This window comes from Fusarium tjaetaba (assembly GCF_013396195.1).
Source record: "Fusarium tjaetaba strain NRRL 66243 chromosome Unknown NRRL66243_c0000110, whole genome shotgun sequence".
NCBI classification, from domain to species: domain Eukaryota; kingdom Fungi; phylum Ascomycota; class Sordariomycetes; order Hypocreales; family Nectriaceae; genus Fusarium; species Fusarium tjaetaba.
The window spans coordinates 1-59,610 of record NW_023501306.1 but is presented as its reverse complement, the minus strand read 5'-3'; the positions used below and the strand labels follow the sequence as shown (position 1 = coordinate 59,610).

The 59,610-nt window shown below is 49.7% G+C and overlaps 18 protein-coding genes across 18 annotated transcripts; 10 read left to right on the top strand and 8 right to left on the bottom strand.

Moving 5' to 3' along the window:
* Positions 1-1,987: 1,987 nt before the first annotated feature.
* FTJAE_5822 (pre-rrna-processing pno1) lies at positions 1,988-2,878 on the bottom strand (the record flags this gene model as incomplete). The annotated part of the gene is made up of 3 exons (XM_037352371.1): positions 1,988-2,545; positions 2,600-2,742; positions 2,806-2,878. The coding sequence occupies 3 exons, from the start codon at positions 2,876-2,878 to the stop codon at positions 1,988-1,990; spliced, it is 774 nt and encodes a 257-aa protein (XP_037207104.1).
* A 1,083-nt stretch (positions 2,879-3,961) lies between these two features.
* On the top strand, positions 3,962-5,925 carry FTJAE_5821 (MDM31-mitochondrial Distribution and morphology; the record flags this gene model as incomplete). Its single annotated transcript, XM_037352370.1, has 3 exons — positions 3,962-4,193; positions 4,243-5,644; positions 5,901-5,925. The coding sequence occupies 3 exons, from the start codon at positions 3,962-3,964 to the stop codon at positions 5,923-5,925; spliced, it is 1,659 nt and encodes a 552-aa protein (XP_037207103.1).
* Positions 5,926-6,514: 589 nt separating this feature from the next.
* Positions 6,515-7,623, bottom strand: FTJAE_5820 (translation initiation factor 3 subunit J; the record flags this gene model as incomplete). Its single annotated transcript, XM_037352369.1, has 4 exons — positions 6,515-6,530; positions 6,583-7,277; positions 7,351-7,451; positions 7,605-7,623. The coding sequence occupies 4 exons, from the start codon at positions 7,621-7,623 to the stop codon at positions 6,515-6,517; spliced, it is 831 nt and encodes a 276-aa protein (XP_037207102.1).
* Positions 7,624-10,114: 2,491 nt separating this feature from the next.
* FTJAE_5819 (alternative oxidase mitochondrial) lies at positions 10,115-11,290 on the top strand (the record flags this gene model as incomplete). The annotated part of the gene is made up of 3 exons (XM_037352367.1): positions 10,115-10,567; positions 10,627-11,025; positions 11,081-11,290. 3 exons carry the CDS (start codon positions 10,115-10,117, stop codon positions 11,288-11,290), a joined length of 1,062 nt encoding a protein of 353 aa, XP_037207101.1.
* A 3,167-nt stretch (positions 11,291-14,457) lies between these two features.
* Positions 14,458-16,677, top strand: FTJAE_5818 (calcineurin responsive zinc-finger; the record flags this gene model as incomplete). The annotated part of the gene is made up of 2 exons (XM_037352366.1): positions 14,458-15,661; positions 15,713-16,677. 2 exons carry the CDS (start codon positions 14,458-14,460, stop codon positions 16,675-16,677), a joined length of 2,169 nt encoding a protein of 722 aa, XP_037207100.1.
* Positions 16,678-17,491: 814 nt separating this feature from the next.
* FTJAE_5817 (uncharacterized protein) lies at positions 17,492-18,085 on the bottom strand (the record flags this gene model as incomplete). The annotated part of the gene is made up of 1 exon (XM_037352365.1): positions 17,492-18,085. One exon carries the CDS (start codon positions 18,083-18,085, stop codon positions 17,492-17,494), a length of 594 nt encoding a protein of 197 aa, XP_037207099.1.
* Positions 18,086-24,524: 6,439 nt separating this feature from the next.
* FTJAE_5816 (uncharacterized protein) lies at positions 24,525-34,352 on the top strand (the record flags this gene model as incomplete). The annotated part of the gene is made up of 2 exons (XM_037352364.1): positions 24,525-26,007; positions 26,206-34,352. The coding sequence occupies 2 exons, from the start codon at positions 24,525-24,527 to the stop codon at positions 34,350-34,352; spliced, it is 9,630 nt and encodes a 3,209-aa protein (XP_037207098.1).
* A 1,023-nt stretch (positions 34,353-35,375) lies between these two features.
* Positions 35,376-38,111, top strand: FTJAE_5815 (TATA element modulatory factor; the record flags this gene model as incomplete). Its single annotated transcript, XM_037352363.1, has 3 exons — positions 35,376-35,568; positions 35,644-37,103; positions 37,161-38,111. The coding sequence occupies 3 exons, from the start codon at positions 35,376-35,378 to the stop codon at positions 38,109-38,111; spliced, it is 2,604 nt and encodes an 867-aa protein (XP_037207097.1).
* A 141-nt stretch (positions 38,112-38,252) lies between these two features.
* On the bottom strand, positions 38,253-39,400 carry FTJAE_5814 (26S proteasome non-ATPase regulatory subunit 10; the record flags this gene model as incomplete). Its single annotated transcript, XM_037352362.1, has 8 exons — positions 38,253-38,309; positions 38,411-38,505; positions 38,562-38,793; positions 38,848-38,861; positions 38,914-39,016; positions 39,077-39,205; positions 39,263-39,288; positions 39,349-39,400. 8 exons carry the CDS (start codon positions 39,398-39,400, stop codon positions 38,253-38,255), a joined length of 708 nt encoding a protein of 235 aa, XP_037207096.1.
* A 415-nt stretch (positions 39,401-39,815) lies between these two features.
* On the top strand, positions 39,816-41,307 carry FTJAE_5813 (pre-mRNA-splicing factor prp46; the record flags this gene model as incomplete). The annotated part of the gene is made up of 3 exons (XM_037352361.1): positions 39,816-40,944; positions 40,998-41,162; positions 41,222-41,307. The coding sequence occupies 3 exons, from the start codon at positions 39,816-39,818 to the stop codon at positions 41,305-41,307; spliced, it is 1,380 nt and encodes a 459-aa protein (XP_037207095.1).
* Positions 41,308-41,398: 91 nt separating this feature from the next.
* Positions 41,399-43,720, bottom strand: FTJAE_5812 (origin recognition complex subunit 1; the record flags this gene model as incomplete). Its single annotated transcript, XM_037352360.1, has 5 exons — positions 41,399-42,111; positions 42,160-42,788; positions 42,842-43,082; positions 43,137-43,272; positions 43,328-43,720. 5 exons carry the CDS (start codon positions 43,718-43,720, stop codon positions 41,399-41,401), a joined length of 2,112 nt encoding a protein of 703 aa, XP_037207094.1.
* Positions 43,721-44,785: 1,065 nt separating this feature from the next.
* Positions 44,786-46,390, top strand: FTJAE_5811 (uncharacterized protein; the record flags this gene model as incomplete). Its single annotated transcript, XM_037352359.1, has 4 exons — positions 44,786-44,947; positions 45,008-45,555; positions 45,607-45,843; positions 45,901-46,390. 4 exons carry the CDS (start codon positions 44,786-44,788, stop codon positions 46,388-46,390), a joined length of 1,437 nt encoding a protein of 478 aa, XP_037207093.1.
* Positions 46,391-46,571: 181 nt separating this feature from the next.
* FTJAE_5810 (prolyl-tRNA synthetase) lies at positions 46,572-49,708 on the bottom strand (the record flags this gene model as incomplete). The annotated part of the gene is made up of 10 exons (XM_037352358.1): positions 46,572-46,733; positions 46,787-46,896; positions 46,974-47,135; positions 47,271-47,404; positions 47,640-48,936; positions 48,987-49,116; positions 49,164-49,246; positions 49,298-49,388; positions 49,445-49,485; positions 49,537-49,708. 10 exons carry the CDS (start codon positions 49,706-49,708, stop codon positions 46,572-46,574), a joined length of 2,382 nt encoding a protein of 793 aa, XP_037207092.1.
* A 282-nt stretch (positions 49,709-49,990) lies between these two features.
* On the top strand, positions 49,991-53,105 carry FTJAE_5809 (ribosome biogenesis MAK21; the record flags this gene model as incomplete). The annotated part of the gene is made up of 4 exons (XM_037352356.1): positions 49,991-50,533; positions 50,586-51,751; positions 51,819-52,296; positions 52,350-53,105. The coding sequence occupies 4 exons, from the start codon at positions 49,991-49,993 to the stop codon at positions 53,103-53,105; spliced, it is 2,943 nt and encodes a 980-aa protein (XP_037207091.1).
* Positions 53,106-53,280: 175 nt separating this feature from the next.
* Positions 53,281-53,875, bottom strand: FTJAE_5808 (uncharacterized protein; the record flags this gene model as incomplete). The annotated part of the gene is made up of 4 exons (XM_037352355.1): positions 53,281-53,568; positions 53,614-53,642; positions 53,698-53,821; positions 53,873-53,875. 4 exons carry the CDS (start codon positions 53,873-53,875, stop codon positions 53,281-53,283), a joined length of 444 nt encoding a protein of 147 aa, XP_037207090.1.
* Positions 53,876-54,552: 677 nt separating this feature from the next.
* FTJAE_5807 (thioesterase family) lies at positions 54,553-55,490 on the top strand (the record flags this gene model as incomplete). The annotated part of the gene is made up of 3 exons (XM_037352354.1): positions 54,553-54,649; positions 54,715-55,412; positions 55,470-55,490. The coding sequence occupies 3 exons, from the start codon at positions 54,553-54,555 to the stop codon at positions 55,488-55,490; spliced, it is 816 nt and encodes a 271-aa protein (XP_037207089.1).
* An 804-nt stretch (positions 55,491-56,294) lies between these two features.
* FTJAE_5806 (adenylyl-sulfate kinase) lies at positions 56,295-57,089 on the top strand (the record flags this gene model as incomplete). Its single annotated transcript, XM_037352353.1, has 2 exons — positions 56,295-56,302; positions 56,474-57,089. The coding sequence occupies 2 exons, from the start codon at positions 56,295-56,297 to the stop codon at positions 57,087-57,089; spliced, it is 624 nt and encodes a 207-aa protein (XP_037207088.1).
* Positions 57,090-57,286: 197 nt separating this feature from the next.
* FTJAE_5805 (v-type H+-transporting ATPase subunit C) lies at positions 57,287-58,679 on the bottom strand (the record flags this gene model as incomplete). Its single annotated transcript, XM_037352352.1, has 5 exons — positions 57,287-57,493; positions 57,543-58,035; positions 58,093-58,184; positions 58,314-58,330; positions 58,385-58,679. The coding sequence occupies 5 exons, from the start codon at positions 58,677-58,679 to the stop codon at positions 57,287-57,289; spliced, it is 1,104 nt and encodes a 367-aa protein (XP_037207087.1).
* Between the last annotated feature and the right edge of the window lie 931 nt (positions 58,680-59,610).

The window sequence follows — 59,610 nt, the reverse complement described above, 5'->3', positions numbered from 1 at the left end:
GAGGGGGAGGGTGGACCAGCCCAAAGAGCTCCCCAAGGCTCAGGCTGCTCTGCTTTGCTGGTGTGTAGTTGCTATTGCTTTGCTGAGGGGTTGTGGAGGGGGTATGGGCATTGATAATAGCTGTGACTATTTTATCTCGATTGAGACTCACCTTAGGTAAAGTGTTTATGTATGAAATGTAGGTATGCAATTGGAGCCAGCAGAACCTGTCTAGAGGCAAGAGAGAATGATGATAAGAGGATAAGAGGTATTGGATGCAATGAAGATGAGAAGGAAGAAAGGGAGGGAAAAAGATGGCCACAGGAGGGGAGCACAAGGTGTTTATGAATGGTTTCCAGAAACCAGAGGAAATGCGTCGATCCATTAATAAAAGCCAAAAGTCAAAGCTCACTCCTCAAATAGGAAGCCCAGCCCAGTCAACGGTCGACACAGGAAAGGTATGATGAGATGTACGTAGCCTCCTGCGTCCCATCTCCCGTCTTGTCTGTCTGCACGATCTTCCATGTCTCTCTCTCTCTCACCAAAAATTACCTGCGAGGTGGGGTCCGATTGACCTTGGAGGGGTGAAAATGATCTCACAAATCTCACCCTGGCCAATTCAGCCAGAGGAGGGGTCCAAAAGTCCAGGTCTATTCTCCCCTGGACTGGGCTCAGGTCCCACTCTACGAAGCTTTTAGTTACAATCGCCTACGGAGTAGATCCAACCATCCCACATTGCCAAAAGCCACCTCAATGGTTCGCCGCTCACCTTGAGATCCATTGGCATTGCCATTACTGTAAACGGCCGACAAGAGAACACGCCAGGGTCACAGTAAGCTACATGGGTCCTCAAAGGACGTCAAACATTGCTACAGTATCGAGTATGTACTCCCTGTGTGTCAGATAGGCGTTGGCATTGGGTGATTACTAGCGATATGGAATTTTGCCGCCTTAGCATGCTATATTTCACGCCCGCCGACACAGCGCCGCACCGAGACCGAGAGGAGACGAGAGGATGGAAAACAGACCGAGAAATCATAATCAGTTTGACGACGAGCATAGTCCACCATAGGCGCCTCCACACCCTTCGTTAACTCTCTCAATGCTGCTGTGCATAATATCACCTCCCCGTACAACAGTCCATTACATACAGCTCGATGCAGGCTCATGTTTCGCTCCCGTTGATTCCCGGCACCGCGGGCTCATCTTGCCCGTCGTCCGCCGCATCGCTGCCCCAGACTCGCCGTGCCGGCTCGAGGGCGTCTTCCGGTTGGACGATCCCCGTCTTGATCGGAAGCCAAGTTAACCAGGTGCAACGAGAAACGAGACGAATCCTCCCCAGTCCCGGAAGGCTGCATGTTGAGCATGGTGCATAGCGGCATGGCTATTCATTAGTGTAGTTGAATAGCGGCTCTTACAATGCCTTGCTTGCAGGCTTAACCATGTTCCTGCTTCAATCGGGCATGTTATTCCCACAAGACACTCTCAGAATTGCGTTGTGCTTCGCTCAATTGTCGGTCAAGGCTCCAGAGTCGGTCGATGAAAGTTGATATGTTCTGATAAACATGGATGCCGATGGAGTGACCTGAGTCCGTGCCTATCAGCATCTCATGAGGACCTACAGCCAACAACAGACCGGAGCCATCCCACCCCCCTCGCATCTGGATGGGAAGTTGACGTCTGAATGCTTGTAAGGCCGAAGGCGTGGTTTGATACTGTACATAGAGCGCGATATTAACGCAATGTATCAAACATGATCTGACTACAACCACAACTGGCAGTCTACAATTAGCCCGAAACAATCATCATGCGTTGTTGGCCCGTGGGTATAGGTGGGTATCCACGAAGCGACAAATCGATTCATCTCAATGTTTTATCGTTATCGACATGCTATGACAGCCTCCCCATTTTTAATGGAATGTTCCTTGTTCACATAATTCAAGATCATAATGCTGTCCACCAGTAACGCCGTATGTAGCAACCCAAGTCTATCGTCAGCTTCCGTCACTTAGAAGCGCTCCTTCATTCGTGCCGCAACCGTTCGGAGGTTGCCGTATACCTTGCCAGGCGGCTTGCCGAGAATCAGGCTCACAACTGACTCCCGAGCAAGGTGGATGTTCTTGAACCCACCCAGGATGTGAATCTTTGAATCAGCAAGCACAATTCGGGTTCTACTGGCGTTCTCTATAGCAAACTTGGTCTTTCCATCCTTTCCAGCAATTCGTCCAATGGCACGGGCCTGGCTGTCACCGTGCATTGTTCGCACATCCTTAATCTCGAAAGTTTGGATGTAGAGGTCGTCGAGTCGCAGCAGCGCGATGGCATCGTCCACGTCAAACCCGAGAGTGAACGCCTTGACGAAATCTTCTCCTTTTTGCAGTGCCCCAGTATCAGTGGTATGCTTCGATGATCGCAACTCGACTGTCTTTCGCTTGATGTTCATTCGACATTGTAGCTTGAGGTGCTCGACCAGAGGAGGGTAGATAGAAGTCCATGATTGTTTTAAAGGCGTCATTCGGTGAGGAGGAATAGGGATCTTGCGAGTTTCCACCCGGGTGACTGGGTCCTATCAACGTTATTAGGATCATTGAAACTCTGCATGACGGTGTGGGAGTCTCACAATATCTCTGGCGGGCGCAAATCGAGGCCGTCCTTCCTCATCGATAGCCATTCCATTCTCATTGCTCTCCTCCACAGGCACAAGAACATTCGCATCGGTAGGAAGGGCGTCAGGCGCATCTAAAAGGAACTCCTCGTCGTTCTCTGAACCAAAATCAGATTCTATTTCCACGATTCTCTTGTTTCAGATTTTTCTTCTTTTCATACCTTCAACTGGGAGCGGAACGTCCACAGCGGGCGGGGCATCCTCTGCGTTCTTCAAAGCGGTCGGCGCAGGCATCGTGAATAATGAATGAGTGAGTGGCTCTGCTTTGTGACAATCCTCTTGCAATGGGGTTTTAGGGCTGTTCTCAAGGCAAGTATATATGTTGAAACTTTGGTCGCAGAAAATTCGTCCGAGTCAAATTCACACAGTTCTAAGGGTATCAGAGGTTGGTTTGGTGGGGGCGTTGGTGACTTTCGAGCAAACTGATCAAAAATTTGTGTGGCTTATCGTAGCTTATCGATTGGTCTTCTGCCTCCAGTAGGCAGGCGCGTCATGGAGTGACTTTACCAACCAGAAACCATGGAAGTGCAGCTTTGGTTAGCATTTGCAGTGACGGAATCTGTCGTTCATTAACTCCGACCAACTCCTCCTCCGTAAGGCTTTTCCCCTAGAAACTACAACAACGAAGTCCGTTTTGGCTCTGACTTCGCCCAATTTACGCTCTTGGTGTCGTCTTGTTTTTTTTTGTTTTTTTTAGTTAGGCACCATGATGCTGGAATGATGGCCAAGGGTATCCCCTCTTCTCTGATCGGGCGTTGCTTTGGTATCTGCTTCAATTCTTCTCCAGCAACAGTCTCTTCGGCTACCATACGTCCTCTTGGAGAAATCAGTCGGAAGTGGTCATTCTTACCGGCGACGGCTGTGCTCTCAAATACTCGATTTATTCATTCCCACCGAAAATATCAGACTTTTGATCCAATCTCAGACAATACTTTGTTGCCAGTCACGCCAGCCTTTCCTTTGCGCCATGCAATTCAAACTCGAACATCTGTTTCCGAGCGAATAAACCCCCTTACAACGCACACCTCAACTCGTAAAATATCCCACTGGGCATATTGGTCATCGAAGCCCTGGAAACAGCGACGATTGTACAGTGGTAGTGGTAGTGGTCAAGGTAATGGGTCAAAATGCTCTTGCGGCAAGGATATCACGGATGTTTCCCCCACACCAGCTAAAACAACAGAAGATCTGAAAAGGGTCAAGGCCTCAACATTGAACGAAACAAGCAAAGATGCTCTCAGTCAACCCGGGAAACAAGACCCTACAGGGTCGGATTCTGAGCCAGTCTCTTACATGTCCTATCTACACCTGCCGAGAATGCCCCATCGGCCAACCAAAGAGGAACTGCTCGAGGCCGCCAACGGCTTTTGGCAGCGTCTCAAGGTTCGTCTAAAATGGGTGTCGATCAGAAGTATGAGGCCGTGGAATATTGATGAATGGGGTGCTTTTGTTTCATGGTTTCTTTTCGGCCACCTCGCTTGGATCATCGTCGGCACAACCACATTCTTCTCCCTGATCATTTTGTCAATCAACACTGTTGTTGCCCAAGGTATGGAAGCGTGTTTCGCACGAAGAATCTACATCCTAACGTACACCAGAAACACTCGCGCAATGGGTAGGTGACTATTTGACACAGTCTGCTGGCGTTACCGTTGTTTTCGAGTCTGCTATTGTCCCCAAGTGGCGTGATAATGTTATCTCTTTCCGCAACGTTTTTGTGTCCCGACGACCTGGCCAAGGCAACGTCTCATCCGTAAGCAAAGGCTCGTCAGATGCTGCCGCCGAGGCTGCCGCTGGCCGCAAAGCAGATTTCGTGGGAACGTCTGAAACTGAGGACGATGGAAACTACACTCAATTTGACGTCACTCTTTCAACGGTCAATGTCACGTTGTCATTCCTGAACTGGTGGAATGGCAAAGGACTGTTGAAAGATGTTGAAATCAAGGGTGTTCGCGGTGTCATTGACCGAACTTCAGTGACATGGCCAGCCGAGGAGGTTGATCCTCTGTCATATCGTCACAAGCACCAACCAGGAGATTTTGAGATCGAAAAGTTCAAAATGGAGGACCTATTACTCACCGTTCACCAACCAGGCGGGTTCCGGCCATTCTCTATCAGCATCTTCTCTTGCGAGCTGCCCCAGCTTCGCAAGCAGTGGCTATTTTATGATTTCCTTTCAGCCAACCACATGTCAGGGTCTTACGATGGTTCCCTGTTTACGATCCATCCCCGGCAAGTCCACGGCGTGGTACCCAGTGGTAATGGTGACCCAGAAGCTTCTGTTGGTTTTGGTGATCCCAAGGCGTGGAAAAAGTTCAGTCGGCTCCGAATTGATGGTTTGAAGATAGACCATCTCAACCGTGGTGTTGAGGGGCCTTTTGGCTGGATATACGAAGGGAATGTTGATATTGTTGCTGATGTCATGTTTCCCGCCGACACCGACGAGAGCATCACCAAGGTCATGGCCGACTTCTACGATCAGCTTGAAGAAATCGTCGACACAAATAGGCACCGCTTCATGCGCAACATCCAAGAGCAAGGCCCTGCTCTTCTTACATCAGGGCACCTTTCAGACTCAGCTGGAGATATCCACGGCGAAGAGCCACCCGTCGAGCCGCAGACAAGTGATGATGAGCGTCGCTACCTCATCATGGACCTCCGGATCTCCATGAACGATGTCAAAGCTGCAGTTCCTCTCTTCACCAAGGATATGTCATACGTCAATCAGGCATTGGTCCGTCCTATCGTTGCTTATATCAACGCGAAGAAGACATACATACCAATCAATTGCCGTATCGTGAAACGAGCCAGCGACTTCGATGGTAGCTGGTCGATCTTTGACTGTGGTCTAATGAACGATATGTCAGCGGAGACATATGATGCATTTGCGAATGACGTCGAAAACCAACAGAGCCGAGTTCGGCGGTTCAAAAAGGTTGGGTTCTGGACCTTATCGCTTGCGGTCCATGCCCTCTTTATGGGAATGGCGGGCAATGTGGTGTGAGTTCCCTGTCACGGCCTCCTGCTCTGCTCGAGTATAAATGGAGCATGGGGGTAGAATGACCATACGTGTGCGACTTTGTATATTTTATCGGCGTTGTGCAAGAGCAACGACTCGTGTAGAGGGAAGGCGACAAAGGCGTTAAAGATTGGGAAGTTTATGATACGGCTGACGGTGGCTGGCGTTGGTGGAATTTTATGTATGAACGATGAGGACCTCGTCCATGATTTTACTCTACTGCTTAATCGCTTATAGGAGCAACATGATGGGTGGCAACTGATGAGATACCCTTGCCGTAGTGGCAACCTTCATCACATGAAATAGCATAAGTTGCCTCCGGTATACGAATGAACATGATCTATGAGCTATGCAGACCAGATTCAACAGTGTTCCATTTCTTCCAGTGTATTGCAAAGCGCCCTCTAGTTTTTATCTAACGAATTCTTAAACATATGCCTCAAATGCCCATGGCGTCTGATCGTCAAAAGCAATTCCATATACTAAGCCCGTATGAAGAGTATGTTAAGAGCACGAAAGCTGCTCTGTGAAGCTAGTTCTGCATCGTTCACATGTATACTCTTAATGCCCTCCGCTCTTCCATGTATTCACCATCTTTTGAGTCTAAGGCACACCTCTCTGATCCACCACCCTCTCTCTGCTGCGCTTCTTATGTCTGAGCACCCCAAGAAGCCTTCATGGCTGTATCTCGAAATCACAAAGCGTTTTTTTGTGTCAACGGCATGTCTCGAGTTGCCCAGCTCGGCGAGCAGTCGACTCGATGGATTAGGGGGCAAATAGGTATGAGTTGAAATGGGAAGCTGCGGTTTAGCATTTGGACGAAAGCTGCCCTTGCTGTATTGTTTAACACTTCACATAAAATCATCACTGGAGATAAGTCAGTACAGTGTCTCCGCGTCTGTCTCGAGGGGGTACTAACTCTCCAAAATCATCAGCATCGTCGTAAGTCGTGGTGTCGGCGGCGTTAGCACGACCGGTAACCAGGGACGTCTTCGTTTTGGCAGCCTTTGTCTTCTTGCCTCCTTTATCAGCAGCCTTCTCCTCCCGCATCTTCTCGTTGCCCAGGGCAGTCATCGTACTGGCCAGCTTCTTGATCTGTTCGCTGGGCATATCCTTAGCAAGAGCCTTTGTGAAATCCTGGAGAAACAGGCTGTAGTGGGCATTCTTCGAGTTGGCTGAGATGATAGGAGTAAGGGTGGTACGGAGAGTCTCGAACTGAGCCTTAGTCTTGGGCTGGAAGAGAGGCAGTTTGGAAATGTCGACGGTCTTGGTTGGGTCGTTGGAATCGACGACGACAGTAGCAGGACGGGACTTGGCACGACCGGCGCTGATACCAATATCTCCAAACATGTCGGCGGCGTGTGCGAGATCGGCTTCCTGTTCGGTGCGTCGGAGTCGCTCGCGCTTCTCGGCCTCTGTCTCTTCATATTCCTCAACATTGGCGGCACCGGCTCTCTGTTGGGCACGCTCGGCCTGGTGTTCAGCAATTCGCTGACCTTTAGGTTTCTTTGCAGCGGCAGCGGCTGCAGCAGCCTTCTGCTTGGCCTCGGCAGCCTTGCGCTCCTTCTCACGCTCGGCCTCGGAGTCGTCATCGGCGTCCCATGAATCTAGAACCTGTTGATGAGGAGAAAGGTGTCAGCGATTCGAGGGTCAACGACACATACCAGGTTTCGGGGCAAAGACTTACGTCGCCATCGTCCTCTTCGTCGTCAAACTTGCGTCGAGAAGCGGCACCGGTACCAACAACCGGGGAGCCAGAGGAGCTGCTGTCGTCGCTCTCTTCGTCGTCTGAATGCGCTTGTTAGCTATTCATGCTCTTGAAGGGCGTTGCTTGCCGTGCAAGCATCAAGCACAACGACCCCGCAAGAGTCCATTTCGCTTGAGACGTCACAGTAGTCTGTATGGATTCCAGACTGCTGTTCGGAAGGTGTTTATACATACCCCACTTCTTAGGAGGCATGATGTCTGTTCCTGGTAGTATAGTACAGTATCGCGTTTGGTGGTTAACGAGTTGAAGTAGGTTGGGATTTCTGGGGTGCGAGGATGTGTGAAGGCTAAGTTTTGTGTGAGTTGTGCGAGTGTGGGTGGGTGTTTGATGCTGCGGTACAAAACGGGTCGAAGACGGATCTTGAAAACAAGGAACAAAGGAAGGGAACGTAAAAGGCAAACACTAAAGGGACCGGGTTTAATCCAAAATCACCGTTTGGTATTTATATGTGTACCAAGAGAAACGGTTCAGTCTAGCTCATACTTTTCAGAGATCTATAAAAACTATAGTATTTGGCATTTGCCTTTCAGGCAGAAAGCCTTTACTCCCAACCAGCATATTGAAAGTGGGATGGAGGGGTTGTCGATCTGAAGGAGGGGCAATTTTTTAGTGTGAAAGTTTTGGCCGATTAAAAAAAGGAAGAATTGGCGCATTTTCCTACACTCTAAAACCTCTTCGTCAATCATGATACACCCGCGGCCAATTTTATTTCAACAGGAATAAGTAAGACTTTAAGATGATGGCATACTCGCTAACTAGGTTTCCATATGTTATTCTTATTTAGTAGTTAGGACTTTCAATGCTGTAAATCCTGGAATTACACTTGCGCTTACTTCACCCATTTCTGTGAAGTTGGTAAGAAGGGCTAAGTCCCAGCTCTGAAGCTACGTATGTTTTTTCTACAACACTCTAATACCGTTCTTACCTACTATTATTCGAAACCATAGAGACTGGACGAGTTACTACCTTGACATCTGATGTTGTATGCCTTCGCGGAGGTGACACGGTCTCCGTGTTATGGTGTAGTATATTTTTTATCATGACTTACCCGGTACCAATAACACCATCCTTTATATTAGTACTCTTTATACCTAGTAATCTACCTCATGAGTTTCCTTACCTTTATGCAATATGATTTGCATATCATGCATCTTAAGTATTACATCTGTAGCTTATCTAGGCTTACCATAGCAGGAGGGGTTTTTTTTTGAAAAGCTGTCAGAGGGAGGAAAGAGTGTCTACCTTATTTTATTACCCCTAACATTCTACTATATTAGGCTAACATGATATTATCGATCAAAAATAACCACGACAATCTTTTCTGTTCACTGCTTGATGTCCAAAAATACCCCTCTCCCGCGTAGGTAGTAAGTATATAATGATGAGAAACATGTTGTAATACGCCCCTGACTACACATTCTTCTGCGTAGTTTGACAGTACGGGATATACGCATTGTCATTGGTAATAACAACCAATTCTCTTGTATTTACCTCACAGACGCAATGTGCTCATCGCAGATGAGTCAATACACGAGTTTGATATGAGACACATCAGGTGTTGTACACTTCACATGATATGTCAAGCTTCATCGTTCTTACCAAGGGAGAATTTGTCGAGAATACCTGCATCGCTGGGACTAGACCACGATGTATCCATGTAAGTCAACATCTTAGCATCTCCGGGTTTACGAGGATTCACACAAGCAGCTAACCACAAGGCCTTCGGTTTACCCAATGGATAACTATCCGCATCCCGGAAAATCCCCAGCGAGTTTGAATGACCAAGCGATAATGTCAACTGTGTATGTAGTGTTGGTATCGAGAAATCCCGATACCAGCTGCTGTATCCGCATCAGACCGGCGTTTAAAAAATGTCCTAGATTAACGGGCTAGACGGGCAAGTTTCTAAAGTAGTCAAAATAATAGGACCGTTTATTATAGCACGTGCCATCAGCCTCTTGGTTGATGTCAGATCGCGGGTGATTCCTAAGCCAAGATTCATGATCTCTGCTGCGAATGCTGTGTAGGTAGTCAACATCCGAGTCCTCCCGATGAACCTCACTCACGTGGTAGCGAAACTTTTGAGCCGCAACCAACCTATGACGGATCTTTGTCATGTTCCCGATTTAAGTCGTCGGGAAGGTCTTTCTAGCGTTTCCACCGACTGTCCCGATTGCTTGGGCCCCCTGCGAACCATCGTAATTGACAAGGACTTCGGTACCGGTACTGTACTGTACTCGTCTGAACGGCCTGGCTGGGTTAGACTTTGACAGTTGGCCCCGGTTCTAGTTAGCGGCGGCCACGGTGTGCCGCAGACGCCGCTCACCTTGAGTACTTGTCCCGGTCTGTCTTCGTGCACTTCTCCTTGGTAACGTCTCTTGTCAGCAATTTCTACGCCGAATTAGAACGGTGTTTGGAAATATTACTGATACGGAGACCAGAATTTTCTCGTTCTCAATTGGACCCCTGGGGTATGCTGGGTTGGCGTCTGACATGCAGACACGCCTCTCTGTAGGCTTATCTCTGAAATATATATATAAAGGTTCACTTGGACCTCCTCAGGCCGAGCCTTCATTATACCATATTTAACCCAAAGATTCAGCTCCATCAGTGATAAGCTGAGGCAGATACCTGCAATAAAGTATACCATATACCGAAGACACCACAAATCTTGCTCGCCCCGATGTTGTCTTTCCAAATTCAGCACAGCCAAGCCTCACGGCAAGCAGCGAAAGCTGTTGCACTTGGCTTTGCTCGAACCATATCTTCTTCTTCATATATGGCGAGAGCTCCTACAGCTCTTCGAGCCGGTTGTGCCGCTTCCCAGCAACATCGGCTCTTCTCATCGACACCAACACACCAACTTCGTGACTTCTTTCCGGTCAAAGAGACGCCACATATCCAGACGACCAAGCCAGCCTGGCCACACGAAGGCTACACATATGATGAAATGTTGGCTGTCGAGCCCGCTCATCGACCTCCCAAGACACTCGGTGACTATACAGCCTGGAAAATTGTCCGCTTTGCTAGATATTGCATGGACAAGGCCACAGGCATGGATCGTGATCAGAAATCCGACAAGACCAAGCCGACTACAGCCATCGAGGCTCAGAAGCCACTCACCGAGGCTCAATGGGTAAGCTTGCAACCCAGATGTGCAACATATTACGAAAGATTAGACTGACAAAGACAAAGTTGATTCGATTCATCTTCCTCGAGAGCGTGGCGGGAGTTCCCGGCATGGTTGGGGGCATGTTGCGCCATCTCGGCAGCCTTCGACGCATGAAGCGAGATAATGGCTGGATCGAAACACTCCTCGAGGAGAGCTACAACGAACGAATGCATCTTTTGACGTTTATGAAGATGTGTGAGCCTGGTTGGTTCATGAAGATGATGATCATCGGTGCTCAGGGCGTCTTCTTCAACAGCCTATTTGTATCCTATCTGATCTCGCCCAAGATTGTCCACAGGTTTGTCGGTTACCTTGAAGAAGAGGCTGTTCACACCTATACTCGTTGTATCAAGGAGATTGAAGATGGCAACTTACCCAAGTGGAGTGACCCCAAGTTCCAGATACCTGACATTGCTGTCCAGGTGAGTACTTATCGATACCTGTATGACGAACTATTCAATATTGATACGTCTCTAGTACTGGAAGATGCCAAAAGAGCACCGTACAATGAAGGACTTGATCCTCTACATCAGGGCTGATGAGGCAACTCACCGAGGGGTCAATCACACACTTGGTAACCTCAACCAAACCGAGGATCCAAACCCATTCGTCAGCGAATACAAAGATCGTGAGCCGCCTAAGCCCGCACTGAAGCCAACCGGCTACGACCGCGTTGAAGTCATCTAGGGTTGTCACAAAGCGATCACAAACATTAGCCGAACAAATCCTCGTGGCATAGGACGAGCTCGTACGGATTATCTTGTCTCATTTGCTCGAAATGACCGGAAATTCTTGAATCGAGTATCGCAGTTCTTGCTTGTTTGCACATGATACCACTGGGAAACAGGAGTAACTTGGGAGGAGTTTGCTTGGTTATTCAACCACGAATCTGCATCTGATGGCGTTATGTTATGGAATCCCTACTCTTGAAGATCATAGAAGCAATGTTTTAGTCGGGTAAAAGAGGAATAATAAGAAGAAAACCATATTCCAGTGGTACGACGGTTCGATTACTTCAACCATAAGCCCTCTACTGCATGTGAAGTTCGTGCCGCCAGAATGGTCTTGAAAACAATACTTACTCACAAACGGTATACACGCGCAACAACAACTCGGTTGAAAAACTCGTATACGCCTCCGCATCCTTAGTAGGGGCCTGGGAATACCTACGTAAGAACAACCTCAGGAATATCTACATCACTTTCAGTAACTTTCACCTCAATTTCGCATGTCGAGCTTCCTGCCTTTTCGGGCAAGGTGGGAACTAGTTCGCGTTTATTTTTAGTGCAAGGTTAGGTAAGGTAAGGTACATTAGTTAATAAGCTTCTTTTTCTCCGGTCCGGACCGCGTCAGCAAAAACTCGAAATCTGCCTTGCGAGGATCCTCAAACGCAAAGGAAGAGTCGGCTGTCACCGAGCATGGCAGGGGTCTGCGTGATAAGCTGAAACTGATGTCACGACTGTATCAATGCTTACCGAATTGCTCCCGTCAGCACGCAAACCATCCTCTCTGCCTCTGACGCGAGGATGAAAAGAGAGCACAGCCTTCGATTGTGGGGTCGGATCGTGGGCCGCGTGTAAGGCTGGGGGCGGTGTAAGTGGGATATACGCATTCTGTCATGGCATGAATATTTGTTTCGGACAGTATTTGCATGAATAGGATGGTGAAACATCAAGTAAAGCATGCAATCATATCACCAACGCGAATCAATTGTGTTGGTTTCTTCTCCACCCGGTTACGTTTACCAACGTGTAGATTTTAGAGGTCCGAGTAATATTCTGTCTGGCCGACTTTTTCTCAGGTACATGCCTGGAGGCACGCTAGAAGCATCACTTCTTCGAGAGGCAGTGCAGACCTTGCATGGTGGATGACGATCCAGGGACGGCTCAGAGGATGGTCTATTAAAAGCTCGTACGATCGAGTTATGTGCTCTTTGCGGCTAGCAGAATATTATTGTGATATGGCCATCAAATTATGTATGGGTATTCCCTTACCAGGCAAGACGCAGTTTACACTCAGAAACCTGTGCCTGCAGCGCAACGAATGATATAAAACAGGATAGGACTGAAAGATGACTCAAACTGCCCACTGTCTAGGTCAGTAGTTACCTGTGCTTCTATAAGCAACTGAAATCTGCACATGAGATAAAGTGACATGAACGACGAGGTGATTGCGGAGCTTTCTCTTACAACCCTTGCTTGCGATTTGCTGATTCGATAACAAGCCGCGTAACGGATGCTGATGACAATATTGAGGGGTGAACAAAAGATGTGCAAGGCTCACTAAATCCGGCGGTCGTCTCTAGCGAAAACGCTACTAATATCCATGGTGGGAAATACACGTTGCAGTGGTCTGGGAAGGATGGTAGCTTGTTGGCATCGGATGCAAATATCAAAACATCCAATGCAAATACACTCCGCACTGAACGAGATATATGATTGCGGCCAAAGACCAGAGTACTAGAATCCCAGATGACACTCCAATTTTGCACACGCAAAAGTGCCACTACTTGACGTGGTAAGTTGGATCTTAAAATGCGTACCTAGTGCTGATGCTCATTTACCGAGAACCGCCAATCCAGATGAGCAGGACACATGGTAAGCAGTGTGTGCCTATTTAATATTTACGAATTGATTCAATGGAGGCCCAATGAACTTGCGATGAACGTTTATATTTATATATATTTTAAAATAAAATAATAAACAACTCAAACCACATGTCTGCCTGAATGAGTAAGAACCGTTACAACGCAAGTGATACCGATCTTTTTGATGTTATCTCGGACTTATCATTGAAGGTAACCCGCATTGAGCTCATTTCCTGCCTTGTCCCCTTCGCATCTCTTGAAACTTATCTCATCCCAGTGAATAATTAACACAACACTATTAATACCGACTATTCCATGTTGACTTAGCGATATCACGATTGTCATCGACCTGGAGAGCAAGTCTGCCTCGCTTGCAACAGGTCAAACGATCCCAAATACTGTTAAAATTAGCAAACCTCGGTACTTGCCAACCCAAAACTACTCCCTTACCTATCATCCATACCTACTTGCTAACCTTATGCAAACAGCTGTATGTACCTGACCTCATGCCCAGGGCACACTAGCTCTATTTCCCATTCGTTCGACGTGTCTCTGCACAGCCCTCCACACCATTCTGGCCCTACATAAACGTATCCCACGGGGAGAGAGAATCTTGTGCGTTTAGACGCCTGTACTGTACTGTAGTACATCAGATCTGACGCACCAAATCCCGTTCCGTGTGGTTGGCCTTTTAATTGGTATTCTGGATGAAGGGACCACCCAACTCCCGTCTCTTACAATCAAAACTACTAAGGTACCTACGGATCAGCGCTAGCCGCCCGGCTTTCGGCCTGTCTCTCTCTTCTCGTCCTAATAGAAGCTCCAAGAGCGGAATCTTCCAAAGTAACATAAATTGTCAGAGTCCTGGCCCCTAGACCAGCTGTGGTACGGATTACAGGACAATACCCGCCCGCCGCACCGCAACCCACCCGCCGCAACCCAAGCAACTCATCTCCACCATCATCTTCGTCTGCGCATCCAACGGACTACAGCAGCATTCCCCATCCTCCATATCATACACAAAACAATACCGATTTTCCACACGTCGCATTCATCTACTTCGAACTACACCGTTCCCGCCCAAACTGCGCGTTTCGCAACCCCTTCCACGCGTCGGCCGCCGTGATAGGACAGTCCCCCCGCCCATTGCATCACCTTGAAAGCGCACAGCCCCCGGCATCGCCACGGTGCCTGAAGGCTGACTCCAGAGTCTGCCTTGTCTACACTATTCTACAGTACTTCTTCTGCTTCTAAACTCGGAAACATCATGGATCAACAAGCTCAACGAGGCCGGTCCCCTTCGACTGGCCATCAACAGCCTCATATAAACCATTCTCATTCCCCGTCGCCGGCGCCCTATCAGCATAACGATCCATCCATTGGCCTTGGTCTCACTCTCGACCAGTCCGCTCAGCAATCTTACGAGGCCTTCAACAGTTCAGGTTTTCTCAGTCCTCAGCAATCGCCTTCTTTCCTTCCTCCTGCGCATCAACAGAGCAACTCCTTCGCTCAAGCCAACTTGTCCGACCCCGCTATTCTCGACCCCAATAACACCACCTCATTCGGACAGCAGCCTGCCAGCTCCAACACCTCGCTACCCTTCAACAACCAGGCTCAGGCAGCTTACTTGTCGCCGAACCTTAACGATAACGACTTCTCTCTCTTTCCGAATACTAGTGGCCAGGGCGACCAGTTCAACGCCCCCTTGTTTGACCAGTCTACACTCAACCCTAACGACATGAATACCATGGCGTCGCAAGGGCATCACTCGCCCACCCCTCCTCATCTATTCCAGCACGATGCTCAACAACCTGGTTCTACTCACCAGTCGCCCGCCTTTAACCAGCACCAGTTCTCTTCACCACCCAACCATTCGCGACATACTTCACTCGGCCCAGCAGATGCTTTGCTCCCAAACCAGATAGCTGATTGGAATCAGCCTCAATTCCAACGCCACCGTCGCACACCCTCTGAGTACTCAGACGTCTCGTCCGTGGCCCCATCACCGAACCTTGTCAGTGCTGAGTCCTTTGAGACTGATATTGGTGGGCACTCACCCGCACACCATCCTTCTGATGGCAGTCTGTATCAAGAGGTTTTGAGTATGGGTAACTTTAGTCTCTCCGACCCTCAAGTCGGTGGTAGTCCTGGACACCAGGGCCGTAGTCCTTCCCATAGTCCCGCAATCAGCCCCCGCATTGTTCCTCAGCAGATGCCCGACTTGAACCAGCTCAATCAAAACAGTTTTGGTTTGGCAGGTCCTCACAATCCATATGGAGTTCCCTCTACCTATCCTGACGTTTCAGCGCCCGTCGAGGCCTTCCCGTCCCTCCAGCCTTCGGGCGCTGATTTGTCGTCGATGGCCCCTCCTGCGATCAACATTGACTTTGCGCCTACAAACGCTAAACAAGGTGCTTTTGACACTCCCAAGTCTCGTATGGATCAGGATTCTCTGACCCCTCCAGACAGAGGTATGTTTGAGACCGAAGCCATTGCTCTTGAAACTAGCTCACAAATCTTAGGTCGCCCCCGATCCCGTCCACGTGCAGTGACAGACCCTTTCCATCCTGGAGGCGGTCTGCTAGGTCGCCAAGGAAATTCCATCATCTCGCCTTCCCTAGGCGCCGACTTAGCAGCAAGGGCAGACTCCAGATCTTTATCTCCGCTGGACAGGCAAGGAGGGACTTCACCGTCCAGGAGAAGACAGTCCACATCGGCTGTACCCAACAACGTTATCGCTCTCAGACTGGCCGATCCTGAGTACCAGAACAACCAGGACAGCGGGGCTGCCAAGCGGGTTCAGAAACACCCTGCCACTTTCCAGTGCACATTGTGTCCCAAACGATTTACACGTGCTTATAACTTGCGTTCACATCTGAGAACGCACACAGACGAGCGTCCTTTTGTGTGTACAGTGTGCGGAAAGGCATTTGCTAGGCAACACGATCGCAAGAGACACGAGAGTCTCCACTCCGGAGAAAAGAAGTTTGTATGCAAGGGCGATCTCAAGGTTGGAGGTCAATGGGGATGTGGGAGAAGATTTGCCCGTGCCGATGCTCTAGGCCGTCATTTTAGGTCCGAAGCTGGCCGCATCTGCATCAAGCCACTATTGGATGAAGAAATGATGGAACGACAGCGACTCTGGCAACAACAACGGATGCAGCAGAACATGGCGCAGAGCATGGCCGTTGCATCCACTATGCCACTGGATGGCCCTATTTATCCTATGGATCCTTCTGGCAACCCAATGCTTCCAGCGGCTCTCTTGGCCCAGTATCCCGCATTAGCTCAGCTGAACTGGTCTACGCCTGATGTGAACGCTGGCATGGACGACGAGGTTAGTGGCCGTTCATCGTTTGATGCCAGCGACTACGACGAAAACGAAGACGGTGGGTATGTGAGTGGCCCAGGCACGGGGTTTGGTGAGGGTGGGATGGGCCAAGGCTTTGGTGAAATGGGATATGCGAGCGACTTCGGGGGCCGGTAAAAATGGGATCACTCGCCATACGAACATGCATACATTGTTGACGCGATCAATGCCACCTTTTTTCTTTGTTTTCCTTTTTCTTTTTCTTTTTCAGTTATCGGCGTTCTTTACCTTGCGCCTTGCTCCATTCTCTAACCCTCGGGGAATCTTTGGTTTCTACTTCACAGACGTTTTTTGGATATGCTAGATGCGCCGTGACTGCATCACAACGGTTATACATACAATTGGATCCGGCGTGATTTTGATCATTTTTATTTCTTATTTTCGGGGGGGAGGGAGTGCTTGGGTATAGACGATATGCGCATAGATACCAAATCTACTCTGTTCTGTTCTGTTCATTCAATATGACGTGTTTTATTTGTTATTTCTCGTTCAGTTTGACTAGGTTTCATAGGTAGCCGAAGCTTGCTTTTAGATCTCGATCTGCATGTGGCCATACATTCTGGCAGTTGATTAGATAATATCAACAAGTATAGTAAAGATTTTGATTACTTGAAAACAGAAATGGTACTTGGTCAACCAAGCAGACAGTATGAACGATATCGGCATCTAGGTTACACCACACATTGACTGGCCCGCCTTTGTTACTTTCGGCCAGCCTTGACTTATGGAAGCCCTCCCTTCCTTGGATATCTGGTAGAATTTGCAGTAAGAGATTATAAAATGCCAAGTCAAACCCACAAATGATAATACCAACGCCTTGCAAAAACACCGCACTGACTTTCCTTCTCCCGCTTTTTGAACACATCCATGGGTTGATGACCACTTCGTTTCTTGAATTAGAGTCATAACCGGATAGCACATACACATATGATCAATACATCGGCGAGGTTCCAAAGTAATCCTTGAATGTCTTCGCCATGAAATTCTCACAAATTTCACGATGTACAGCCACACAAGACTCGGTAATGAATGGCATCAGGAGAGAATTGCATTCGAGGAGAACCTGCTCGTGTAGCTCGAACTCGTCCCCTTCGGCAGTCGCCGTGCTACCTGAGGCGGTGCTATCAGATCCCGCCGGTGATATAGGACCCGAGGGCGATCGGCCGTGCTGTTGTTGGCGCACCGTCCACTGGGCTCGAACGACGACGCCCACAGGTGCTTTCGCACGAGAGCGAAGGCCATCAGGTATTACCTGAAAGATGGCCTTGTAAGAAATGGTTTTGCCAAGACCGGGAGCGAGATTGACGAGCTCTTGCATCTGAAAAGCGCGAAAGGATTCATCGAAGGCTCCGAAGAAAGGGTCGTCAGCTGTGTCTGCCGGATCAGCCTGGACTTCTTCCAAGCTCGTCACTGTCCGGTGGTGGGCGACAAATGGGTCTACGGCTTGTAGAGCTGCTACCACGGCGCTGGGAGGAAGAGTGCCCGGTATGGGTACAGATATCGAGAGAAGTTGTGTCGAGCGCATTTTATGTGGATTTGGAGGGCTTCTGGCGGTATAGTTGGATATCAAGTATGTGCGAACGGGTGTAAAGAAGATGGATAATAGAGTGCAGAGAGAGCAGTTGATCGTGGTTGTCGTGTTAGACGAAACTTGGCCAACACTGGCGACTAGAGTCTGCGGAAGTTGGTAATGTTGGAGGCAATGATATCGAGATGTTTATCCTTGTAAGACTGGCCAATGCGTACATGGTGAATGCCAATGGTGATTGACGATTATTATCTCATTCGAGATAGTTGAAGAGTAAATCAAGGCGAACTGATAGGAACAGCAGCGAAAGAAGAGACAGCCATAGAAAAAAAAAGGGCGTTCTTCGCAAAGGCCCAACCAACTTATCCACTGCGATATGCAAGACCAGGACGTGTTAGTCGACGACAAGTTTGTGATATCCAAAGGACAAGAGCAGTGGAGAATAAGTCAAAGCCTGCGCCTCACAGAGACTGCTTCATGTCCTCTCTTGGCTCTTTGTGCACACGAAACGGAGATTCAATCCGACGACAAGCGGAGCAGAGCAGATATGAGAGGTATGGATGGATGGCATGCACTGCGCTTCCATGCAGGGCGGGAGTTGAGAAGCGAATAGGCGCCCGCGCGTATCAGAACAGGAGCAGTCAGTTTTGAAGTCTCACAGCCCTTGCACCTCGCTCCCTTCTGCTTTTCTCCTGGGTTCGTGCGAAAGCGATACCAGGGGAACAAGGAAAGAGCAAGGAGGTGATATTGCGTTGTGTTGCGTTGAATGAGTTAAGCAAAGTAGGTTATGTTCGAGGTGAGGTGAGTTGAGTTGAGGCTAAACCAAATGGTGGCTGATGAAGAGTTAAAAATATACCGTACCTGCACAGTACCTCCAGAGAACTACTTAGTACCCAAGGTACCTATGGATAGTAGTACCTAAGGCGGGGGCATATGGTGGCTGAGGGGTCCCTTGTTACAGTGAGTGTAGGTAAGGAGCAAAGAGGGGAGATAGGTATGGATGTATGGAGATGGAAAGAGTGAAACGAGGGACCAGGTTGAGTGAAGATTGTTAGTAATGACTTGCAATGCCAATGTGAAAGGGAGAAACTAACATAGGTTAATTACTATGTATGTACTTTTTAAATTCCGAGTGTCCCGTTGATGATAGGCGACTGAACTGCCGCTTTGACATGTGTGAAAGGTTGTGTGATATCTCCAGACCCTACTAATGTACGAAGAAATGTCTAATTAACCATAGTTAGTAGATACCTACCTTACCTAGTAGCTAATTGAGTTAAGGTTGGTGTACCCATCCACCTCGGCACCTCAAGTGACAGACACTCTTTCTCCTAATAACCTTGGGTATTTGGAATTAGCTACCTTTGCTCTCCAAGGTCAGCTCCAGCTTATCCCCATGTTGAGGCGATTGTCCGGCTCCTTTTCTTCCGTGATCCGCCAGCCACCTGCCAGAACGAGAGAGGCTCCCTAGGCTCCCCCCGAAGAGGAGCACCCTAGACGGACTGATGGGCATGGCGATATCCTTAAACTGAACGGGCGAGGCCCAAGATTAGATGCTGCGTTGCGTTGCAGCCAATTCCCGAAGCACGGACGACGGCTGACTTGCCGGAGACGAACGAACCATAATGGATCTCGCCCTGTCAATCTTTGGTCTAGAAAAATCATGTGCTACGGGTACAGTCCAGACCAAAACCATCAACGGCCGGCATCAATTCATCATTCCGAGCCCGACACCAAGTCCTACTCACGGCCCGATCCGGCAGTTGGCCGACTGTGCAGCATATGTATATTGTATTGTGGAATTTGTTTGACACCTTGAGACTGCGTTAGTTGTAGGCGTCGACTCCCTGTGCTCATGTTTTAGCTTGGTGCCATGAGTTCCCACCAGAAGCCGGAATGCAGTCAGGTGAATTGTATGAGGGCTTCCTGTCTGTACCTGTGTCGGCACGGGAGATAGAACGATGGAATTGCGGCCCGCCTTGCAGCTCTGGTCTAAGAATAAACTCGCATTGTTACCGACACTGGGTATTGCTAGGTAGTCTAGGCAGTCTAGGTAGGCAGTGAGAACTGTACACAAGTTCAAGACAATCTCCTGGGTTAGGTTAGGTTAGGTTAGGTTAAGCTGAGACCCTGTGTTAGTTACCTTTCTCGGCTTGGGGAATTTGCCTGCAGCTACATATCATAGTCAGGAACCGAGTGTTCTATGAATATCATCACACTCACATGGTAGCATCAATTAGTGAATGCACAGCATTGCATCGTCTCTAGCTGCTACCGATTGATGCTGGGGTGGACCCCTTGAAGATAGCAACTCGTGGCTCAGTCGCTAACGCCAGCTCTTAATTATCGCCAATCCTAGCTAAGTAGAGATTTCGATTGGGCAACTCTGGCAAATTCAGAACGATGGAGCCAGTATCCATCTTGCCTGCACCGCGGCTCCCAATCCCCAACTTCCTCAGTTGTAAATATTTGCCAACTCATTCTTGTTTCCCCCTTGACAATCGCGGCAACTATCAGGTCTGACCGCTTAAAAGGTGTCAGGCAGGAGAGCAAATAGTTCTTCTTGTTTCGCCTGTTTTTGTGCGGAGACATCCATCCTTGAGTAGGAATGACCTGATACGTTAACAGATGGTGCATGAAAGCAGCCCCATCAACTCACTTCAACGGTCCAGCTCCACTGTCCATATTCTTCGTCCATATCCAAGACGGCCACGTCGTTGTTATTGTCGTCGATCCCAGTTCATATGGACCAGGCGACATTAAAAATGCGGGCTTTTTCAACAAATTTTGGATAACACGGCGTAGGCATGTACATGTGCTGGAGGCGGTGAAGGTTTGGCGATACCTATTCGAGCCAAGCTTTGGTCTAGGATGAATGCACAGGGCTAACGTCTTGCAGGAAGCGCAGGGACTCTGCAGCATCCTGTGGCGTTTGTGGATTTTGTCGAGTCGTCCCAAGACCCCAACCCGCGGATAGTTCCATATGTGTGTACTCCGTAGTGTAAGTTAGTCTGTACTGTAGCTGTGCTGCATGTATCATGTCAAAGCAGGACTCCAGTCGCTGGATGTTTTCGTGTGTGACTGTTTAGTGACGGGTGGCCTGGAAAAGCTGTAGAAAATACCTCAAGGCAAGCCGTCCAAGTGGCTACTGGACCATGTAATTGATACTGCCATTTCCTTCCATTGTAATTATGAAGTTGCCAGCGTCTTCTCAATCTAGCCCCCTCGGGCCTTTCCATACCCGCTCCACCAATTGCCTTAACTAGTGCAAAGCGAGGACAGCCTGGTGATCTTCAGAAGTTCAGAAGTATTGGCTGATTAGCGGTCGTCGTGTGAACCAAAAGTAACAGCGAGTCCCACAAAACTTGCCCGATGTTAAGCACAATGAACCTGGAAGACGCGGGGAACGGGAAGGGGACGGGACGTCAACCACGGTCTCAAGGAGCTGATAGCGGATAGCCTTATCTTGCCCTTCTGGAGGGGAAGGCGTGTATGCACTATGCACTTCACAGAATTGGCTCCGTTCTGTATTCCCAAGAGGATTGCCAAAGGAACTCAGGTTTGTGCTGCTGAGATATATCGTGTGCCCCTCGAAGTAACGGTAAATGTCACACATGTCTCAACATGTATGTCCGTATTGGCCCCGTGGAACAACCAAGCCCGCGTGATGTCACGAAGATCGAACGACAAAACCATCGCCGTCCCATTAGCTGCGCTGTACGGTGTAGCACCATCTGGTAGATAGTCCAGGTGGATTAACGGTGTCTTTGGAGTAGTACATTGCAGCACATGAGTAATCCTCTCGTTCTACGGGACCAATCAGTCTTGCTGGAAAAGCCAGTCAGAGAACTAGCTACAGTTTTCTTGTGAGAGTTTTATGACTGGTGACAAGATGGAAGTCAGATCCTAGTCGCCAGATGCATCCGATCCAATGTTGGGCACACAATGTGCACTGTAATGGATGGGTTCCAGGCATTACGACCCTTCTTTTCAAATTTCCTGCTTCTCTCATTAGTGGAATGCACATGTGAGATTCGGGTGGCTGGGTCGATGAGAGACTGGCAAGTCATTGGGCTTGGCCAACAAGTACCTCAAAGGATCTGATCCAACAGCACGTTGCGCTGCGGCCTGACCTTGCAGACCTGCATCAGCATCAACGGACTCATCTGTGGTAGGTTGACCTGGATCGAGTGGATCGTACGTGCATGTGCAATAACACGACGACAGATAATGTTTACCTGTGATGGTTAGGTATAGAGGCTGTCTTTTTTGGGGGGGGATGAATGTGCGGGCTGGCGTGCTTGATAGGATAATTGATTGGGATTGAGTCAAGACTGTAAATTTTTCTTCCTTCAAGTGATACGGGCTCTGAAGGGAGCAATGAGAGGGTGTGTTGGGCTTGAGAACGGGGGGTGCAAGTTGTGATGGGGTTGCTGGTCTGGTGATTGTGACGGTGACGTGCGGCCAACAATATTGATGGGGTAGTAAGGAGTAGCTTCGCACGTAGGAAGGTACCTACATATAGGTAGTGAGTGTAAGTCCTGTTCAGAGATAAAAAAGCATTTGAGTGTTTTGATGTAGTCGCAGTATGCTGAATACCTACCTGCCTATAGGTAGCGGATATATATGTACTGCCGTGTGAGCTGAGAAGAACCGGGATCTGTCTCTTAGCTCATCGCATCTAGATAACGAATGCAATCAAAGTTCTCATTAGTTATCCTCAAATTCCTTCTAGGTCCCGCAGCCTTTGCATGGTGGCGGCGTGTTTGTTGCGCACTCTCGAGTTAGGTAGGGTAGGTAGTACTAAAGGTAAGGACGAAAGAACCTAGAGGGCACGTCCCCTGCTTTGAGCACCGACGGGGCTTTAATTATGAACATCTCTTGCTGTAACTGTCGCGTTGATTTCCCTGTCCTGTTCCCGCGTTTGCCCGCCTTTTTCGCCTGGCTGCACACCAACATTGGACACTGAACCCTGTCCTTTGCATTGATTCTACCCATTAAACAGTGGCCTTGACAAGTGCAACATCTGAGCAATTCGCCTGCCGACGATCTGAACAGCCAGAACTGGCGTCATTGGCTCTTAGCTCAACCAATTTGTCTTGGCCTGAAGCGCCCAAAAGTATTGTATGGGACCTTTTACCGATTCGTCCTTTCCTTCTTCCCTTGCTTCTCTTGCCATGCACTTTCTGCAAACCATTTGCTACTCGTCACCGTGAATTCTTCCCCCTCCTCTTCCTCAGTCTCCCTCCTTTTACATCAAATCCTTTCTCCCAACCTCACCTATCTTGAGGAGACCTACTCGTTATTTGGCCTTGCCTCGAGTGGTCGAGCGTCATCTTGCGTGGAAGCTCATTTATTTACACAGCGCGCAACGCAAGACCCCCGAAAAAAGTAGTCCAGGCCAGACGACGATCCGACGACTAGGGGTGGCTGGTGAAAAGTGACAGTTGGTCGCCCGGGGTTTGTTTTGTCAATTAACTCGGCAGTCAATCAGTACGCACGCTCATCACGTTCCTTCGCCTTGACAAACGACTCGATTTTGTTTCCTTCGACGATCCGACTCTTTTCTCCCATCACTAGTGCAGCATCATCTAACGATTACCTACCTATTCTCGACCCTGACAATACATCCGGGCCACGGCGTCGCTTTCGACAGCCTCGAACAGAGCCAGACCCCGCAACTCTGCTGCTTGATATTGCAATCGATTACGACTTACACGAAAACTTACACGAAACTACGAATTTGCCCGGTCACAAACTTGACATCCCATACTGTCCTTTGTTCTGGCGACTTGGCTCAGTTGTCGATACCTCGTCGCCATTCTATCCTTGTTCATACTTATAGCTTCCATGTGTGTGACGTCGCTCAGTCTTCGCACAAGCTCCATTCTTCACAATGGCCGCGGTCGATGTTCTGGCATTCACAGACAATTGGACAAGAAGCGATGGCCTGCCGGTTTTTCAGTGTTTGTCAAGTGCGCCGGTTGATCGCTCCTTGCGTCACCGACTGAGTCTCATTGCCCGGGCCTGGGTCGTTCACAGATTACATAAAAATGTATGTTCGTTTCATTTTCTGCTCAGCTTGCGTAGTTGCAATTTAAATCTTGTCGCTCTTTTGCTTGAATCATGTTCCCATGCAAAAGCTTAACAGACTTTAAATGGGTGGCGCTCAACGGCCTACCCCTCGATCAGCGGCCCGAACTCTCCTGAGGGGAATCCACCGCCACCCATTCCTGTCTTGTCATGCGATCCAGTTCCGGAATTGGAACACGTTTGAAAGTCTGTCTTGTCTAACGTCATACAAATTGTCCAGGTCTCTGCTTCAACATCACATCGCAAAGTGGCCGACAGGCCGCTAATTATACCAGATCTTTCTCCACGATGGTATTGTCGCCTCCCTCGATCTTGCGACTCTTCTGATCCTACGGACACCACAATGCCCCTGAATGGGACCAGCCGTTATGCCCATATGCGAACCCCAGCATGGCTCAATCCATCCCCTCAACCACCATCAGATGCACAGAAAGAACGGCGCCGATCGAATGATGCGCTGCTTAGCGACCCTAGTTCCGACATCCTCATCGACTTCAACTCGCATCAAGGTTTCTACGAAGCGGCAAAGAAGAAGAAAACAAAAACACCTTCTGCTCCTCCTCCACCACCGCCGCCGCCTGCGGCTCCACCAGCAGACGACGGTCAAAAGGATGACAATGCCGGAGGAGATGGAGGAGCCAGTGGAGGAGACGCTGCAGGCGGCGCCGGCGACGGAAATGGTGATGGCAACAGCAACTCGCCCCCAAAGCCTCCCACAACATTCGAGAATATCAATCTTGGGGATAATAAACTGGATCTTGGTTTGAGCCCACCAGAATCCAAGGGCATCTCCAGTTCATGGGGCGCGAAATTGGGCTTTGGTGGAGGAGGATGGGGCTGGGGCGGAGGAGGGAAAAGTGAAACAGCACAGGCTCCAGCACCGGCACCGCCGCCGCCACCACAAGAAGGCAAGGTCGAAGAGAACCCCTGGGACAAGCCTAAAGATAAAATAGGAGGAATTGAAGAAGATGACGATGGTTGGGGCTTTGGTGCCAAGAAAGAGAAAAAGAATGCTTCCACGCTCTGGGGCGCTGAACCCGACGAGGGACCAAAAGATGGTGACGATCCTTGGGGTTGGAGTGGTCAAAAAAAGAAGGGCAAGGCTGGTGGCATCCTGGAAGAACTTGCCCTCGATTCTGATACTGCACCTCCGAACGGAAAGAAGGATATTTGGGATACTTGGGGAATATCCAAAAAAGACCGGGCCAAGAAGAAGGGAATCATGGAAGAAGTTGCTTTGGCAGCTGCACCTGAACCCCCTTCAATGGAAGATCAGTGGGGTGGCTGGTCTGGGAAAAAGGAACATTCACAAAGTTCACTTTGGGGGGCTCAAGACTCAATACCTGCACCTGCACCTGACCCCCCTTCGTTTGAAGACAAGGATGGTGACGACTTTTGGAGTACTTTTGGCACTGGAAAGGCAAAACCTCCACCAGAGGAGACGAGTGGATGGGGATCATGGGGTATAGGAAAGAAAGGTGAGGATGAAACAAGTGAGTCAAATTTCTTTAAAGCTCATCAAATCCCAGAGCCGCCTAAGAAAGAAGACGACGGTTGGGATCTATGGGGAACAGGTAAGAAAAAGAAGAAAGCTGGCGACTTGATTCAAATAGAGGATGATATTCCTTCTCCCGCCCCCGATCCCGTCGAGGCTGTTGGCAACGACGACCTCCTCGATTGTTGGGGTTTTGGCAAGAAGCCCAAGAAACCGGCCGTTGACCCGTTCGATTTCAAAACTTCCGGCGCCGATGATCCTAACGATGCTTTTTGGGGCTCAATAGACAACAAGAAGCCTAATGCACATGAGTTTCTTATCGATGCTACTGGTGAGCCATATCATGATGTTGAGGAAGGGTTGAGAAGCAAGGCTCGAGATGATGTCATATGGAAAAATCAACTGGAGTTGGATTTCATTCCCCTGGGCGGAGAAGTTATAGAACGTCGAGAACTCGCCTTGTCTGACTGCCCTCCCCCAATATCAACCCCCAACATTTGTAGAACTAGCTGAACGGATGGATTAATAGGAGACCCAGAGCAAGCCGCCAGAGAAGCTGAAGAGCAAGCCGCCCGCGAAGCTGAGGAAGCCGAGGCAGCTCGTGAAGACGAAGAGATTGCCAGTCTCTTGGACAAGAAATCTAAAAGAGGAGGACGGCTCCTTAAGTCGGATCGAGAACGTCTTGCTCTCCTCGAAGGGAATGCCAACCGAAGAGCTGAAGCTCGAGCTACTCGCGATGCTGAGATGGCAGCGGCCGCTGAAGCTGCACAAGTGGCCGCTGACGCACAAGCGGCAGCTGACGCCGAAGCTGCCGCTTTACAGGCCGCGGAAGACGCTGAAGCCGCAAAGGAGAACGAGGAGCTTGCGACACTGTTGGCGAAGAAGCAGAAACGCAATGGAAAGTTGCTGAAAAAGGATCAAGAACGCCTTACTCTGCTCGAAGGGAATATCTCAAGGAGGGCCGAAGCTCAAGCAGCCCGGGAAGCTGAAGCTATTTCCGCTGCTCCAGTTGCCCCGGCGGTACGTCTTAATGAATTTCTTGCTCAAGAGACAGACCAGGATGGCTTTGCCACGGAAGCAGCTGCAGAAGCTGACACTGCACTTGCCACTGAAATTGCGCAGGAAGAGGCGGAAATGGAGAGCCTGCAGTCGAAGAAGGCGAAGAAAGGAAAACTTGTCAAAAAAGAGCAGGAACGGCTGAATCTCTTGATCAATAATGCAGCGAAACGAGCCGAGGAACAAGCAGCGAGAGAAGCAGAAGAACTGGCGGCGGCGGCAGCAGCCGAAGCCGAAGCCGCTGCCCAAGCTGCTGCAGACGCCGAAGCTGCAGTCCAAGCCGCCGCAGAAGCTGAAGCTGAAGTAGCTGCCAAGGAAGAGGAGGAAATGGCGGTGCTGAAAGCCAAGAAAGCCAAGAAGGTCAAGCTAACAAAGAACGAAACGGCTCGACTAATGACCTTGGTTGGCAACTCAGTAAAGCGAGCTCAGGAAAAATCTACCAAAGAGGCCGAGGAAGCAGCCGCGGCGCAGGCTGCTAAGGAAGCCGAGGAGACTGCAGCCCGCGAAGCAGATGCGCTGGCAGCACGTGAGGCTGAAGCGACCGCTGCCCGTGAAGCGGAGGCTGCAATTGCTGCTGAAGAAGAGAAGGAACTTGCAGATCTCACCGCTAAGAAGATCAAGCGTGGCGGTAACCTGATTAAGAAGAAGGATGTGGAGCGCTTTGAAGTCCTCACTCAAAGGGCTGCCGAACGAGCCGAACGAGCAGCTAAGCAAGCTGAAACGATTGCTGCTGTCGAAGCTCAAGGAGAGCTTGAAGAAACCACCCATGGTAATACGGAGGTGGTGGCAGAAGCTCAACCCGAACCAGAGCCTGAGCAACCGCTTGTGGACATAGACGCAGCATCTGCTGATTCTGATCCTGTCACAGCTCCTGACGCAGCTATTATAGCAGAGGAAGAAGCAGAGTTAGCCAGTCTAGACGCAAAGAAGACAAGGAAAGGCAAGCTTGGGAAAAAGGATACAGAGCGGTACAACATCCTCACAGAAAATGCTGCGCAACGACTAGCTGCAAAAGAAGCAGAAGAAGTAGCTGCCGCAGCAGCAGCAGCAGCAGCAGCAGCGGAGGCTGAGGAGCAGGCTGCAAAAGAAGCCGAGGAAGCTGTAGCAGCTGCAGCAGAAGCAGAAGAAGCAGCTACAGCCGCAGCAGAAGCGGAAGCTATAACAGCAAGCGAAGCTGAAGCTATCCTGATTGCTGATGAAGAGGCAGAGCTTGCCACTCTTGCCGCTAAGAAAGCTAAAAGAGGGAAGCTTGTCAAGAAGGATGCCGACCGTTTTAATATTCTCACAGAAAATGCTGCACAGCGACAAGCCACCAAGGAAGCAGAAGAAGTAGCTGCCGCCGCTGCAGCAGCAGCGGAGGCTGAGGAGCAGGCTGCAAAGGAAGCAGAAGTCGCAGCAGCAGCTCGCGAAGCAGAGGATGCAGCTGTTGCTGAGGAACAAGCCGAGCTGGCTGCATTAACTACTAAGAAGGCTAAGAAGGGTAAGCTTGCAAAGAAAGACGCTGATCGATTTGCTGCTTTATCGGAAAATGCAGAAAGGCGAGCTCAAGAAATAGCCCTGACTGCCCAGCAACTTGAAGATCCTGCACCGGAGCCTGAGACAGGAGTTAACGAAGCTTCTCTTGAACCAGCCACAGATGAGGTTTCTGCTGAGGCTATTGACCCTGATGCTATTGCATCTGCTGAAGCAGAAGCCGCTGCTATTGCCGATGAAGAATCCGAACTTGCTGCTTTGATTGCCAAGAAAGAGCGAAAGGGCAAGCTTGGGAAGAAAGATACCGACCGCTATAACCTCCTTACTGCCAATAGCACGGCACGGGCAGAGAAAGCGGCTCAAGAAAAGGCAGCTGCCCAAGCAGCTGCTGAGGCTGAAGCAGCCGCACAAGCTGAAGCAGAGCAGGCAGCTGCAGCTGAGGCAGCTGCTGTTGAAGAGGCTGCAGCCAGAGAGGCAGCAGAGGCTGAAGCTCTCCTTATTGCCGAAGAGGAGGATGAATTAGCTGCCCTAACTGCAAAGAAGAATAGGAAGGGCAAACTTGGGAAAAAGGATAGTGACCGATTTGCTATCCTGACCGAGAATGCAACTCAACGAGCCGAGAAGGCTGCTGGGTCAGAAGTAATGAAAGAGCCTGTTCTTGAAGTTGAAGATCTCGCTACTGAAATTCCTGCTGATGCTGAAGAAGATGCCGAAGCCGATGCTGAAGCCGATGCTGAAGCAGCCGAGGCGGCCGCTATTGAGGCAGAAGCAGCTGCCATTGCTGCTACTATTGCTGCTGAAGAGGAAGAAGAGCTAGCTGCCTTAATTGCTAAGAGAGACAGGAAGGGCAAACTTGGCAAAAAGGACAGCGATAGATTTGCTTTCCTCACTGAGAACGCCACCCAAAGAGCCAGACATGCAGCACACGAAGAAGCCGCTGAGGAAGACCAAGAAGCCACTATTGCCGAGTCTGTAGATATCAATGATCCCCCAGCTGATATCGAGGATTTACTCTTCGAAAATGCCCCGGAGCTACCAGTTGCTAAAAAAGAGTCATCCTCTGAAGAAGATGCTGCAGCAGCAGAGGCTATGGCCTTAGTTGCTGATGAGGAACAAGAAATTGCAGACCTAGAGGCGAAGAAGGCAAGGAAAGGCAAGCTAGGCAAGAGGGATATGGAACGATACACCCTCCTCAACGAAAACGCTACCAAGAGAGCTGAAGAGCAAGCAACTAAGGAAGCCGAGCTCACTGCTGCTGCTGAGGAAGAAGCGGTGGCGAGAGAGGCTGCTGAATTTGAGGCTGCGGCAGTGATCGCCCAAGAAGAAGAAGAGCTTGCTGCCCTAGAAGCAAAAAAGCAGAGAAAAGGAAAGTTGGGACGCAAAGATACAGATCGATTTGACTATCTTCTGGGAAACAAGGTTGCAAGGGAAGCACAGGTTGCTGAGGAACGAGCTGCCAAGGAAGCCGAAGAGCAAGCACTTCAAGAAGCTGCAGCTGCCGAAGCTGCCGCCGCTGCCGAGGCTGAGGAGATAGCGGCAAGAGAGGCTGCTGAAGCCGAAGCTGCGGCTGTTGCTGACGCTGAGGACGAAGAACTGGCCATCTTAGCAGCCAAGAAGGCCAAGAAGGGTAAACTAGGACGCAAGGATACAGAGCGTTTTGAGCAGTTGTCCTCGAATGCTGTGAAACGAGCCGAGCAACAAGCGGCCCGTGAGGTTGAGGCTGCCGCTGAGGAAGTCCCGGCCATGGAAGAGCTACTTGACGAAGAAGAGCTTGAGGAACCAACCCTGGAGCCTGAAGAGACTGGTGAAGATGCCCCTGATGCCCCTGATGCCCCGGTTCCTGATATTGATGACGAAGCCGCTGCTGAGGCGGCTGCCATAGCCGCAGAAGAAGAAGCAGAGCTTGCTTCTCTTGAAGCTAAGAAGGCACGGAAAGGAAGGCTCGGAAACAAGGATACCCAGAGGTTCACAGTTTTAACAGAAAATGTTTCAAGGCGCGCTGAAGAGCAGGCAGCAAAGGAGGCCGCCGCTCAAGCTCTGGCCCATACTACCCCAGAAGATGCTGCTGAAGAAGAAGAAGAGACTCCCGGCCAGGACGATGCTGAAGCTGCCGCTATCGAAGCCGAAGCCGCCGCTATAGCTGCTACTATTGCTGCTGAAGAAGAGGAGGAGCTCGCTGCCCTTACTCTTAAAAAGACGCGAAAGGGCAAACTTGGCAGAAAGGATACAGAACGCTTTGATTTGTTGATGCAAAACGCAGCTATACGCGCGGGAGAACGCGCTATCAAGGAAACCGAACCTGACGGCCAGGCTGAAGAATTGATGCCTGACGGGGTTGATGATATTCTTGAACCGGAGCCCGAGGAGAACCATGATGCAGAAGAGGTAGCTGCCCAGGAGGCAGCCAACGCTGAAGCAGCAGCTATTGCTGCAGAGGAAGAGGCAGAACTTGCAGCATTAAACAAGAAGAAAGCAAAGAAAGGCAAACTGGGTCGTTCTGATACTGAGCGATTTAATATCCTTGTCGAAAATGCTGCAAAGCGTGCCGAAGCTGAGGCAGCCAAGGAAGCAGGGGAGGATCTAGGAGACGTCCCCCGAGCTGAGGAAGAGGAGGACGATGAATTTGTCGATGCTGAAGACGGCGAGGAAGACGAGTTGGCTGAGGAGCTAGAACCTGAAGCCGAGGAACTTGCTGAGCCTGATCATCAGGAAGATGAAACGGCCATAGCCGAAGCTAAGTTAGCTGAGGCGGCGGCACAAGCTGCCTTCATCGCAGAAGAAGAGGCCGAGTTGGCTGCATTGACGAAGAAGAGGCTTAAGAAAGGAAAATTGGGCCGCAAAGATACTGAAAGATTCCAAGCGCTGACAGAGAATTCTGCTAAACGTGCTGAGGAGGCGGCAATCCGAGATGCAAAAGACGCGGTGGCAGAGGCTGAAGCAGGGCTTGGTGAACCCGAACCCGAACCAGAATCTGAAGCTGCTGAACCTGAGCCTGAAGATAATGGCCTGGAGGAGGCCGAGCGAGCGGTAATCGTTGAGGAAGAGGCAGAACTGGCAACTTTAATGAAAAAGAAGGCAAAGAAGGGAAAGCTTGGTCGGAAGGACACCGAGAGATTTATCGTCTTGACGGAACATGCTACCCGCCGTGAACAGGAGCGAGCTGCTGTTGAGGCTGAGACTGAAGTCGTTCAGGAGGAGCCTGATATCGAAGGTGTGGGAGAGACCGGAAGAGTGGAGGAGGAGGAGGAGCCAGAGCCGGAGCCAGAGCCGGAGCCTCTAGAGATACAAGACGAAGAAGCTGAAGAGGCAGCTATTGCGAGGGAAGAGGAAGCCGAGCTCGAGGCCCTTAAAGCCAAGAAAGCAAGAAAGGGCAGGTTAGGCAGGAAGGATATTGAACGCTTTGCCATATTGGAGGAGAATGTAGCAAGGCGCGCAGAAGAACGTGCTGCCGCTGAGGCTGCTATGATCCATCCGCCTGAGGAAGACGATGAAGGTGAGGAGGAAGGGGAAGGTGAAGAAGAAGAGGAAGACGGAGAGGAAGACGGAGAGGAAGAGCCTGAAGCAGACGAAGAAGAGTTGGCAATCCAAGAAGCAGAGGAGACAGCAGCTCGGGAAGCAGAGGAGGCAGCTATCGCTGAGGAAGAGGAGGAACTTGAGGCCCTACAAGCGAAGAAGTCAAGAAAGGGCAGACTGGGCCGAAAAGACACCGAGCGGCTTCGAGTCTTGGAGGATAACGCAGCGAAACGCGCCGAAGAACGTGCCGCTAAGGAAACAGCAGCTGCGGAAGAAGACCTCGGAGCTGATGATGCTGAAGAGGATGAGCAGGAAGAGGAAGAAGAAAAAGCAGACGAGGACAAGGAAGAGGAAGAGGATATCGATAATGGCGAAATGAGCAAGGGGGGAGACGATACTGATGCTGAGGAGGCAGCCGCTAAAGAGGCGGCAGAAGCTGCAGCTCGTGAGGTGGTCACGAAAGAACTTGAGGAGCTTGACTCCCTCCAATTCAAGAAAGCAAGAAAAGGTAGGCTCGGCAGAAAGGACACCGAACGACTAAGAGTTTTAGAGGAGAACGCTACCCAGCGTGCTGCAGAGTTAGCCGCGAAAGAAGAGGCTCCCGCAGCAGCAGAAGGTGAGGAAGCGGATGTAGTTGAATCCGGCAACTCTCCTGAAGATGAGAAGTCGGACATGGAAGCCGAGGACAACGATGAGGATCAAGAAGCGGACGCTGAAGTCACTGCGGATAAAGAATCGAGTGACGTCGAAAATGAAGCTATTCTCGAAGATGAAGAGAAGGAACCAGAGGTACTCCCAAAGGACCACGTCCCGGAAGCCCCTGCAGATGACGAGATTGTTGAGGTCATCGACTTATCGCCAAAGAAAGAAAGGAAAAGTAGGAAGAGCAAATCCCGTCGCGATGCTCCTCCGCCTCCTCCAGTTCCAGATCCTCCATTGACGCCACCACCTGAGCCGAAGCAGTCTCGAAGACCCAAAATTCATCGCGAAGGAACTTCATTTGGTCGGTGGGCTGCGACACCACATGAAGAGAGGGATGAGCCCCAAGAGAAGTCAACTAGACATAGACGACGAGAGGAAAAGACGTCGTCTAAGGGTTCATCATCTGACAAAGTTGAGAAGACTCCATCACGATCTCGTGGCACTGCTTTGTTCAGTAAACCACCACTCACTCGTTCCGCTACCGTGCGCGAGAAAAAAGACGGCATCAGCAGCAAACGTCGCCACTCTACTAATGCTCGCGGACTTGTATCGCCTCCTCCTGAAGATGTGCTCATGGGCGAGGATGAATTAAGCAATCGCCGCAAGTCGCGTAAACCTCGATCACGCGAAGATGAAGATGCAATGATGTCCGGCGCTGCTCCTGTGCCTGATAGGTATGAACGACGTCGTTCAGATAAACCACGGTCGCATGAGGACGATGATTTGGTTATGGTAGATCCCGAACTCGCGCCCGATAGACGCGAGCGCCGCCGGTCTCACAAACCACGATCACGCGAAGAGGAAGACGTTGCCGTGGTAGATACCGAACGACGTCGGCGAGCCAAGAGATCGAAGGATGAAGAGCCCGTGATGGTGGAGCCTGACGTTCCCTTTGACGCACCTCCGCGAAGTTCCAAGAAGTCCTCAGGTTTCGCTGGCCTCTTCAGTGGTTTGCGAACGCCGAAGACTGAACGACCTGACCCTCTGCGACGTCGCAGTACCTATGCAACAACTGACGACGAGGCCTTACGTAGCGCCAAAATGGATGGTGATGCAGTATTAGTAGATGCTGACCGCGAAGCAAGACGCGCTGCACGCAGGGCCAAGAGGGCTGCTGAAAGTGGTCCTGACCCCGAGGAAGCAGCGCGTCGAGCTCGAGATGAGGCACGCCGTGAACGACGTCGACAGCGCGAGGAAGAGGCCGATCCTCTAAGGCAAGACAAAGAAGCCCGCCGTGCTGAACGCAGACGACAGCGTGATGAAGATGCAAGACGAGCCCAGGAGGAGCGACATGCGCAAGAAGAACAACAACGACTGCAAGAGGAAAAGGAGGCACAAAGAGCTGAACGTAGGCGCTTGCGTAGAGAACAGGAAGCAGCCGCAGCCGCAGAACAAGCCGAAGACGAAGAGGCTCGTCGAGCTGCCAAACGTGAACGCCGCCGCCGCGACACAAAGCGAGCTGCTCGAGGTGCTGAAGAGGAGGAAGGTCGTCAGCGACGAAGTCAGCAATCTGCAGACGAATATAATCAGCGGAGATCCCATCGTCGCGAAGAGAGGCCGCAGGCTCCAGCTTGGCCTCATTCTGGAACTTCATCATGGGTCAAGGAACACTCCGATGCGCCCCCTCCTCCTGACCTCGGTGACGGGGGTGAAGCAAATGGTGGACAGACCGAGGATGAGATGGGAAGACGTGAAGCTCGTCGAGCTCATCGATCGAAATACGAGGAAGAGCCCACAGAAGAGGCCGAAGATCGGCGAAGGCGACGAGCAAGGCGAGACGATCGTGAGCGCGGCGGTCGAGATAGAGAACGTCACCGAGATAGGCGCTCGGAAGGTAGTGACGAACGACATCACAGCCGTCGAGCGCCAACCTTTATGGAGGCAACAACAACAACACCTCGCACAAGTTGGTGGAAGAAGATCGCTGGATGAGGAGTGATCAGATGATGGATGAACGAACGAACGAACGAACGATACATGAGAGCCTATTTCAAGCGAGCGTGTTTGCCAATGCTATTTGGATGTTTGTCACTACTTCATGCATTTCGATGTGGTGCTCTTGTTTTTGGTAACCACGTTCTACGTCAACATGGCACCAACATGGATATGGTCGGTGTTTAGGTTTGGCTTGACATTATCAACTCATGGCATGTCTGGGATTTGGTGCTTCGAGTATATTCTAGCATTGGATATTGATCATGGACTGGTATGGTATTTGCAGTCTGGATAAGTATGTACTTGGACTGTACCTTATATGCTGGATATAGCGAGCTGTTGTACTACATGTATACCCAGGTAACAAGGCACGATGTAAACTCAATAAATAGTTTTTTAGTTTAGAAGTTGCTCGTTATTGAAGCTGAATAATCTTGATTATTGGAGGTCTCTTTGTGTCGACTCTTATCAAGTCACATTGCTATAGAGGCAAAGGGCACCTTTTCTACTCTATTTGTCAATTTTTGGCCATTTTCCTGGCTGTACTAACGCCACTTTTAAGTTACGGAAGTACACGAGTTGGGGGCAATTCAATCCAATTCACATGGTAATTAAATTGAATTCCTTGGGTGACTTCATCAGGCAATGATAGAGGTAATTCCAATACATGTAGCCTGTCCCTTGTTCTAATCATCCTGGAGCATCCTCCCTGGTCTTGAGATCCATGTCTCACTCCACTTACCACCCACTAACCTTAGTACATGCCACTCTCAAGTTGCGCTGACGACACCTCAACCTTCAAGCCAACGTTGCCCTGCAAATCACCACCACCGAACTACAACTACACACCTACATTGCAGCTGCAGTACAACCTGGCCTACTCAAGCGCCGCTCCCAGGCGCTACATCAACTTCTTCTGCGGCACATCGATGAGGTGACCACCAGCGATCACGTCAATCAGTTGACGACCGACAACGACGAGCTGTGACCCAACATCTCGGGCGCTCTCGTCATTCGACCATGACTGCGCCGGGCAAAGGGTCGCGCTGGGGAGCGTTCCTCTCGTCGGCCTTCGAAGGCGTCGAGAATCGTCTCGACAACCTACTTGACGAAGACCAACAGGCAGCACAAGGATATGAGCAGCAGCAGGGAATGAAGGCCGCGCCCGCGCCCTCGCCCTCGCCATCACCAAGCCCCAAACCGACTGCATCTGGTATGCCTCTATTCTCTCCTCTACCGTGTTATTATGTGGGCAGACTGTCGCATGCTGACTCCTTGTTCTTTATAGCTGCCGCCCCGAAGCCCAACCGTGCCAATGATCGTCTACAAGCCAGGTTGGCCAAGGCTATGGCCTCGCGAACCTCACAATCGTCTCCTCGCAGCTCCATCGATACTTCTCGTAGTTCGGTTGATAAGGAGCGCCCTGCTAGCACTGAACCCGTAGTGACGAGACAAAGCATCGAAGTACCGGAAATCAAGCCAACTGAATCCGCCAACCAAGTCGACAAGTCAACCTCCTCTGACAGCCCAGCTTCCGCCCCCCCAGCTGAACAACCAGCGACATCTGAAGGAAGCGATAGTCAGGAGGTTAGTGAACAAAACCTCAAGCATGATTTTCCCACCCCGATTATCGTTGAGCCGCCTTTTGAGGCCGAACCTCGAAGTACACCAGAAGAAGTTACGGAAAAATCCAGCATCCAGCAAAAGCCGAACAGCCCAATATCAGATATCAGGCATCCCGTAGAGGCACCACAGATCGTAGATGCTTCAGTTGAAGAGTCACAGAAAGACCAGGACGCCCCTCAAGCTCACGCGCCTCGTGCAGAAGAGATTCAAGAGTACATTGAGCAAATCGACTCGCTACAAGCCAAATTGCAGTTTCTATCCAAAAATGCCGCCGATGCAGCTAGGCAGACTGCAAGCTCTGCTGAAGCAGGTAGTGTAGAGCGCAAATTGGCCGAAAAGGATGAGAAGATCGCTCTGCTGATGGAGGAAGGACGAAAGCTTTCAACTTCAGAGCAAAAGTTCCGAACAACGGTTCGCAAGCTGCGCACCCAGATTATAGACAACGAGAAGCAGGCCAATGAACTCAAACAAGGTAAAGAAAAGGCTCTAGCCGAGGTGGAATCTCTGCGTAGTCGGATAAACAACAAGGAAGAGCAAGAGCAGAGAAATGAGGAAGTGCGAAAAGCGAACGCTATGCTCCAGAAGGAACTCGACGCCCTGAAGAAAGACAAAGCTGTCAAGGAGGAGGCATATCGACGGCTGGAGCAAGAATCTAAAGCCAAGACTGAGCAAATACAAGCCACCCATACTGAGGCATTGAAAAAGGCGCTGGATGTTGAGAAGAACAAACAGCAGGAACTTGACCGTACTATCGCATCACTGCGGTCAGAAAAAGAGGCATTGGTTGAGAAATTGCACCTGACTGAGATTGAGTGGCAAGAGAAGTTAGACCGGGCATTGGAACGTGGTCGGAATATTGAAGAAGAGCTGAAACTTGAGCTGAGAGCGGTCGAGGGCAAACTCGAGGCAATGAGAGTGACGGCCGAGGAGGCTTCTGCAGGATCTGGTGGTGACATCAAGTTGATACGACATATTGAAACCCTCCAATCGCAGTATGCATCAGCCAGCGAGAACTGGCAAGGTATAGAGACCTCACTCCTGGCCAAGGCTGCCAGCCTTGAAAAGGAGAGGGACGAAGCGCAACGGCGAGAGTCGGAAATGCGGAAGAAGGCTCGTGACGCGGTAAATTATATATTCTTGACACTAAAAAAGGGGGAAGATGGCTGACATCTTCAACAGGCAACTCGGTATAAGCGACTCGAGGATGAGCTGCAGGACGTTAGTCCAGCTCTCACAGTCGCTCGGCAGGAACTCGAGACATGTCGTGAAGAGCTTGCTGCCCTCAGAATCCAACACAAGAGCGTGGAGACGGCCCTTGAACAGGCACGCAACGAGCTCGAGAAGCAACAGCGAGCGGCGAGCAGGGAGGTTTCGGCCGAGGCCGAACGAAGGCAATGGGCAGACGATGTTGCTACAAGCACACCCCGGTCTCAGAGCAGACCCGATTCCCCATTGCTTTCTGTTGCCCGAACCTTTAGCTCGGACTTCATAGGGCTTCCTGTACCAGCAAGACAGCCTCGCCGAGTGCCCACACCGGGAAGCCAAACCGAAAGCGCCGGCGATGGCTTCTTCTTTGGACGAAGAATGTCCAGTCAACCCCCTCGTCCTAGCGCTTTGTCCACGGCCGGTCATGCGATACCTCCCCCACCTCCTTTCTCGCCCTTTGAGCCACCTACCGAGTCACCACGCGCCGCATCACCGCCGCCAGATCGTGATGACGGTCTAGATGACGGTGACCCTTCATCTCCCCGCAACGTTGCGCAAGACATGATTTCGGTCTCGACAGTTGGGGCAGGTCCTTCCGTTCAGCTCGTCGAGAGAATGAGCGCGGCAATTCGACGACTGGAAGCCGAAAAGGTGGCTGCCAAAGAAGAGATGGCTCGTGTATGCAGCCAGCGAGACGAAGCGCGATCTGATATTGTGAACCTAATGACAGAGCTGGAAACACAAAAAACCGCTTCAGCACGGGTAACAGAGTTAGAAGCAGAAGTAGAGAATATCAACTCGCGATACCAGACAACATTAGAGATGCTGGGCGAGAAGAGCGAGCTCGTTGAGGAGCTCAAGGCTGATGTTCAGGACGTTAAGGATATGTATCGTGAGTTGGTGGAACGGACCGTGATGAAGTAAGAAAAGGGAAGAGATTGATTCTATTTTACTTGGTTATCTTCTGCCTTATTTTCATTGCTTTCTCGTTTTTGCATCTTAGACTCGGGAAAAGTCGTGATGTGTTGCACCTTTTTTCTTCCTTCTTCCAGCATGTATTCCTAGCTACCCTGGCAACTCGATACCCTCACGCTCTGCACCTTGTAAGACATATCGGCGTACCTGTTGACACAGAGACAGAGTTAGATGGGAGTTTATAGAGTGGTGCGAAGAGAAGAGAGCCAAAAACTCCATGTTCAATAGTGTTTTAGAGATATACATACTTCTTTATCTGGTGCCAGATCAAGTGCTAGCTCATCCGCGCTGTTCTTTAGGGTGAAATCAGCGCCTTCTTTGAGCAGGGCAACAGCAGTGTCTCCTGAGGAACAGAGGTCAGTGACTTTTTGACGCCGGTGGCAAAGAGAAGCTTTTTACCATGTCCCTCTGCAATTGCGTGATGGAGGGGGGTGAAACCCTCATTATCAGCAGGGTTTAGCGGACTTCTGTTTCTGAGAAGCAGAGTCACCATTGGCACAGAACCGACAGCAGCAGCGCGATGTATGGGATACTGTCCCCTGCGATCGCGTACTCGGGTCGACGCGCCATTGTCGATAAGAACGCGGGCAATATCAAGGTTCTTCTTGGAGGCGACAAAGTGAAGGGCAGTCTATATGGTGAGCTTAGATGCTTCTCGATTCAGACTTAGTGATGGAAGCTTTACCTGTCCAGCAGAGTCTTCGAGGTCCGGTGAGTATATTTGAATTGATAGATGGAGAGCAAGACTTACTCTTAAGGTTCACGTCCGCGTCTTTGGACATGATAAGTTTGACAACAGCTTCACCCTCCGGAACACTGGCTGAGATCATCAAAGGAGACCACCCGCTTTCATCCTAGAATGCGTCAGTTATAGTTCTGGAGGGGGGGACTTTCAATGAGAAGTCGTTGCTCACCTGGACATCAGCATCGAAACAGCGTTGGTTGGCTAACAACTGGACGATGTCCAAGTTGTTAGATGAAGCTGCCCAGTGTATTGGATACCGACCATCATTGTCCTTCCGTTGCGACAATTTTGGGTCTGACTGTCCAAGTAATCAATGTCTGAGACATACAGTTCACTTATAAATATGAATGCTGACCTTGAGAAGCCCTTCAAAAACAGTTACTATATATGCAGATTAGTGGTGATCCCAGTCATGGAGTTTGTATAATTCATTAAGCATACCTCGCCCCTCACGAGCAGCGGTATGAAGAGGAAACTTATCGTCCATATCCATACTGCCTACGAAGCGACAGAAGCTGATAAGAAGATTAATGTTGTTAATAAACTCCCGTCGCTTTGGAGGTATCAAACAGGTGCTGCTTGTTAGTGTGACGACTGGCCGTAGGTAGCTGATCTTACGTAGATCCCTGTTAGCGCAGAAGAGAGCTAGCAGGAATCAAGTCAGGTACGTGGAGAGCAGGATACAGCACCTTATCTTCCAGTTTAGGTAGTACGGAGTACCTTAGGAGACCGATCCTCTTAGCCACACATCTGTGGCGCTAGTGTGTAGAAAAAACTAGCGCCACACGCGGCTGCCAGCCTTTACACGCTTCCATCACAAAAGATATCCCGGTTTATCATCATCATCATCATCATCCCGAGCGGCCATCCTAGTGCTTTTGAGTCGCAAACACGAGCGCCCATACATCATGGAGACACCAGAAGTGCCTCAAGATGCTCTTCGACTCAATATTCTTGCCGCACAAAATGCGAACGTCTCGAGAACAGTCTACGCTCATGCATCCGAGCGATCGACTACAAAGCGCCAGAAGCTAGACGACGCGTCCGAGGACCCCATCATCAAGAGACGGTTCCACAATGAATACTCAGATGTCGAGACTTTACCGCCATCAATTACTGCGAAGCTCCCAACGAAACAGCCTGGGAAGAAAACGTCTAAGGCTGGTGTGCCTGCTCGCCCAGCAATGAAACTCCTCGAGGGTGCGCCTAGTTCGGGCAAGGCATCTGCTCCTGCTGCCAGGGACGAAAGCACACCACAGAACATGAGTCTTACGTCAAGAGGAGTGCAAGGCCTTCAGCAGCAGAAACCAGAATGGCACGCGCCATGGAAGTTAATGAGGGTTATCTCTGGTCATCTCGGTTGGGTGCGTAGTCTGGCCGTTGAACCTGGCAACAAATGGTTTGCAAGCGGCGCAGGTGATCGAACTATCAAGATTTGGGACTTGGCCACGGGCTCGCTGAGGCTGACCCTTACTGGACATATCAGTACTGTGCGCGGCCTCGCAGTGTCCCCTCGTCATCCTTACCTCTTCTCTTGTGGCGAAGACAAGATGGTCAAGTGCTGGGATCTCGAGACTAACAAAGTCATTCGCCACTACCACGGACACCTCAGCGGTGTCTATACTCTTGCCCTACATCCAACCCTCGATGTTCTGGTCACTGGCGGTCGCGATGGTGTTGCGCGTGTCTGGGATATGCGGACCAGGAGTAACATACACGTTCTGTCTGGCCACACCCAGACGGTTTCTGATCTTGTTTGTCAAGAGGCTGACCCTCAAGTTATCACCGGATCTTTGGATTCGACAGTCCGACTCTGGGATCTCGCAGCTGGCAAGACCATGGGTGTGCTAACTCATCACAAGAAAGGTGTTCGTGCTCTAGCAACACATCCATCAGAGTTCACATTTGCTAGTGGCAGCACAGGGAGCGTCAAGCAATGGAAGTGCCCTGAAGGTGCTTTTATGCAGAACTTCGAGGGCCATAATGCTATTATTAACACCATGAGTGTAAACGAGCAAAATGTCTTCTTTACAGGAGGTAAGCGATACGATTCGATCTTCCTCGCCACATGTGTCTAATTTGAACTACAGGCGATAATGGCTCCATGAGCTTTTGGGATTGGAAGACTGGCCATCGATTTCAATCTCTTGATACCACAGCTCAACCCGGTTCTCTTGATGCCGAGGCAGGTATCATGAGCTCAACGTTCGATCGCTCTGGCCTACGTCTGATCTGTGGTGAAGCTGATAAAACAAGTAAGTCTCTATCTTGCCTCGGCATGCTTGTCTTTGCCTCGCTAATGCATCTATCCCAGTCAAAATCTGGAAGCAAGACGAAACAGCAACAGAAGAATCACACCCCCTCGAATGGAAGCCCACACTGGCCCGACGAAAGTTTTAAAGGAGCGATTAGAGGTAGTATTATTTTCTTCTTCATATTAAGGATGAATTGTCGCAGGACGCCGTTCGGGTTCTATACTACACTACAACTGTTATACACCGATACCCAAAGCCTTAAGGTCTCCGTCATCACGGAGGGCCATCTTCACTTCATCGTCTGCAATAGAAAGACGGAGCTTACTGGATCTCTCTGCACGCTGAGCTTCAAGGTTAATCAGGCCGGCTGCTACTAATTCGAGCGCCGCTATGTGAATGTGACCGGGTCTGGTCATTGGGCGCTGACTTCCTATCTGCGTCCCTTTCAGGCCATTATTGAGAACTGCTGCTACACCTGGAAGCGCTGCTGGAGCTCGAAGGCAGGCACGGTGTATCTCATCGAGAGTATCCCCAAAGGTTGTCTCGGCAAGACCTGTTCTTCGAATTCGCAGCAAAAGAGCTGCCATGACAAGCTTGGACATCAAAGGCAGGCTTCGAAGGTGTTGTTGGATGGGATTAGTGGTTGCCTCGTTGATAGCCTTCTTGATTGTCGCAATCGTAACACGACCTGAACCTTTGGGTTGCGCTTGACTGTCTCGCTTGCTTGGAGTTGCAGGATCACTAGGAGCATCGGCCTCGGCGAGCTCTACAGCTCGGCGGCATATGTCAAGGGCTCTCCGGGCGTCACCACTGACTGCGGCTACCTTTCGGCTGGCGAACTGTATAGCGTCCGGATCTACGATATTTCCAGGAACACCTTCTAGTCGTGACTGGATGATCTTCATCAGTTGTTCGTGATTGTAACCAGGGAATGTGATACGTGTAAGACCTGAGTTTTTGGTTAATATTACAGCAATGTGTCAGATTGAGATAATACCTAGTCGACTGCTGATCTTATTGCTGAGGGTTCTTTCAGGGAGGTCCATGGTGTTTGCAACTGCAAGTACAATAAGACGGCTATGTCGTAAAGTGGGCCAGTTGAAGAAGTTGTACATGACGGCCTGATTCTTTGTGACTAGTTGGTCAAGCTCATCCATGAGTACAACGCAGGGAATTCGGCGAGGGCTAGGGTTGCTGAACTCTCGTTCCAGATGATCAAGAGCCTGCGCTGGACTGGCTCTCTCCCCTTTAAGGGCTTCCCAGAGAAGAGTATAGGATTGGTGAGGGTCCGTGATCTTCATACCATTGATCTCCACGAATATGAAATCGTCCAGCTCATCAGAGCCTACAGCTTCTTCGAGCCTGGAGACGACCTCGCGGACCGTTGCTGTTTTCCCTGTTCCAGGTGTTCCAGAAATATAAATACAGTTACCTGTGCCATCGGAAATAGCTGCTTCAAGATGAGAATAAACCAAAGAAAATTCTCCTTCCCGACAAGGAAGACTGGTTGGGACCGACGAGACATGCAGGCGAGATCGTGCTATCTGGAAAGGTGAAGATTCAACTTGACTGGGCGACAGTTTGCGCGTGGCCAAAGGCGTAAACTCAAGTCTCTTGCTTGCACTCCTATAAGTAATTGTTAATAACCATTGCCATTGGGAGGGGCTTTCATCGCAAACCTTTTGACACGAGAGCCTGGTGTGGCTTGGCTCCTTCGTGAAGTTGGCGTAGCAGCTACCGAGCCCCGTCCTGTTTTGGTTGGTGTCTGCGGGATTTGAGCAGGATGGTAAGTATCATCAGAGGGTGATGGACTCCGAGCCTTTCGACGACGTCGTGTGACTTTTGTACCGGTCTTGACCCTATCCATCAAGGCGAACAAATCATTCTCACCCCCATATATTTCCTCCCATATAAATTCATCTGTGTATGTAGCAGTGCGGGTATTGCAGCCTCGTCGACAGACAAAGACCTTACCGAAGTCTGGATCATTTCGAGGAACCTTACCCTGGGGGTATCTCGTAAGGAAACCATCTTGAGACATGATCTTAGCTTTGCCGTTGATCGATGCCAGGGGGTTGATATCCCATGATGGAGAGATATAGAGTTCATTCTATAACTTTTGATTAGTCTCCATCCAACAGCGTCAACGGATTTCCAAAGCTGACTGGGTAGTAATCGGATCGTTTCTTGTCCCTACTTCGAATCTCCTTTTCACTCGAAAACCACATAAAGTTTGCTGCTTTCTCTCCCTCGCCATCGTCTTCAACAAATTCGCAGATCAAGGCGATCCAGGCCTCATTAGAGCCATCAGCTTTGAGCATGACAGTGTCTCCAATTTTGCATTCAAATTGGCCAATCCTTGCCCCGACAATCCTGTCGCCTGTCACCTTTCTTCGTTTTCTATCGCTCTGTGTTCCGTCACCTCGCTCGGTCGTTGTGGTAGAGTTGTAGATCCATTGCCATGATGGTTCTACATCCGCAAGCTCATCGTCAGACAGATCTTGGGGAACTTTAGACAGCTGGCGCTTTGTATGTTCTTCTGAATTGATGGGGGCCATTATTTTGTCGTTATCCGGTGCTGGGTGCTGCCACAGCAATTCACGCGTCGAGGAGACGCGACTGAAGTAAGAACAAATAATTGGTTGCTATAGGCTATGCATATATCGGGGGGCTGTATAGCGATACTACGGAGTATATCTTGAGCATACTAGGTAGGTACCTACTAGTAGGCTTAGCTAGCTTAGGTGGGCTAAGTACTACCTAGTACCTAGTGGAGAATCTCCAACACCTACCAGGCACGTCGTATGCTATTGATACTGTGCCTTACATCCATGGTCGCATTATTGCTGCCTTTGCGCAACAAAATCATACCTAAGAGACAGAGTTGAAAGGAATTATAGAGAGTTGTAATCTACATCTTACTCTTCCGCCTTAATAATACTACTAGAACTAAAGTATCCTCTAATCTTAATAATTAATAGTATATATAATTTAAATAACTTCTTCTAACTCCAGTTGGTCAATACAACTTACTCTTACCTATATCCATTATACTAACTCAGACACGCCATGGAATTCAAGAGAAGCTTTAGGCTACGTGAGGTGCATACTATGCGTCTACTCCTAATCGCTAACATTAATTAGACTTAGCCTACTATATACCACTACCTACGACGTGAGGTGGACAAATACCTGTGAGCTGAAAGGTGTGCAAGTGCCATGCAGGATGCAGGATAGCAAACGAGAAAGAGCAACCATGTTTTGCCAATAAGGTAAGGTGGCAGTATCAGCTTTGCGCTCAAACAAACCTAATACCTGTAAAACTGTTTGCTTCATCCCGAAAGTACCTACCTCCCTTACCTAAGGCAGTCGCCCGGCTGTGATTCACTGGGCTGTTTCCAATGCACCTCTTCTCCCACCCCTTCCGCCTTCTCAACTCTCCCCAACGCAAGATTTCCCCATCGCTTTCAGTCACTTCAAGATCTCCGGCCTGAGTCTCGGATCAAGATAAACATCTTCTGCTTGTCACAAGCTCATTCTTCTCTGTTCTCTCTTGGGTACCGGTGCTACGTGACGTTATGTATCAGGGCAGGGGAGGAGTCCCCTCGGGTAGAGGTGACCTCATGCCTCAAACTTCTCTCTCAAAGGCGCTCAAGTTTGCGTCGACGAAAAATGAGAAGTTGAAGACAGCGAAGAACATTTACCAAGGTAGAGAAGACAAGATCCGGCAAGCCGAGGATGCTGAACACCTTGGCCGTCCACCGCCAGGAAAATATCTAGCACAGGTAAGGATCCTCTCGAATTCACTTCTAAGCTTATTTGACAATATCTGACGAGACTTGAAGGCGAGCCTTGCACTTCCAGGGCAACACTTGCTACCTGTTGCGTTGGATGAACCCGCGGCACTCGACGATATACGCAAAAAGCATCGAGTCTATATCACGCGGGATGTGCCAAATGTTCTTGAAATGCACTGCGATTCTGTCCATCGCCTCCAGAAGGCGTTTGAAGCGGTCAACTGGAGAATTCGGGACATGCGTCTATCTAACGACAGTTCTCCCACACGCTTTCTTATACAGAGGCCAACTAAAGCGGCCGCCACTGACATGATTCAGTTGAAACTTGGAGCTCGCCCATCATTTCTTTCTAAAACCTCGAATCCTATCACTAACGTCTCTTCAATGGATGAACATTTGCCAAGACTGGTGTCGGACCTGGCATCCTCGGGGGAAGGCCTCATGGCACTGAATAAGACCATGGGCTTGCGAGTCAGTTTCGGACACGTTATCATTGCCAAGAGACCGAGAGGTACAGAAGATGAAATCACATTCGACCATTTCACCACACTTATGAACATGTATCCCAGTCGTGGAGGAGCCTCGATGGTAACCAGGTGAGCGGGGCTATATACCCAACTCGTATCACTATGTCTGACACGCAATAGACTTGGAGACGCTCACGAGGCGGAGAAACTCTTGCAGTATATCTCATGCCCAGAGGCAGGCATCTGCAAGAACATAAAGGACATGAGGCGAGGTTGTGAAGTGGTTGTAGTGGCCAACGGCCTGCAAATCAAGACTGAGGCCGACTACAACCCCCAACTTACGCAACTAGCAATGGTCCGCGCTACGAGGCCAGAGACCCGGGCACGTTGGAGTTGGACGACTGCTGCTCCTGACATGTACGTTAATTATTCGAAGAAGGAAAAATCCCATTTACTCATGTCTTGCACTTACAGGGAACACGATTGGAACATTCGAATGGATGCTTGGGACAAAGTGGACGTCCCAACAGAGTTTAGAGATCTTGCAAAGAGAATATCGGTTGTCTTCAAGCCAGACGAGGGCACCATTCTCCCTTTGCCAAATGTCGACACAAGTAAACTTGCGATTCCCGATGAGCAATTCACTGAAATTCAGGCAAGATCTTGGGCAATCATTCCATTCAAAGAATCCCCCTATGTGCTCAAGATCAACATCACCAAGACTCTAAAGGGATCTCGTACGATTGGGGAGCAAAATAGTACTTGGGGTGTTGAATTATACGCCCCCCACTGGGAGGAAAGTCTGAACTACTCCAGTGGTGGCCGAAAGGACTGGGGGGAGGGGCTCGAGAATATTTGGGAGGAAGGTGATGATCTCCAGTCGAGGCTCAGATGCTTCTTGCGGACCATTATGGAGGTCCAAGCCCTCCTGAACAGAGTGCATGCTGGTACTGCCTTGTCATAGCAGGTGCGCAAGGGGTGATGCTGCGCCGCTTGGGGAATCACCGGATGATACCTACTAAATTGGCGTCTGGCTAATCTTAATGGTGCCTAGAATGATGAGAAGTTTTCAATTCTGCCTCTCAGGCCTGTTGATCGCCTTGCCCTTGGCCAGCCATGATCTTTTGTCTCAAAACTGTTAGGGGTCAAATTAGCCTTGCTCCTAGTAGAAGCTGCGAGAAAAACATGCCTTCTTCAATCGTTCGTGCATTTGTCTGCTTCCGTTGGACAATAACCTCGAGATCTTTCAGGTTATTTCCCAGCTCCTCAACCTTGCTCTCGTAGAACTTTTCGGCCGACTTGAGTTTCTGTATGGTGGTCAATCAGTGAACATTTCCGAGCTTGCCAGGATCACAAATACTTTTTCAACCAAGAATCCAGTGCCTACATCCACCAATACAGTATCGGCATCTGTGAGCTCACCACGAACGTAGAGTGAGTTGGTGAGAGGAACCAGTACAGAGTTGGATCCTGGAGCATGTCAGGTGCTATTCAGAAAGCGAGACAGTGCTCTGGGTGGGAAGCGGTTAAGCAGGTGAATTATGTACCCTCGGGAGCGGCAGTGCGGCTTTTCACGCATTGGAGGCAGTCTTTAAACTTGTTCTGGGCGGCATGGAGTTGTGCGAACGAAGTCGTCAAGTGCTCGAGCTCTTCATCAAGCTGCTTCTTGACTTGGGCAAGCTGCTGGGGCTCTAGCGTATCGAGGTTGACTATAGCGCCAGTAGAGTCAGCAGATGGATATTCAGAATGAGTTACTGGGTAGCTTTACTGGTTTCTTGTCTTCCAGCCATCTTTTCGGTGTATACTGAAGTGGCGGCGGACAGGCAGTAGTTGTCGTAGATTACTTCTAGGTGCCTTTGAATGCCCCTCCAAGGTCTCGCTTGAGTAATAAAATGACGTGGGGTTGTTGAATTCTACTAACGGGGGTGCTATAGGCACTGTCGCTGATTGATTTTGCCCGCACACCTCCTTGCTGTACCTACCTAATTTAGTAGGTAGCTGCATTATGATCTTAGGCAGGTAGGTAAGGTACTGAAGTAATTAGTGGCCTTCTCTTCCATTGTTTTACCCTGATGCTTACATTTTAGTTAATTCTTTTCTCTTTTAACTTGTTTGATTTTATCGATCTGTGTTGCTATGAACTGTCCTTTGTTTGTTATACATTGGCTTCGAATGTAGTAGTTATGTGATACTAACTCAGGTTCATCCCTTACAGCTGATCCAATAAATTTGAGATGAATTCTGGCAGAGCGTCAAGCTTTACAGTTTCCTTGATCGAAAGTCGTCTGCATTGAACCTCGCAAGTTCCATTCTCTTTGTAAGATCTTCCCATGATAACCAAGACAGGAAACCCTACTATATCGGCATCTTTCATCTTCCAGACAAATGATCGCTGGCGATCATCAAGAACAACGTCCAAGCCATTACGCGAATTGTCGCCCGCGGCAAGCAAGTCGTAAATTCTCAGAGAATCTTCGGCTAAGTCTGGTGTAAATATGATCGCAACCTCAAACGGTGCAATGGCTCGGGGCCAACTCAGTCCCTGCTCGTCCGCGAGAATCTCTGCAACAGCACCAAAGATTCTCGAAACGCCGACGCCATGACAGCCCATTTGTAGAGGAATGCGACTCCCTGGGGCCAGTCCCTCTTCCGCAGCTGTCGCCGGAATCCCCGAGCGTGGTAAAGTTACACAGGCATCGAGTGGTACTGAATAGCGAGTTCCAAGTTGGAATGTGTGGCCGCACTCTAAAGCACGATGGATTTTTAATGCGCCATCTTCACATCGAGGGCAGGCATCGCCATCAGTGATACGTGCCAAATTCAGCCCGCCACCAGAGGCTGTACTGTCAATTGTTGAATACTCAGCTTGGAATGGTTGAAGATCTTTGGGTAACAACGGCAACTGGTCGCGAACCCTTTCAAATACCGGTACAAGTCTTCCATCAACAACATTGATCACTTTTGTCGTTCCGCTCTCCAGTGATACTCCCCAAAGTGGCAACGGATCCTCAATAGTGGCATCCAGCTCAGGGACAGCTGATTTGACAGCATGAAGATTGAGACCACTTTCTGCAGAGGTCCCCGATGGTCGAGGATACCAAGCATTGATCAAGGTTTTTCGATCCTTAGAGATGCCTCGCCAAACACGGAAGTTGGACGCCGGAGGGCTCTCCGAACTATCATATGCCGGAGAGGGGGGCCGGAGAGCAGCGACTTCGTCGTTAGCCGTATAGCCACAAGAGTCACAATTTACCACGGTATCTTCTCCGACAGAACTCGGCAAGTGGTATTCATGGCTCAAGTCACCGCCCATATCACCAGAGCTTGCCTCGGCCACAAGATATGGGAGTTTTAGCTCATCAAAGAAGGCGCGGTATGCTGCAGACACTTGACGATAGGTCTCCACAGCCTCAAGTGTTGTGAGGTCGAAAGTGTAGAGATCCTTCATCATGAACTCCCGTGAGCGCAGAAGACCGTGGCGAGGGCGACGCTCATCACGGTATTTTCGGGCTGGGAAACGTCAGTAGGTTTAGCATCAATGTTGAAGATAGAATGCGAACTGATCTGGTAAAGTCGGATTGGGAGGTCCTTGTATGAATTAACGATTCCGGCCACAAGCGTGGTGATCTCCTCCTCGTGTGTGGGCGACAATATCAGCGGAGTATTTTTACGATCTTTGAGTCGGAAAAGCTGAATGAGTCAGCCCATACCGCTTCATCAAAACTCCAGGCTCTTACCTCCGGCGCAACAGATTCAAGACGATCACTCTTTCGCCACAGTTCTTCTGATGAAATGGTTGACAGAGATAATCTCGATGCACCTATGGATAACATTTTAATGACATATGCTAAGTTGCTGGAATCGTACTGACCAACTGAGTGCATATGTTTATCGATCAGCTTTTCTATCTTATCCTGAACACGGAGGCCTAGAGGAAGAAGCTGGAAAATACCAGAGTGAGCCTGCTGATGCATTAACACCCAAGTCATGATTTGGCGACTCGGGCTAAGCTACCGACCTGCCGGAGGAAACCACCGCGAACGAGTTTTCCATGGCCAACTGAAATTTGATTAGCTCACAATAGATTCAATGGAAACATAATTAACTCACACTCATCTTCATTAGCAGCGATACCCCCGGTTGGCACCCATATTGTCGACAGGGTAGACCGTTGCGAGTCGGCTTTTGCTAGACTTGTGACTGACAAGGCACGCAGCTGGACACCCAAGGGGCCCCTTTGGATAAGAGAGCCACCTATACGAGAAATCCTTTTTCCTATCATGATTTTGAAAACTGATACGACAAGAGGTCTCAACACATACAACCTTTATGAGATCAGGTCCTCTTTTGATAGTATTTCAACAATCGGAAGGCTCTCCGTCTAATTGCTATCGTGTTAGTCATCCTGCATTAGCGCCCGTAAACGCGCTAGACGCCCGGAAGGTGGAGGTGGGGCACTCGGAAAAATGTCATACCAAAAAAAAAAAGTTGGAGGCTTCTGAGATCTATTTCTATTTAAGAGATTCTATCTGAGAGCCTCATTCAGCGAACCGGCTCTGACAACATGGCGAAGCCTTCTAAGAAACCGAAAGGCAAAGGCCCTCGCAGCTCTTCCAAGGGCCCAAAATTCGACAATAGTGCACTGGATAATCTGACGTCTACAATCGACAAAAAGCTTGGCAAACGAAAGCAACCTCCGACCAAGGCTAACAGCGAACAACATCAAAAGAGACAGCGAAATTCCGAGGGCTCATCCGGTGAGAAGAGCGGAAAGATCGACGAAAAGACTCTACTAGAAGAAATTAAGGCCCTCGGTGGCGATGAGAGCGACCTGGCGCTTATTCAAGATGTTGATTCTGACGACGAAGAGTACACTCAGGGCCCTAAGGATTCTAGAGCTGTCGATAAGAGCCTTAAGGATGAGCTGGCCGCTTTCTCCAAACAACTTGGATTTGCAGAGGTTGAAATGAGTGAAGCCAGCGACCAAGAGGATGAGGAAGAGGACGACGATGCTGAAAATAACGAAGTTGAGGGGGTTGATGACGACGATAGTGAACGAGAACAGGCCGTGGCACCCAAGGAACCCACCCCAAAGAAAGGCAACATGGTAGGTTGAACGATTTCCAAGGTGGGTTTTCTGACCGCTAACAGTAAGACAGGCCTTTGAGCCTCGAGCAGACTGGCATGATTCTGAGCTACGCAAACTTCCTGCACCGACTACTGATGAGCCAACTCCGCCCAGAGCCGCTCTGGATGCTCTGAAACAGCACGCTCAGGCACTTCTGGAGGAGGACGCAACCAAATACAGAACTAGCGTCTTTGCTCAATCTTCTCACAAGTTCTTGTCAACAATCATGACTTCAGGTACGCTTAGCGATAAGGTGTCTGCTCTCACTCTTGCCGTTCAAGAATCTCCGGTTCATAACATCAGGGCTTTTGATGCTCTTATGAGCCTGGCCTCCAAGAAAAGTCGAGGACAGGCCCTTGGTGCCATTGGCGCGCTGGTTGATTTGCTTGGCCCCGGCACATTGCTCCCTGCTGACCGCCGTCTTCGAGCTTTTCATGATCAGCCAGGGCTTGTTGGAACTTTGCAGCGAAACCCTGGAAAGCCTTGGGCCCCTGGTAACGCGCTGCCTGGTAAGATCACGCCCGCCCACTTGATTGCTTGGATATACGAGGATTGGCTGAAGGCGACTTACTTTCGACTCATTCAACTGCTCGAATCCTGGTGCTCAGATGAGATTGAGTATTCACGTACCCGAGCACTCGATTTTGTCTATGGCCTCCTCAAGGAGAAGCCTGAGCAAGAATCTAACCTCCTCAGATTGCTTGTGAACAAGTTGGGTGACCGAGATCGTAAAATCTCTTCTCGAGCGTCGTACCTCATTCTCCAGCTGCAGAATTCACATCCTGGAATGAAACCTATCATTGTCCGGACTATTGAACAGGATATCCTTCTGCATCCATCTCAGGACCATCGATCAAAGTATTATGCCATCAACACCCTGAACCAGACAATACTTAGCAACAAGGAGCCTTCATTAGCTGAGGCCCTGATGCGAATTTACTTTGACCTTTTTACTATCATTTTGAAGACTGGAAGTCTAGGCATCACTGCGCCAACGGACTCGAAGCCAGGCAAAGATGACGATAACAGAGGTGATGTTAAACGGAATACTGGACGACGACCTCAGAGACCGCGAGGCGGTAAGCCAGCAAAGCCCTCGGCTTCTGAGCCCGAAACTGAGGCTGCTGATAAGCTTGTATCTGCCATCTTGACTGGAGTCAATCGCGCAGCTCCATTCATGGTTGGCAACGATGCTATGTATGTGTGCTTCTGTGTTTCTTTCAGCATATCTTGTTGTAGACACGTAACACTGACACAACAACAGCATGGAATCTCACCTAGACACACTATTCAAGATTGCCCATTCAGGCAACTTCAACACTGGAATCCAGGCACTTCTCTTGATTCAACAAATATCTTCATCAAGAAGTCTTGCAAACGAGAGATTTTACAGGACCTTGTACGAGTCCCTACTTGATCCTCGACTGGTGAACTCCTCGAAGCAGGCACTTTACTTGAACCTTCTTCTGCGCGCGCTCAAAAACGATGTTGATAGTCGCCGGGTCAAGGCCTTTGCCAAGCGTATGCTCCAGATTTCTGGCCTTCATCAACCCTCATTTACATGTGGACTTCTTTATCTTGTCGGGCACCTACGCGAGAGTTTCCCTGATCTCTCGACTTTACTGGAAGAGCCTGAGGAGTCCATCTTTGACGATGAGCCCATAAATGAGAAGCAACGATACGATGGTCGAAAGAGAGATCCCGAGTACAGCAACGCCAACCGTAGCTGCTTGTGGGAGATGGTATGTTACAGTTTGTTGTCTCCACTCAGTGCCATCATACTGACTATATTCAGATTCCTCTTCAGTGTCACTACCATCCGTCGGTTACAGTCTATGCGTTGTCGATATTGGAGCGCAATAAGAAGTCATTGAAGCCGGACCTTGATAGCCATTCACTCATTCGCTTCTTGGACAAGTTCGTCTACCGAAACGCCAAGGTCACCGATTCAGCCAAGGGCGTTTCCATCATGCAGCCTCTACGGGCTACCAAGGACGCTGGTGACATCTGGCTCGGCAGTCGTGGAGCTGGAGGTGCCGTGTCGTCTGTGAACTCATCCGCATTCTGGAAGAAGAAAGCGGAAGATGTTCCTGCGGAGGACATCTTCTTCCACCAGTACTTCCAGCAGGTTGACAAGGAGGGCAAGGAGACCAAGAAGAATGCTGCAGGAAACGTCGAATCTGACGATGAGCAAGAAGACGAAGTTTGGAAGGCACTAGTGTCTACACAACCTGGCGTTGACCCTGATGACGATGGCTCTGATGTGGGCTTCGACCTCGACGACTCGGAAATGGCATCGGACGATGACTCGCAAGCATTGTCCTTGGATGGCGAGTTGGGCGAGGATGACGACGACGACATGAGTGTGGATATCGAGGGTTCCGATGAGGAGATGGGTGGTGCTTTGATAAGCGAGGATGAGGAGGGATTCGAGGTCAAGGAGGCAGCAAGCGAGAAGACGAAGTCGAAGCGCAGAAAGCTCAAGGATCTTCCCATGTTCGCCTCGGTGGACGATTATGCCGAGCTCTTGGCCGGAGAGGAGGATATGTAGGAGAGCTTATAATAAATTGCGAGGGACATGATGAAGCTGGACCCATGTTTTAATATTTTGGCGGTACAATACACATGTGGATGCAGGAATAAAAAAGGCACATCTGAAAGAAATACGCGCGCAGGCATGTTAGACAATATGTCACATAAAATACATCTCTTGTTGTTTGTCTCAATCAGGTATCAAACCACTCAAGCTCATCATTCTTGGTGAAAATTGCTCTGTAGGTCTTTCCGCCACTAGAATCCTCGCGCTCCTCGGTGTGAATGCTATGGAGCTTGGGGGGCTCATCACCACCGCCAATGAAGACACGGAAGTGAATATAAGATGGGCCTGAAGGATCAGGCAAAGCGGGAATGCGAAGCTTGCCGAACAAATGAATACCGTAGGCTGATGTAGCGACACGGACAGCTTCGAAGTCGTCAGCGCTGAAACCGACAAGGTCTTGGTCTGAGAGGTGTTCCTATATCTTATAAGCCAAAGCCGAGAAATATTGGATGGAACTTACAGCAGCTGCAAAGTACTCTGGTTCGTGCTCTAAGAGGGGGGGGTCAGCTCAGATCCAATCAGAGGTAGGCTCATATCGACTCACTATTGTAGTCGTGGCGGAGATGAACAAGAGTCTTCTTGAGCTCGGGGAGGATCTGTTCAAAGGCTGTAATGGAGTCCTCCTTGGGAGGGTGAACAGGGCCAAGATCTACAGTTTCAGCGGTCGCCTGGATCAAAGAGTTAATATCAAGTTTGCCAACCAAGTTCGACAATCTCACCATTGTGAGCAAGGTGCCTCGTGAGTTCTAAGTGATTTGAAAATGTATAGTGAGTGAGGAACTCGATGACCACGGTAAACGGAGATGCACACACTTTAAATACTGCCTACGGTACTCCCTAGGCTACGTGAACAAGGAATAAAACGCCCAAGCAAGCACGCATGTCGTCAGCGGCCTTTGATCGTCTCCTACAAATCATGTCTCACAAGCTCGTCGAGCTACTCTGGTTGGATGAGACTCACGTCAGGTGCTAGGGGTCCCAGCACATGGCTCCATGGCAGTTGGGACATCTTCCCGCGATCATCAGGGTCGTGCCAACTTGGCGCATAGGTAGGTTTCAGCAGGCTAAACTACCTACCTACCTCTATACCTACTACGTATAACTACTACCTAACAAGCCACTACCTAAGGTATGTACAGCTTTCCCGTTCCACGTTAGGTGGGTATCTACCTAGGAACAACGTTAGCTATCGTTTAAGTGCATAATAAACGCCGAGGCCAACCCTCCTATCCGAGGCAAGGCGGAAACGCCGATAACCAAGACAACCTTAAATCTAATCAAAAGCCGAGGCGGCGCATCTCTCAAGTTCTACTTTTTTTTTTTTTTTAATATTCTTTTTGTCTTTGATTTCGCCTTTATTTATTTATCAGAGTTCACTCTCTAGAACAACAAATTCGCTATGTTTTCTAAGCAAGTTGGTCGCAATGGACGTCTTGCAGCGCAAGCTTGCAAACGTTTTGCTCGTCCTACGCAGTCCCGCAGTTATGCGACTGGAGGTGTGCCTGCGCCCCTCAAAGCACTTATACCCGCAAGATGTACTGACAAATCTGACCTATAGCAGCCACAGCACCCGCTGGTGGTGCTTTCAAGAGAGCGGCAGGTATGTTGCTCGCTGGCGTAGGCGCAAGCACAGCAGGCGGTTTTGGAACATGGTACACGATGCATTCGAACGGCTTGGGCTTCCACTCAGACGAAGAGAGCCTGCGGCGATTCGTCGCTAACCACGAAGAGGCGAAGATGGTGGAAGAGACGATCAACAAACATCCGCTCGTTGCGGAGCTCCGCGCCAACCCCGAACTCACCGAATCACGGCCACACATGAAAATGCCCGGATCATACCGAAGTCGGAGCCTGACAGGAGGAGCGCTCATCGGCGAGGGGAAAATGCCAGTACCACCGTACGCCTGGATGGCGCCCAAGGGCAAACAGCTTGTGTCTATAGCATATGTCGGTGACGACCTGTGCGGCCATCCTGGTATTGTACATGGTGGTCTCCTGGCGACTATGCTGGATGAGGGTCTCGGGCGCTGCTCCTTCGGTGCGCTGCCCCATAACATTGCCGTTACAGCAAACCTCAATGTCGACTATCGCAAACCCACACCAGCGGGAAGCTTTTTGGTTCTTCGAGCGGAGACATACAAGGTGGAAGGCCGCAAGGCCTGGGTTAGGGGCCATATCGAATTACTGGCCGAGCCTGGCGAGAAGCCGACGATAGTGGCCGAAGCGCAAGCACTATTCATCTCGCCCAAGTATGCTGCGGTAAGTCATATATCGTGTGCTACCGATATTCTGGAGATGTTCTAATGCGCCTTGTAGATGATGCCTAAGATTGGTTAAACGAATAGATGACACGTGCTACGACAACTTTTTCTTTCTTTGAGCGAGCGACGGGAGTGACAGGTGCATTTTATAGAGGTTGTGTTGTGGTAGACGAGGAACCTCGCAGTCGGCAGGTGACATAAATGGTGGACGACGACAGAGCAATTTACAAGAACACATTCTAATTACACATAGAGCGTTTCCTTTGGGGAAATCGATAGAGCTGCCATGTATTATTATATATAGAAATAACATGAAATTCTCCGTTTAAAGTTGGATTTTCTTTTTTTTCTTTTCCCTTTTCGCGGGGCCGACTTCCGGCGCATCGAGCAGACGCCCGTGGAGTCGCTGGACCCGCGCCGGCCACTTAAGGAATAGGCTTGTATGGGATGGAACGGCCTCTGATGTCGCCATCCTCAATATGAGTTCTCATAGGCTGACTATACTCTTATAAAGGTGGACCTCCGGGGAGTCTGTAGCAGGTGGCTTCTGCCGCCCGATGGCCCGATCACGACATTGCCAGGGCAAGTTGCGGGCAATTACTACAATCACATAGGGAGGTTCCTGGAGCGAATCATGGAGGCGTATAGCTAGAAAGATGGTATAAAATTTTATCATCAAGGTCTTGAGGTCGCAATTGGCGTCAGAAATCACTATTATTAGCTCAGTACTTAGGTTCTGGTCGATTTGGTAGGTACTCTAGGTACATTAGTAGACTGCCATTCTCACTCACCCTCCACCGATTGGAAACTCTTCTTTTTTTTTTCTTCTTCTTCCTTTCTTCACTATCTAATATCAATCTCAACATATATTGCTTGCACAATGGCGACGTAAGTAAAAAGCAAACCGCTCATCTCGTGCACTGCCTGTCCTCGCTGTGCCTACTATCTGGCTTCTGAATCTTGTCTCCAAAGTCTCCAAATCCATTCATTACCCCGCCATCCCTACATACATCCCACTTCAACACCAGAGGTATCGCTAACTAATGACGCCCTTCACAGCAACATCACCTGGCACCCTTCCTTATCGCGCAAGGAGCGCAACGAGACCCGTGGACAGCGCGGTCTCACCATCTGGCTGACCGGTCTCTCTGCTTCTGGCAAGTCCACTGTCGCCACTGCGCTTGAGCAGCATCTCCTTCACCTCGGCGTCGCTGCCTACCGTCTCGACGGCGACAATGTCCGCTTCGGACTGAACAAGGACCTTGGCTTCTCCGAGGCTGACCGAAACGAGAACATTCGCCGCATCTCCGAAGTCGCCAAGCTCTTCGCGGACTCATCCACCGTCGCCATTACCTCTTTTATCTCTCCGTACAGAGCGGATCGCAAGGTCGCCCGTGATCTGCACGAGCAAGCCACACAGGGCGGCGATGAGCCAATCCCCTTTATCGAAGTCTACGTTGATGTGCCCCTCGAAGTTGCGGAGCAGCGTGATCCCAAGGGTCTTTACAAGAAGGCTCGCGCTGGTGAGATCAAGGATTTCACCGGCATTTCTGCTCCGTATGAGGAGCCTGAGAACGCCGAGATCACTATCAAGACTCACGAGAACTCAGTTGAGGAGTGTGTTGCTCAGATTGTCCAGTGGCTCAATGAGAAGGGTTATCTCAACAAGAAATAGGCACAAAATCCATAATTGTGTTTCGCACTTAACAAGATGTAGATCGGATATTAGTGCCACGCGACACCGGCCGTCGTCATTCAAGAGGCATAATGATAGGTTAGAATATAGGCGTTTCTTGCATGCAGGCGACTAGTTCTATCGTTATTCTTTCTCAGCTTGTCTTCCTTTCGCCAACCTTCCAGCCGCGCCATTCGCTAAGGAAACTCGATCTCGTAGTATACGTATGCCGTGTATTCGTGTCCCTCGCCAGTCTGAAAACCAGCGGCTGCCATTTCCGAGCTCAGCGCAGCGTCGTCCTTGGTAATCTTGCCTCGCTTGTCCCGTCCAAAGGCATTGCCGCCCAGGAACGAGTAGTTTGAGTCCAGTGCAGCCTTGACCTTGGGCGCCAGCTTGGATGTAGTCTGCGAATGTGATCAGTCATGTGAATTGGAACGCATTCGATAGGCTCACCTTGACTAGGACCGATACGTAATCCAGAGGCAGGCCATAGCGAAGAACTGCCTCAACAAAGACCCTTAATGTCATAACATGTATCCAGATCATGACACTTTCACTCCATCCCGTACGTCCCATACGCAGAGCCTCGCCACAAACCTTGCGCTCTTCATTGGTGACTCGATCGAGCTCCCTTTGCTCTTCTTGTCGACCACCTTCAACGTACTTGTACTGACGGGGCGTCCACTTCTGTTCTCGGCACTTGGCGAGGAATTCGGCGCTATGCTTCTTAAATGTCGACACAGCAAAGAGAACAAACTCGTCATCCTTGGCCACCTCGACAGCCGAGCGAGGCACAACCATGGGTGATATTGTCTCATACTCCTTAATGAAATCCTTCTTTGCATTGCCAGGAACAACAATGAGGTGTGTCTCGATGTACTCAGAATCCTGCACAAGAAGTTTCGGGTCGACAATGGGGGTCAAGGACTTGGTAGAGAGGTTGCCGCTGATTGAGACTGTCAATGATCTGAGGATTGTATTTTGATCAGCGGAAAATACTCACGTTTGGCGGCGCTGCAGGGCCGCAAGGTTTGTCTTGACAGAGTTATACTGATTAAACTTTGTCTTAACGTCGGTATCAACGTTAGCTAACTCCTGAGGACATGTTAGTTGGAGCCTAGGACTGAGGTTGGTGGATTAACGCGCCTTTTGCAAAGTGCTAATAAGCTCTGCAAGAGACTTGTCGGCTCGATATCGGATTTTGTTCCAGCTGAAAGTGCTCACGTATTGATCAGTGGGTTCTGATGTGAGTGATTAGCGACTATCCGGTCTCAAAACAAGTGTACGCGACTGACTATCGTTGACCATCTTATACTGGGCGATACGATCTTCGTCACCCTCGAGCACATTCTTCAAAGAGTCGGCGACCTTGGACACAACAGCCTGGCATGACGCCTCGAGCTTGGTAAGCTCATCTGCCTGTTGCACCAGAGCATCCAGAGTGCCGATCTTGAAGTCGGGGATGTTGAAAGGCAGAACGGAACCATTGTCGGAAGAGATGGTCCCGCGCAATGATGATATGGCATCATCGCGATCGCTCGAGTCAAAGACGCCCTGGGGCAAAGATAGGAATGCGTATTTCGTCGACATTATAGAAAGCTCAAGCTACAAGATATTCGATGGATGAATTATGTCGAGGATATCTGCAAGATAGACTGTCGGTTTGATGGGTGTGACACCAGCGAAGAACGCGGGCAGCTCCACACGGTGAAAGCTATGGCTTTACTCGCGAGTCAAGCTCACGGGTTCATCGATCGATAAATGGCTCTCCGTTGAAGTCTTGCTGTTGAAACGGATAGAGCGGGCGAGGGCGAGGGCGAGGTTGGGTCGTATCGCGTTACGTTGCGTTTATAGGGCGAGAGTGTTGCTGGAGTTGCGAGTACTACACTACCTAATACAAAGCAGTGGGAGCTTCCATGAATATCTTACTACCTTACTCCGTACCTTACGGAGTAGCAGTTGCCCTTTGGGATCAGGAGAGTCAGTTGTGGATCTGTGGCTAGTGAGGTTAGGTATGACGACTGCTTGTGGCTGCCCACCTCCATAGTCTTATACCCCGATCGAAAGTACCAGGTACCTACGTCCCTCGCATGGACCTATGGAGTAGGTAAGGTACCTATAAGGCATACCCTATTTTTAAATAGGGCGTGGGTAAGGGTTTTAGGCTATAATAGGCTGCTAATATAGTCTATAACCCGGTTACAGTTAAAGGCTTATAAGTTAATATTATCTTATTAAAAATAGCTCTCTTTTTTATTAACTAGCTTATTAAAGTTAATAGCTTAATATTACTTTATAAGTCTTTAATAGTTAGTAAATTACTAACTATATTAATAGCCTATTAAGGTTAATAAGTCTAACCCTTTAAAAGGATATTATTTAAAGTAATAGCTATTAGTTAATTACTTATAAAAGCACTTACTTTAACTATTAATAAACCTGCTTTTTAATATATATTAAAATTATAAATCTTTTTATTTTTTGATTTTTTTTAATTACTATTAGCCTTATTTAAGGCTAT